The sequence below is a fragment of the Mus caroli genome, unplaced genomic scaffold (assembly GCF_978045245.1).
Source record: "Mus caroli unplaced genomic scaffold, Mus_caroli_1 scaffold_14, whole genome shotgun sequence".
In the NCBI taxonomy this organism is placed as follows: domain Eukaryota; kingdom Metazoa; phylum Chordata; class Mammalia; order Rodentia; family Muridae; genus Mus; species Mus caroli.
The window spans coordinates 21618224-21690312 of record NW_028227269.1 but is presented as its reverse complement, the minus strand read 5'-3'; the positions used below and the strand labels follow the sequence as shown (position 1 = coordinate 21690312).

The window sequence follows — 72089 nt, the reverse complement described above, 5'->3', positions numbered from 1 at the left end:
TTCTGGAGTTTAATGAAAATGAAGCCACAACATACCCAAACTTATGGGACACATTGAAAGCATTTCTAAGACGAAAACTCATAGCTCTGAGTGCCTCCAAAAAGAAACTAGAGAGAGCACACATTAGCAGCTTGACAACACACCTAAAAGTTCTAGAACAAAAGGAAGCAAATTCACCCAAGAGGAGTAGACGGCAAGAAATAATCAAACTCAGGGGTGAAATCAACCAAGTGGAAACAAGAAGAACAATTCAAAGAATCAACCAATCGAGGAGCTGGTTCTTTGAGAAAATCAACAAGATAGATAAACCATTAGCCAGACTCACTAGAGGGCATAGGGAAAGTATTCTAATTAACAAAATCAGAAATGAAAAGGGAGACATAACAACAGACCCTGAAGAAATCCAAAACACCATCAGATCCTTCTACAAAAGGCTATACTCAACAAAACTGGAGAACTTGGATGAAATGGACAAGTTTCTAGACAGATACTAGGTACCAAAGTTGAATCAAGATGAGGTTAATGATCTAAACAGTCCCATATCCCCTAAAGAAATAGAAGCAGTCATTAATAGTCTCCCAACCAAAAAAAGCCCAGGACCAGATGGGTTTAGTGCAGAGTTCTATCAAACCTTCAAAGAAGATCTAATCCCAGTTCTTCACAAACTATTCCACAAAATAGAATCAGAAGGTACTCTACCCAACTCATTCTATGAAGCCACAATTACTCTGATACCTAAACCACATAAAGACCCAACAAAAATAGAGAACTTCAGACCAATTTCCCTTATAAATATTGATGCAAAAAAACCTCAATAAATTTCTTGCTAACCGAATTCAAGAAGACCCAACAAAAATAGAGAACTTCAGACCAATTTCCCTTATAAATATTGATGCAAAAAACCTCAATAAATTTCTTGCTAACCGAATTCAAGAACCCATCAAAACAATCATCCATCCTGACCAAGTAGGTTTCATCCCAGGGATGCAAAGATGGTTCAATATACGAAAATCCATCAATGTAATCCATTATATAAACAAACTCAAAGACAAAAACCACATGATCATCTCGTTAGATGCTGATAAAGCATTTGATAAAATCCAACACCCATTCATGATAAAAGTCTTGGAAAGATCAGGAATTCAAGGCCCATACCTAACCATGATAAAAGCAATATACAACAAACCAGTAGCCAACATCAAAGTAAATGGTGAGAAGCTGGAAGCAATCCCACTAAAATCAGGGACTAGACAAGGCTGCCCACTCTCTCCCTACCTATTCAACATTGTACTTGAAGTCCTAGCCAGAGCAATTAGACAACAAAAGGAGATCAAGGGGATACAAATCAGAAAGAAGAAGTCAAAATATTGCTTTTTGCAGATGATATGATAGTATACATAAGTGATCCTAAAAATTCCACCAGAGAACTCCTAAGCCTGATAAATAGCTTCGGTGAAGTAGCTGGATATAAAATTAACTCAAGCAAGTCAATGGCCTTTCTGTACACAAAGGATAAACAGGCAGAGAAGGAAAGTAGGGAAACAACACCCTTCTCAATAGTCACAAACAATATAAAATACCTTGGCATGACTTAACTAAGGAAATGAATGATCTGTATGATAAGAACTTCAAGTCCCTGAAGAAAGAAATTAAAGAAGATCTCAGAAGATGGAAAGACCTCCCATGCTCATGGATTGGCAGGATCAACATTGTAAAAATGGCTATCTTACCAAAAGCAATCTACAGATTCAATGTAAGCCCCATCAAAATTCCAACTCAATTCTTCAACGAATTAGAAAGGGCAATCTGCAAATTCATCTGGAACAACAAAAAAACTAGGATAGCAAAAACTCTTCTCAAGGATAAAAGAACCTCTGGTGGAATCACCATGCCTGACCTAAAGCTGTACTACAGAGCAATTGTGATAAAAAAAAAAAAAACCCTGCATGGTACTGGTATAATGACAGACAAGTAGAACAATGGAACAGAATTGAACCCTGAGATCAACCCACATACCTATGGTCACTTGATCTTTGACAAGGGAGCAAAAACCATCCAGTGGAAAAAATACAGCATTTTCAACAAATGGTGCTGGCACAAATGGCGGTTATCATGTAGAAGATTGCGAATTGATCCATTCCTATCTCCTTTACCAAGGTCAAATCTAAGTGGATTAAGGAACTCCACATAAAACCAGAGACACTGAAACTTATAGAGGAGAAAGTAGGGAAAAGCCTCGAAGATATGGGTACAGGGGAAAAATTCCTGAATAGAACAGCAAAGGCTTGTGCCGTAAGATCGAGAATCAATAAATGGGACCTCATAAAGTTGCAAAGCTTCTGCAAGGCAAAAGACACCGTCAATAAGACAAAAAGACCACCAACAGATTGGGAAAGTATCTTTACTTATCCTAAATCAGATAGGGGACTAATATCCAATATATATAAAGAACTCAAGAAGGTGGACTCCAGAAAATCAAATAACCCCGTTAAAAAATGGGGCTCAGAACTGAAAAAAGAATTCTCACCTGAGGAATACCGAATGGCAGAGAAGCACCTGAAAAAATGTTCAACATCCTTAATCATCAGGGAAATGCAACTCAAAACAACCCTGAGATTCCACCTTACACCAGTCAGAATGGCTAAGATCAAAAATTCAGGTGACAGCAGATGCTGGCGAGGATGTGGAGAAAGAGGAACACTCCTTCATTGTTGGTGGGATTGCAAGCTGGTACAACCACTCTGGAAATCAGTTTGGCGGTTCCTCAGAAAAGTGGACATAATACTACCAGAGGATCCAGCAATACCTCTCCTGGGCATATATCCAGAAGATATTCCAACTAGGAAGAAGGACACATGCTCCACTATGTTCATAGCAGCCTTATTTATAATAGCCAGAAGCTGGAAAGAACCCAGATGCCCCTCAACAGAGGAATGGATACAGAAAATGTGGTACATTTACACAATGGAGTACTACTCAGCTATTAAAAGGAATGAATTTATGAAATTCCTAGGAAAATGGATGGATCTGGAGGGCATCATCATGAGTGAGGTAACATATTCACAAAGGAACTCACACAATATGTACTCACTGATAAGTGGATATTAGCCCAAAAACTTAGGATACCCAAGATATAAGATACAATTTGTTAAACGCATGAAACTCAAGAAGAACGAAGACCAAAGTGTGGACACTGTGCTCCTTCTTGGAATTGGGAACAAAACACCCGTGGAAAGAGTTACAGAGATAAAGTTTGGAGCTGTGAAGAAAGGATGGACCATCTAAAGACTGCCATATCCAGGGATCCATCCCATAATCAGCTTCCAAACGCTGACACCATTGCATACACTAGCAAGATTTTGCTGAAAGGACCCAGATATAGCTGTCTCTTGTGAGACAATGCCGGGGCCTAGCAAACACAGAAGTGGATGCTCACAGTCAGCTATTGGATGGATCACAGGGCTCCCAATGGAGGAGCTAGAGAAAGTACCCAAGGAGCTAAAGGGAACTGCAACCCCATAGGTGGAACATTATTATGAACTAACCAGTACCCCAGAGCTCTTGACTCTAGCTGCATTTGTATCAAAAGATGGCCTAGTGGGCCATCACTGGAAAGAGAGGCCCATTGGACTTGCCAACTTTATATGCCCCAGTACAGGGGAATGCCAGGGCCAAGGGGTGGGGGGGGAACTGGGGGGGGAACTGGGGGGGAATGTATTGGGGACTTTTTGGATAGCATTGGAAATGTAATTGAGGAAAATACCTAGTTAAAAAAAAAAAAGAATCAGACTATCATGCTCGGCTACTTTATTTATCTATTGTCTTTGTTATCTACCTAGCTCTGTCTTCTCTTTTCTTACCTCTTCATCCGCTGGTCATGTACCTTATTATTCCCAATCATCTACAGATAGTATCATATCTGTCATCCATCTCTCTTCTATTGTCTTTTACCTATCACCTATATCATTATTTTCTATCTTCTTCTCTATCTATCTATCTATCTATCTGTCTGTCTGTCTATCTGTCTATCTATCTATCTATCTATCTATCTATCTATCTATCTATCTATCTATCTATCTATAATTTATAGACATGAGCTCTGGACTGCTGGTCATGGTTTGGGTTTTTTCTCACCAATAGGAAGTAACTAATATGACTGCTGTCCTTATGAAAGGAGAAATGTGGAAAGCTTGCCCAGTTCCAACTAGGCTGTCCTCTCATTCTGTGGTCTAACAATTCCCATGCTCCCTTACCAGACCTTCCCTTATATTTGTTTTATCTTCATCTACTTCTCCAGCTAATCTTATCTTCTAGTATCTGTCTCTATTAACTACAGATCTCCTGTATGACAATCAATCTCTGTGATATCTTCTTCTATGATCTAGACCTGTCATCTATTTCATTTGCATTTTGGTTTTCTTTTATTTTTAGTTTTTCAAGACAAGCTTTCTCTGAATAGCCCTACCTATCCTAGCACTCAGTATTTAGATCAGGCTGCTTTGAACTCACAAACATCGTATTGACTCTGCCCCCTGAGTACTGTGGTTAAAGAATCAGGCTATCATGCTGGGCTACTTTATTTATCTATTGTCTTTGTTATCTACCTAGCTCTGTCTTCTCTTTTCTTACCTCTTCATCTGCTGATCATGTACCTTATTATTCCCAATCATCTATAGATAGTATCATATCTGTCATCCATCTCTCTTCTATTGTCTTTTACCTATCACCTGAATCATTGTTTTCTATCATCTTCTCTATCTATCTATCTATCTATCTATCTATCTATCTGTCTGTCTGTCTGTCTGTCTGTCTGTCTGTCTGTCTATCTATCTATCTATCTATCTATCTATCTATCTATCTATCTATAATTTATCTATCAATCTATCTGCTCATCTGTCTTCTATTAACCACCACTATCATCTATAATCTATATTTGTCAACCATTGTCTACTTTCCTATTTTGTGGTATTGGGGATGAAACCAGGGTTTCCTGGGTAAATTTATTTATTTATTCATCTATATCTTTTCATATATGAACTTGACGCAAGCTGGAAGAGTGAACCATAATTTTTAAGAAATGCCTCCACAAAACTGACCTGTAGGCAAGACTGTAGGGCATTTTCTTAATTAGTCACTATTAGGGTTAGGTTCTACCCATTTGGGCACCTCTGGGCAGGTGGTCCTGGAATGTATAAGCAGGCCGAGCAAGTCATGAAGAACAAGCCAGTAAGTAGCCCTTCTCACTGGCCTCTGCTTCAGTACCTGCCCTGAGTTCCTGCCCCTACTTCCTTTAACAAGGAACAGTGATGTGGAAGCAAAAGATGGAATTAACCCTTTCCTTTCCTTCCCTATTTGCTTTTGTTCTTTGGTTTGTTCAGGGTTGTTTTGTTTGGTTTTGGAGACAGAGACCAGTTTCTCCATGTAGGCCCAGCAGCCCCAGAACTCCCTCTTTAAACAAAGCTGACCTCAATCTCAGAAATCTGCCTGCCTCTGCCTCCCATGTGCTGGATGAAAGGTGTGTACCATCACCAGCTTTGGTCATGGTGTTTTGTCTCAGCAACAGGAACCCTAACTAAGACACAGGGTTTGTTGCATGCTAAATAGTCTACTGTTTCCACTGAGCTTTAATTTGAATTTTCAGTCATTCCTAAATTTTTTTAGGCTATACCCCAACCCATTTGATTTACGATTTTGATTGCGATAATATTTGTAGATGGATATACACACATATTCATATCTGTGTTTATGTATATCTCCAGATATGTATTCTCTACCTATACAAATCATATACTTTATATAACCTGTAGGCAAGTTTGTAGGGAATTTTCTTCACTTTATCTTAGCCAGAAGGCCGAGAAGCGATGTAGGGAATTTTCTTAATTAGTGAGTAATTAATTAGTGATTAATTAATTAGTCAGTGAGTAACATGCAGTTGACTGTGCCAGCTATTTTTCAGCAAAGCTTTTAGGAAGTCCCAGATTGGTCTTGGAGGAGACACATGATGAGAATTAAGAATCCAATGAAAAGTTAGTGCTTGGTCAGGAGGGATTCTTCCAGAGCTCTGATAGGCTCTTAAAACCCAGCATTCAACAAAAGCTTCTAATTCTTGCATTCTGAGGCCTGTAGCTCATCACAATGCCCACCTCCATCGCTTGCTTGCTTAGCAGCAGGCAGCAAGGCCAGCACTGTGAGGAACCCCCTTTATCTGGAGCCCACTGTGGCTCCTACCTTTACTTCCTTGATGTGTGCTGCCAAAGCACACCCATGTATAATTTCATAATGAACCCTGTCATTTTGTACAAATAACATAAGGTAATTAATTTAACAGGTAGATGTAATCTGACTTTCTATCACTAATAAGTGTTTTACCATCTGTTTTGGCTCCACCCTTAACCCATGATATCATTTCTCTACAAGCAGCCAAAGGAATATTAGTGTGTGTGTGTGTGTGTGTGTGTGAGTGTAGTGTGTTGTGTATGCATGTGTGTGAGTTTCTGGAGTACTGTTAACATTGGATTGTTGGATATCCCCTTTCATTGCTCCCCTGCCCTCTTGTCTTGTTAAGCTTAGACAGGGTCTCTTGCTCAACCTGACGCTCACCAATTGGCTACAGTGCTGAGCAGTGTGTCCCTGGGATTCTCCTGCCTCTGTCTATCAACAAGGGGATGAAAAGCTGCCACACCTAGTTTGTACCCGAGTGTTAGGGATCCCCATGCTGGAGCAGTGACCACTTTACCTGCTGAGCCATCATCCCAGAGTCAAGTCTTCTTTGTTTTTAAAGTGAAAGGACAGTTGTGTTAGTTGCAGACATGAAAAACCACACTCTAGAAGGTTCTAGATCCCTGTGCAGTCAGTGCCTGCCAATGTCTGCAGCATCAGCTTTTGTCAGAGATCATCCCGTGAGAAAGTGAGCCCTTCACAATCTCCCTAGGCGAAATGGCCTTTGATAGGAGCTGGTTATCATCCCCTCCTCCCTATTTCTTTCCTGGCACCTGAGGCTGTAAAAGCTGAATTATAGTCCCCTCTTCCCTATCTCTTCCTGAACTCCCATGCCATCCAAGGCCAGGAGTTATGCCTGAGCCCAGTCTGACACCCAAGGCTGTCAAAGAGGATCTATGTCCCGAAGATAAGGTGCAGAGTGCCCGCTTTCTGGTTCCTGACTTCGCCCCCATGTCAGCAGATGCCCGCTGCCTGGTTCCTGACTTCGCCCCCCATGTCAGCAGATGCCCACTTCTTTGTTCTTTGTAAAATTCCCCCTCGACCCCTCCCCTACTCCCCGAGATGTATGCTTTAAAAAGAAGGCACCTCAGCATAATAAACGAGACCTGGACAAATTTGCTTGGTCTCCTGCTTTCTTTCCCTTCCTCTCATCTCCTTCCAGGAGGTTTGTGGTCCTCCTCGCAACCACAAATAACTGAATATGGCAGGATGGGATAGGCTTTCTTTTCCTTTTCGGGAAGGACTCTAACCCATGTAAGGGCTTCTTTCTCACAGCTAACAAGTTCCCACCTCAGGGCCTTGGCTCTCTACATTCCTTTGGAGGACTCTCCCCAGCCCCTTAGGCTCAGCTGTTTCTTCTCTTCATCTCAGACTTAGCTCAAAAGTTGCTTCCTCTAGGAAACCTTTTCTGACTGCCAATGGTTATGTCCTGCCCCTGCCCCAGTTATTATTTTGTCACCTCATTTTGTTTCTCTCAAAAGGACTCATAGGAGGACTGTAGATGTAGCTCAGTGATAGAGTCCTTCTCCAGCATGCACAAAACTATGAGTTGTAACTCCACCCACCCCTGCCCCCGCCCTGACCCCAGAACAAAATAAACTGTGCATAGACTGTATTCCCACATTTGAGAAGTAGAGGCAGGAGGCTCAGGAGTTCAAGGTTATCCTTAGCTATGTATCAATTTAGAGGAAAACCTGGGAGACACATGAGCCTAAACACACACATACACACAACTTCAAAATGACACATTCATATGATAGAGACCCAAACCTCTGATTTTTCTTAGATTAAATCCCAATAGTACAATAGAATTCGCATGCTTTGAAATTGAACCCTTCTGACAAGATGAGAAAACAAAGTCCTTGTTTTTGGTGTATGCCTGTGTAAGCTAGAAAAACATCTCTCAAAGGTTAAGTGCAAACGAGTTAGCTCGAGGTCTCCCTAAATCTTGGTAGGAGTGAGTTCTGCATTTCTACCAGGCTCCCAGGCAGCTGCTGCTCTCCAGACCACAGTTGGCACACCACAGATTGAGGCAGGGGTTCCTTTATTCATATGGAACTGTGTTCATGGCTGTCATCTTGAGCCTTAGGCTTCCAACATGGAGGAGGAGGAGACTTGAAAGTTACTGTGTCTGACTGGGGGCAGTGTGGGGAAGTGCAAGGTGGTTCAATCACCACCCTCGCAACCAGCATGTTCATTCCTCTGTAAATAAGTTTCCCAGACTACTTGAGCAGCTTGCCTAACCTATCATGGGTGAAGACCCCATTCTGTCTTGGCAGATGGCAGACCAATGGCTTTCTCAGTAAGGATTTCATGTCGCCTCACATTCTGCCTTCCAAAAGCTAAGTGGTGCCATGCAATTAGTTTTCTAGTAATGGTTATGGAGTCCATAGAAAGACCCAGTCTCAAAAAGACATATGAAATTTATGGAGGTCCTACTCTGTGTCTGCCCCATTTTAGAGCTTCCCAGAAGCTGAGTAAAAGAGGTGAGCATCAAGCAGCAGATTCTGGAGCTGGTGAGTTGGCTCAGTGGTTAAGAGTGCCGACTGCTCTTCCAAAGGTCCTGAGTTCAAATCCCAGCAACCACATGGTGGCTCACAACCATTGGTAACAAAACCTGATGCTCTCTTCTGGAGTGTCTGAAGACAACTACATATAAGTGTACTTACATATAATAAATAAATAAATAAATAAATAAATAAATAAATAAATAAATAAATAAATAAATATTAAGAAGCAGATGCTTCAGCGATAAGTGCAAATCATTCTATAATGGAAGCTTCTAGAACAGATTGGGGTTGAGATGTATTGTAAGTTCAGTGAAATGAGTGCTCTCACCTTGTCTGACTCAATATTTGGCCAAAAACCAATCACTTCACATGTCAGTGAAGGTGGAGACAGGTAGAGAAAAGGGTGGTAGGCGTCTCACTGTGCACCAAGATCTATTATTCTTATTAATAATAATTCTTTTTTCTACAGTCCAGTAATTATCCCCCTCCTGGTCTAACCTCTGACAGTTTCTCATCCCTTTCCTCTTTCCAGTCTCCAAGAGGATGTCCCTCCCCACTGCCCCCATGTGCCAAGATCTTAGTGCTGTGCTCTGCTCTGTTTCTTTTCTGCTGCCTTACAGATTCTCTGCTTAATGCTTCAAGGAAGGAGAGTAGCCAAGACCACCAATTTTTCCCAGACAGGCTGAGAAAGAATTGAAAAGAGCTGGACCCTCAGGCTCAGGTTTGGGGTTGATTCTGAAAGTTGACCAAGACACTTCCCAAGCAGTCAAGAAAAAGAAAGTGTTCCAGGCCAAGGATTTGGTGTGAGGTTATGAAGGTGTGTGAAGATGAGGAAGCTCACAACAATGTTCCAGGGTCAGAAGCTAGCTAGCTTGTCCTACAGGAAGCCAATGAGGAGCAGAGCTGCTCTCAGTGGTTGAAACACAGAGGGGCGCTGTGAGCTGCAGGGAAGGGCAGCTTGAAGTCTCAAGGATGTGGCTGACACTCTCTGCTGAGCAGGTCTAGTGTACTGCAGATGCTTTAGTGTGGGGCTCTCGGGTGAGTGTTGCAACTTCTCAACTCTCTACAGGTGAATGAATGGTGTGGTCAAGAAAGTTTCTCAGGGGAAGAGAGGTAAAGCCGGGTCACCTCTGAGGAGCCAGTGATGGGTTGGAGTGTGAGTAATGGTGTGGAGTTGTGGTTCTAGATTCTCCCTGGCCTCGCCATTATGGGGGTGTGCTTGATCATCCCTGGGGTGTCCATTGCATACATCCACAATTTCACCAACAGGGGCAAGGAAACAGAGCTGCTCAAGTTCAGCCCCAAGGGCCTGGAGAACATTGACTAAGGAAGTGTTTTCCTGGCTGATGAGAAAAATCACTCAGCTGTGGTCATCTGTTCCTGTTAGAAGGCTATGCAGCATATTATATACTATGCACATGTTATGAAATGCTCAATAAAAAAGTTTCCCAGTCATTCATGTCTGAGTCCCACAGAACCTGTCAAAGATATTCTTAGTGGAAGGCCCCTACACATGCAGGCAGTGTTTGGAGGTGCTTAGAGGTCAGAGGGTAGCTGGGAGAACGATTGGGGGAAGGGCTAGTGTAGAATCAAGAGGTTCACTTTTATTTCATAGACAATAGGAAAACACTGGAGAAATGACTGCCCCATCTAAAGGAGAGGGAGAGAAACCTACGAATGCATCCACACGCTGAAGGAAGAGGAATTTTTTTGTTTGTTTGTTTTGTTTTCTAGAAACAGGATCTCACTATGTCTGGCTTCCAATCGGCTCTGCTGCCCAGAATTTATAGCTTCAAATTCCTTAGCTTCCCACTCAGTCTCACCAGTGCTGGGATCACAGGCATGCACCACCACACCCAGCTATGAAGAGAGTGCTGTGATCTAAGAAAAAAAAAAATAAAGTATTGCAAGCACTCTTTAAAAGCTTTAGCAAAAGCTATCTGCATGTGGAGTGCTAATTAAACTTTTTTTTTTTGTTTGTTTGTTTTGCTTTCCCATGAGAACAAACCCCACCCTCCGCTGGCACTTATTTGTATTATTCTAAGTGCTTGAAAACAACAAATGGCATTCCCTTAATTGATGAAAGACAAATAATATTCATTAACAGTAGTTGCCTTGCTTGCATTTCAGTGTATCAGGGCTTTAATCCTATATGTATTTAATTCCAGGAGCATGAATCAGAGTTGGGAGGGCCATTGCTCTGCCTGTTGGCAGGAAAGATAGAATTGTATTCAAAGTGAGCTGGTAAATACTGAAAGCCTAGTCTCTGACAATAGATGTGAGTGTATATCCATAAATAAACTTACTTTATGTTTGCTAACTTACAGACTGGACAGCATACAGCCTGCAAAGCATTCAAAGATATCTGCTACTCTATAGCGAAGCCTGTGTAGCTAATTGATTCTCATAGATGTTGCCATTGATTTTTGCCAAGTGCTTGCATCAATACCTAGTCTGCAGTTTAATCATGCCTGGACAAAATAAGACGTAGAAGAAATGCTTATTATCCAACTCAGTCAGCAAAAAAGTAGCTGCTGTCATTGACAGATGAGTCTATTTCGGACACCAATGTCAGTTGGCATTTGTTTATGTTAATGAGCAAGCAAGGCTGGTAAAGATGTCTGGTGTAACTTCATCTGCCCATGACACCTGTGGCCTCCTTGCTATAATATAGAGGATTGGCAGTGTTTTCCTCAAACCTCTTTGCTACTCACAATGCGGTGGCTCAGATGTGCCTGCCTGTGAATATAATCCTCAACAAAGTCATGACACTCCCCTGCCTTGTTTGGCTTAGACAATCAGTTAAGCAAGAACTCCAGTCATGGTCAGCCGCTGCCCATTTCTCTGGTGTAAGTACTCCTACGAAGCAATTTCAAGCTGCCAGACTATGGAACTGGGAAGAGATGCACAGTGACATACCATGATGTAGTATTTCTACCATGTACACAAGTTTCCTAACCCAGCTTTCCTGACTGTGTGGCACAGCTCACCTGATGAGCCACCACAGACTCCAGTTTAAGGCTCCTTTATCTAGGACTGTCTACTTTATTTCAGCACGGAGAGTCTATAGATTTTATTAAGATGACAAAATGAACAGTCTTTGTGTGTTGTTCTGTAAAATAAGCTGAGGATAGATTTGCTTGTCATTCATTTTCTAAAGTCAGTCATAAAGTTGATCCAGAATACACACATTTTCAAATGTTGAGGCCTAAACTGGGCATGGTCACACTTACTTTTAATCCCAGAACTCAGGAATGCAGAGGCAGGCAAATATCTGTGAGTTTGAGGCTGGCCTGATCTACAAGAAAATTCCAGGCTACCCAAGCTACAAAGTAGACCCTGTCTCAAAAAATAAGAACAAACTCATATGTCTGGGCCCAAGGATGAGCTTCCTACAGTATTTTCTTTCTTTGCAGAAACAAACACAAAACATGGATAATGGGATTGTGAACACAGAGAGATTAATTCGTCAGGTAAACACAGATCCTGGCTCTTTTCGTAAGTATCATTCTAAAGACAAAATTCCTCTTGTGCTTAGAATTCAGCTGGGAATGGAAGCTCCCAGAAACGCTGTTTTCCTCTGAGCCAAATCCCCTACAGGAGGCCGGAGACTAGCTTTAGCTTTACAATTTGCATCTGAATAAGTACCTGGATTTCTCCAAAAAGAAAATTTGCATTGCTACTCTCTCATTGTCTAGATCTCTTTCTTTTTTTCAAGTAGGTCAATCTACATTCTCAGGCAGGACCTGCAGGCGTGCCTTCCCCTCCCCCAAGAGCACACAGGTGGCTACTGCTCTCTCCCTTCCAAGGACATTCCAGCACGTGGCTTTCAGTCTGAGATAGAATTTAGATTTACCAAGAGATCTAGGGAAGTAGAAATTTCATATATTTACAGAGATTAGTTCTTATTTTGATAGACGGGCTTAGTCCCTTAGCTGGCCTCTGGCTTTTCTCCCTTGCTGTTACTGAAAGGTGTCCTTAGTTCCTCAGGCTAGTGAATAACAGGGTTGAGGAGGAAAGTCTTCCAGCTCCTATTTTAGCCACAATTCGTGGTGTTACTAATGACATAATTCTTGTCTAGGCCTTGCTAAATCTGAGGTTGACAAGTCTCCACTAGAGACTGCACAGGACTCAGACCTGTGCATACTGGTTCGTGATCATATGAATACAGTATGGCTACCGCTTGGCGCAGGAGATTACTGCGGGGGAAGGTCCAGTTTGACCGTTTCTGAGTTCCCTGTGCGACACACCTGATTTGAAGGAGGTTGGTATCTGATTCCAGCTAAAAACCAAAAATACCTAAGGCTCTGCCTCCCCTCCCCAAAAGATACCAAGAGCCACAGATGCGATTCCTGACAACACCCATGGGAGGAATCTGGTCAATGTCCACCCAAGCCAAGGTTAAAGGCCCACTCATCTACGGATGAGAAAATCATTTGATCACCTCAGTTAAGCGTTGCCTATTTAAACTTAATTAATAGGGGGGAGAGAGGTTGGAGACCGTACTGTCGAAAGGGCAAGCACTTCACTGCCTCCCACCCAAATAAAAAAGCCAATTGGCCTTGTACTAAGGAGCCAGCCGGTCTTGCCCCTTCTCCCTGTTTCCCTGCCTGTCATCCAAAATTGCGGAGGAATATCAACTCAGTGTTATTCTAAATTTGTTCAGTCAAACTTAGCCAGGGTTCCAACGCCCTACTTAAAATGCAACCAGGTAGTTACCTATTCAGCACTAATTAGCATTATAAAGTCAGAGCCTACAGCTCAGCACTATTCTGTTAGTGGTTTACTAGGATAATAAGGACAGTCTTAGCCAGATACAGTTTACCATTAGAAAAGATAGGGAATCCCACGGAAACAGGTTTTTTCTTTAGTCCTAAGAACTCAGGCAGAACTAGTTAGCATAGATAATATTTCTGCCTCAGGCCAGCCTTTTCTTTTTTTAATTTTTTTGTTAACTAATGGGAGGAGATGTGGTCTCCCTTCCCCCACCTGCTTGAACCTGCTTGCTCAAGGGTGGAGTTTCCTGCTCATTCGTTCTGCCGCGCCCACTGCTGGACCCTGTCGGCTTTGCTGCTTGGAGACACACACGTGTTTGTCCTGCTACTGGACCCCGAGTTACTTGGCGGAAAATTGGGTTCCCTCCCCCTTCCTTTATAACTGAATGTTGAAATTAGTAAAGGTGGGCCTTGAACATGGAATCGTCTTGGCCCCATTCTTTCTCCCGCCCCGTCTAGCTTCCTCTCTTTTCAGCTCGAACTGCCATTCTCAGTTGAACCATTTGCGTTGCGGACTGCGGGCGGGCCACAACAGGGAAAAAATAATAGGACTATAGTCTTTTATATTAAAAATATAGGCTCAAATATATATGTATTCATAATTTCTCAGGCTTTAAAACTAACATAGGTTTACATGGTATGTATTTTGAACCAAGCCCCTAGTGAGGTCTACAAGAATAGTGTATGATCAAAGGTATTTATATTTTACAGCAAAACATAAATGTTTGTATGGTATGGGATAAGTGAAATTGTATATTGCCTCAAATCAGTTTTAGGACAATTTTATCCTTGAGAATTATTATATATATTTTGAGTCAGGGTTTCTCTGTATAGAGCCCTGGCTATCCTGGAACTCACTTTGTAGACTTGGCTGTCCTTAAACTCATAGAGATCCACCTGTCTCTGATTCCTGAGTTCTGGGGTTAAAGGGATGTGACACCTTGCCCAACAAGAATTATTTTTTTCCATTTTTTTATTAGGTATTTAGCTCATTTACATTTCTAATGCTATTCCAAAAGTCCCCCATACCCCCCCACTCCCCTACCCACCCACTCCCCCTTTTTGGCCCTGGCGTTCCCCTCTACTGGGGCATATAAAGTTTGCAAGTCCAATGGGCCTCTCTTTCAAGTGATGGCCTATTAGGCCATCTTTTGATACATATGCAGCTAGAGACAAGAGCTCCGGGGTACTGGTTAGTTCATATTGTTGTTCCACCTATAGGGTTGCAGTTCCCTTTAGTTCCTTGGGTGCTTTCTCTAGCTCCGCCATTGGGGGCCATGTGATCCATTCAATAGCTGACTGTGAGCATCCACTTCAGAATTATTTTTAAAAATAGATATTTCAGGTATTTTTAAAAATAAACTTAGTGGTGTCCGTGTCTCTAATGGTAATATCAGCATCCTCTTTTCTCGATGCATTAAAATATGTAAATGAGGGCTGGGGTAGTAACTCTGTATTCGAGCATTTGCCTATAGGTTCAAGTCCTTGGATTCAATCCTCAGAACCACATACAAAAGAGTGGGTAGTGTTCTCTTGATTCCTGTTCAACATTTAAATGTTAAATTATGTTCTTGTCTGTGTGTGTGTTTCTCTGTGTGTATGTGTTTGTGTGTGTATCCCTTTTTGTGTGTCTCTGTGTGTGTGTGTCTCTGTGTATGTGTGTATGTGTCTGTGTGTTTGTCTTTCTGTGTCTGTGTGTGTATGTGTGTGTTCATATGTTTGTGTTCTCTTGATTCCTGTTCAACATTTAAACCTTAAATTATGTTCATGTCTGTGTGTGTCTCTGTTTGTGTGTGTATCCCTTTGTGTGTGTCTCTGTGTGTGTGTGTCTCGTGTGTGTCTCTCTGTGTCTGTGTGTGTATGTGTGTGTGTTCCTGTGTTTGTACGTGTGTGTATATGTCTATGTGTATGTCTGTGTGTGTGTGTCTGTGTGTGTGTGTGTCTGTGTGTGTGTGTCTCTGTGTGTGTCTCTGTGTGTGTCTCTGTATGTGTGTGTCTGTGTTTCTGTGTGTGTGTGTGTCTGTGTGTGTGTGTCTATGTGTGTGTGTGTGTGTGTGTGTCTGTGTGTCTATGTGTCTGTGTGTGTTTGTGTGTTAGACACATTGATTAGTTTGACCGGTACTATATTATGTCAAGGAAAAACACTACTTTCTTTTAACTTCCTAAGGCATCACAGAGACGATGTCTCCAAAAATAAAACCTTGAAAAGTCACAGGGAATATTCTTCAATTTCGGAGAAGAACAAAAGCACTTATAGGTGGGAAGAGAGGCAGAGGGAACAGAAATTGCCTTGTGGAGGAGAGCCTGTACTATAACACAATACCCTCAAGTTATACATGCTGAGATAGGTGTGTCCCTGAGACACTAAATGGAAGGATGTTCACAACGGTGGAAAGTGGCAGAGTTTTGGGATTGCAGTTTATTGCCTTGCGCAGGAATAAAAGCTACCCACTGGCACAGCTATTTTTGAAGGCTGAACTTATTCACAGGCAGTGCTGGTAAAATACCAGAAGCCATACATAATGTCTGACCTCAGCTGCTACCTCATACAGCATATTTGTACATGGGAGCCTTAAAAAGATGGACTGGTCTACTGTCCTATGGCAGCAGGAGACCATTTTATTTCCCATGTTGGGCTTATAATGTCCCTCACATTCTCTTCTTTTCAGACCCACAAAAGGTTTTTGTAAAGTTTCTCTAGGCTGTGTTGTTGGCAGCAGCAGTAACCATGCCTCTTGCCTAGGGAGTTAGAGGGTGTGATTTTTGACTAGTGTCTTCAGAAACTCTGGGTTTTTAAAATACAGCTGAGGCTCTGATCTGATAAATGGTTGCTCTATGATGTGTTCTGACATGGGGTCTGGTTTTGGGGATCTGTTACTTTGGCCCTATTCTTTTTTGTCTCTTAGTGTACTATACCTCAGCCTTATTTGAAATATAGAAGTCTAATTGAAGAATAGTCCTAGGAAGATACATAAAATGATTTGTTTTATAATTCATCCCCCATGTCCAGTTTGGTTAGCTTGTTATGCAATATAAGTGAAATATCAGGTTTTTTTTCTCCTGTGCCCTTTTTTTAATCATTAAAATGAACACAAAATGTGAAAAAAAATAAAATAAAATACAGCTGAGAATTCCTGAATAAGATATAGATGAAAATGTCCTAATTCAGATGATTTATTGGCCCAATTGTGTCTGTGATCAGTCAGCTGTGGGTTGGAGTACTCTCTGAGAATCATCTCTACCTCTGGTTCTCTTGGGTATCCCCCACTTCCCTCAGCACATCAGTGCAATCTATGATTTTCTCAGGGTGAAGCCTGGCCTAGCACCCTAAAACTGTCTTCAGGTAACTGGGAGTGTCCCTAAATGTACAAGCTTAGGGAACAAGATGCTTACTCGGGGTTGGAGTATTCTTCCAAGTTGAAGGTCATGGGTTTGAATTCCATTTGGCTTGTACCATGGTCAACTCCCTATGCAAAACACCTCCCTTTACCCTTTATCCCTGGCTTCTTAAGGCTGTGAGAAGGAGCACAGACAGAACATGGTCCCTATCATTTCATCCCCAACTAACTGTCCCTACATCTTGTCCCGCTAAAGTGCCCTGGAGGATTTCACTGTCCTGTAGGGGGCGAGCTACCCACAATGTCTTCCCTGGCCCTTCACTGAGGTTCTGGTGGGGAATTCAGGGGGTCCTGAGCCCAAGGGTGGGATTGGGGAGCAAAAGGGTGGGCTCCCTTCCAGCCGGGAAGCCAGTATCCCCGGTTCCACTCCACGCCCTCTGGGCAATGTTGCTAGAGGTCATGGCGGGTGCGGGATGGGAGCCAGGCACCGCAGCTTATGAGAGGGCGCGCCCTCGAACCCCAGCACGTCCGGAAGTCAGAAGCAAAGCAGCAACCCACAGGCACTGACAGGCCCTGAGCGCACATAGCCCTCCTTACTGAGGCCTCCGCTTCCTGGCGGCGCGGTAGCGACGGGCGACCCGATTGGCGGCCAGGTCTGGGCCCCGCCCCGCCGGGCGGGCCTCCGCGCCCTCCCCAGCCGAGCCCTCCCCTTTCCGAGGGAGGTGTCAGGGACAGCGGCTTGGTGGCGCGTCGTTCCCGCTGACTCCTTTGCAGGAGTCACTGCAGGAGTCTGGGCTCCTTTGCAGAGGACTCAGAAGCTGCGGTTCTCGGAGCACAGCTGGTAGAGCCGCGGGCTGCGCGCGCCCCTGCTGCCACCGGGCGTCCCGCGGCGACTTCCGCGCCCGCGCTTCCCTTTGTTCAAGTCCCCGAGCGGCGACGGGGTCGGAGCCTGCGCCCTGGGCGACTGAGGCGGCGTCAGTCCGCGCCCCTGCGCCCTGGCGATGCCGGACCAAATCTCCGTGTCGGAATTCGTGGCCGAGACCCATGAGGACTACAAGGCGCCCACGGCCTCTAGCTTCACCACGCGCACGGCCCAGTGCCGGAACACCGTGGCGGCCATCGAGGAGGTGAGTGGTAGCTTAGCCCGCCGCGGGCGGGAGGCTAGGGTCGCGGGGATCGCGCTGCGCCCTGGGCACCCGGTAGGCTTCCGCGCCTGGTGCCCGATACCCAGTGCCCTCCGCCTTCGCCCACACCCGGGAAAAGTTTCTGGTCCCCTAAAGCCGGACGCAGCGGGACCAGATGTGCCCGACACAGAAGCCCTTTGTTCCCTGCACTAGGGAGAGGCTGCTTGGCCACCTTGGGCCTTTTTTTGGGAACGCTCCTGTCTGTTCCCATTTCCCTCGCAGGGTTTCAGGTTCTTTGCTCCCATCCTCAGAGAGGTCAACTTTGGCTGCAGAGTCTGTGGCGGCTTCGAGCCCGGGATCCCTGCGAGCTATGCGTCCCCGGAGTGATGGGTCTCCCTGCGCGGACCTCTCCAACTTGTTCCGGAAGTAGCTCGGCGGGGGCAGCTGTGGCTTCTGAGCCAATATGTAGAGCAGATTCAGGGACCCCTTATCTCAATTCCCACTACGTGCCACAGAGCAGCGCTGTGGGATGTGGAGAATGGTCTCTTTGAGGTCCAAAAGGTCTTTGGTGGCCGCTTCTGGGCTACCTGTGTAGTGCCTGTTGACAGTATGATCAGCTCCTGTGCCCTTAACCTGGAAAGGGCCTGCATAGTCATTGTATTGAGTGGCTAAGCCGCGAGCTCTCCAGATCCTGGGGAAGAGGGACTGCGAGAAGGAAGCAGTTTGGGTTGAAAATTGAAGCAGGCTTGGAAGAGGCTGTGTGAGTCCAGAGACCACGGCTGTCCATAGCTTGGGAAAGCCTCACTTACATCATTTTCTTTACCTCCCCAACAGAATTTAGAGTTTCGTGTTTTCAGCTCTGTAGGCTTTGTTCGTCCAGCTGGACTCACAAAAGGTAGCTGGAGAACGAGACACACATGTATAGCAGAAGTGAACCGATGACTACATTTCTTTTGCTTAGAATTTTAAGATCAAGGTAGACATTTTAAAATACTCTTGCCAGAGGTTGGTTTTTGGAGAGCTTTTAAATTAAGCTATGTCATTACATCCTTTCCCGTTGGTTGAAGAAAGCATTCGCTATTAGGCTTTGTCTGGGCTGAGAGTGGGGTGGGGAACCAGACTATTATTCTTTCATGTAAAATATTTGTCTTTGTAGATCTACACAGTCAGGACTAGACTCAATGAAAAATACTAGGTTCAGCATCCTGCTCTTGGAAGTGAGCTAGGGTATCCGTTCTTCTCCTTCACCCTAGTCCCCTTTCTTTTCTCTCTTCCATCTTCCCAAAGATCTGCTTGTAAATCTTTTGTAGCAAATTCAGTGAGAGCAGATTGCTTTAGTCCACTTTTGTCAGCCTGGCCTTTAGGTGCCACTGATGCCTTTAATCAGGCAGGTGGGGGATGAGGGGGATGAGAGCCCCTCCCCCATGAGAGCCCTTGAAAAGCACTAGGAAGATAGTCACAGTGTTTTGAAAATACATCATTAATGCTTATGATAATAATTACATCCAAAAAGGTAGGATTCCCTCTGTGGAAAGGACACTTGTGTGTGATGTTCTTAAAAGACAGCCCATGTTTATAAAGTTAGGACGCTTCTCTCATTGTATTGAATCAGTTAGGTATCAGTAATACTGGCAGATGTTGGAAAGCCTGGCAAATAGGAGTTGCAATTAAAGTAGGCATGGCCTCTCACTGATTAATTTTAGTTTATTTTGGATGAACCCAAAGCTGCTTTTCCATGCAGTGCAGGAGATTACCCAAGAGCTCAGTTACTGAGTAGATTAAAGAGAGACTGGGTTTGGTCATTCTATTAAATTGCAGGCTGGCTTCACTCAGCCTCCAAAGCAGAAAATGGATTTGAGTTGGAAACAGGGAAAACCTGAACTCTTTGCAGGCTTATCTCATTTTAAGTGAGGCCAGCATCCACTCTAAGATAATAGTGTGTATGAACTGATTTGAAGGGTGAAAGGACTCAGTGTGGATTACTTAAAATAATGCTTTCTTTCTCCTCCTACATTATTTAATGTTTACTTCCAAAACAAAAAGTTGTTCTTTGTCTAGTGTAATAACACACCATGTTTACAATACTTAGACTTTAAGCAAATGTTTTTTTATGGTCAGATGAGACATTAGGGTAGGTTTTGTGACATACAAAAAGCTACGCTTTTCATAGAAATACAACTAAAAAAATAAGTCCAGGGTCTTCTACTTAAATGAGTTATGGAATAGGTAAACTTATCTGATTAACTTTGGCAAACCTGATTGCTCCCAATGGAGAATATGTTTAGCTGTTGTCATTTTCTGACTGAAATCGGCTTTCTTGACTGCACACCTGAAGCTAGAATGTCAGTAGTTAGCCAGTGCCTGACCTGTATTACAGGTATCAAACTGTTGTGTTTAATCTCTATCCCTGCTGTGCAGATAAGGAATTTGAGGCTAGGAGATTAGTTCAAGTTATAGACACAGCAAGTGGAGTTTAAACTTGGCTGGATGCTGCTTTCTCAAACTGCATGGCTTTGTGTAATGCTTAGTGATGGTGCATTCTCATAACTGCCCATAGCTAGATCAGCCACCTCCAAGTCAGGCTCCATCACTTTCCAGTTGTATGAATTGGGATGAGACCCTAACCGCCCATATATACTTTTACCGTTTTCCGTCCAGTTCACAGTCTAGATAATCATGTCTATTTCTGAAGGTTCTGGTACAGTACCCAGTAGACTTAGTAAATGGTAGCTGCTTTACCAGATTTCACTGTAGTTACTGTATAGACCCTGGAATGAGAATGGAGGAGGGGAGAAGAAAATGGATGAATGGATGAAGGTGTGCATATAAATGGAAATTGTTGTCCCTCCCCCTAGGTGTGCCTGTGTGTGGATGGGTTTGTGTGTGTGTGTGTGTGTGTGTGTGTGTGTGTGATGTTCTCCTGTGCTGACCGAGGCCAGAGGCTGAACTTGCAAAGCTTTCCTGAATCAGTTCCCCACAGCCTGTCTCTGCTTCCCCTGAATCCTGGGGATCCCCATGGAGGTTCACAGGCTTGTGCAGCAAGCACCTGACCCCCTAAGCTGCCTTCCCAGCCCCCATGCATTCTCTCTAAGGAACTTATTGTCTTGGTAACAGGTGAGAGTGTAGCTGGTTTGAAACTTTTCACTTCCTGATGACTTTCTCTGGGTGATTTACTTTGCACAGTTTGCAAAGTGCAGAAGCGCAACTGGTGTCAGCTTTGTGCTTTGGAAATAAGGGAGAAAATAAGTAGTTGTGGCATAAATCTGAAAACTGAGCTGCGCCACCCCCCACCCTCTTCCCAGCTTTGATTTTTATATCTTAGTTTATTTAAGCCTCTGGTTATTTCAAAATACTCTGGAAATAGAGAAACATTGTGTGCATTCTTGGGACACTCCTGTTGTTTGTTAGGGCTTCTTCATAGCTCCATTCATCCCTACCCTGCTCATTTGGCATTGATGTAGTTTTAAAAATAAATTTGATATTGACTCTTAAGTATCAAAATTTAACTTTTTCCTTCCATGGCCATGAGTCTCTTATTCTGTTGTTCTTGGTTACCTTGGAAATCGCTTTGCTGTTCTAACTGCAAAAGGAGAATGAACATCTAGACTGTACAGACTCCCAGGGGGATGCTGTTCATGGGGCCAGGTTCTGCCCAGCATTTCCAGTGGGAACCGGCCTTGCATTTGATTCTGAGTTGTAGTCCTTTGTGACTTCTTTGTAAACCAGCTCCTTCAGAATCCCAGGCTAACAGATTTTGAATCTATGGTCAGAAGGATGCCCCCTTTTTCTCAGTGTATCCTTGGAAGGGAGTAGGTTAACAGGCAATCATTTTATGCTGCTCTGAAATCTGAATTGGTGTCTCTGGAACGTCTTGAATCAGTTAGGGTGGAATTGGTTTCCCTCCAGCAGAATTCAATTTCTCTTTTATGATTAGTAGTGCAGTTACTATGATACCACTCCTTGTGCATCCCAGCTCTTGCTGTGGTTCATTTGGGACCTGCTGCTGTGTGTTAGGTGAAGGGATTAGACATCTCTTCTCTTTGAAAGAATCTGTGGTTTCGTAGGGAGAAACCGATTCTCCAGGCAGATCAGTGACGTGAGGCCATGTCTGTGAGAGCATCTATGGTGATGATATAGAGAACAGGAAGACTGGGACTGCTTACATGTGGTCAGGGATGTGGATGAAAGGGCCTTGAATGGAAGCCTGGTGTAAGAGGCCTCAAGTTGGTTTAATCCAGTCTTCCATATCTGTGTCCCTACCTTAGAGAAATATTTATCCACTCTTGGGCTGGTGATCAACTAGGCCTTTAGTGGAATTTTCCTATCCATCCAGACTGCAGAAGGCTCCTTAGGCTGAGAATTTACAGAGGCCTTTCATGGTGGGGAATTGCACTTTTGGCTTTTGGTCAGCATTGTAGCCCAAGAATGAAGTCAGCTCTTTGCTAACATTACTCTGTCTCAGATGCTTGGTGGCGACATGGGTTAGTGGCCACTTTGTTGTGTGATGTAGATTCAGGACTTTGTTCTCCATACTTGCAGGAAGTCCTGTTGATGAGCACAGTTTTAGGTCCTTGCAACTCCAAAATGCTTCACCTGACAACACCAGTCAGTGTGGTGTGGAACTTACAGAGCCTCAGGTTCCATGGCAGAGCTGTGGAAATAGAGTCTGCATTTTAACAGCACTCTCAGGAGCAGTGTGTGCACCAGGGTTTGAAAGTACTGTTGTAGGCTGCCCTGAGTCCTGGCTGTGTTCAGAGTTGCCGGGTGGGGGAGGGGGTGTCTGTGGACTGGAAGAACCTGGTTCTGTCTCCTAAATTCTTTTTTTTTTTTTTTTTGGTTTTTTTCGAGACAGGGTTTCTCTGTGTAGCCATGGCTGTCCTGGCACTCACTTTGTAGACCAGGCTGGCCTCGAACTCAGAAATCCGCCTGCCTCTGCCTCCTGAGTGCTGGGATTAAAGGCATGCGCCACCACCCCCGGCTTGTCTCCTAAATTCTGATTTCATATGATTTGGGTGAGGCCTGGAGCTTTTATATTTGTAAAAGGCTCCTCCCTAGTTGATAATCACTGATAGAGAGGTGATTATTGTATGTTGTGTGCAAGGTAGTGATGAATCAAGGTTATGCATAACTTGGGGAAAGGATGTGGTTTTGGAGGGGAGGAAACTGAAGTCAAGACAGGAATGTCTGCAGAGGTGACCTTTGAGCAGTCTGGAATGTAGAGGCTGCCTGCTTGCAAAGACCTAGGCATAGATGAGCCCGGGAAAAGGGCTGAGATGTGAGTATCAGGGCAGACAGAAGGCCTGTGATCAGAGGTGAGGGAGAGCAATGGGTCCTGTGTGGAGGGGTGGCTTAGGTCCAGATAGCACTGGGCTTTACCTTGGGGAGAGAATTTGCACTTTGGCTGTGGAATGGTGCAAAGCTGTTAGAGGGTTTGGGGCTCAGACTCCTATGGTCTGATTTCCTCTTTAGGATTTACTTTTTATTGATTTGTATCTGTGTGTGACACTCAGAATGCAGATGTCCTTAGAGCTTATGCAGCCGGAGTTGTAGGCAGCTGTGAATTGCTTGGTTGTGGGTGCTGGGAATGAAACTTGGAACCTCCAGAAGAGCAGGAAGTTCTCTTACAATAAACCATTTCTCTAGTCACTGCTTCACAGTTTAAAGACATTTCAGTGCTTGTTCCTAGTCCCAGGAGAAAGGTGGGGAGACCAGCAAGGGAGTAGGGGTTCATTTGGATACTGCGGTGGTGGCAGTGCAGAAGTGTCCTTTGAACTGGGTGTCATTCCCTGGTACTTGAAGCATGGGTCTCCTATCATCCCCAAGGTAAAAGTGGCACTGTCCAGCATGCCTTAGTGGTAGAGACCAGGGCTACTGTGAAGATTGGCTGGCTGGAGGACTTGTATTGAAAGCAGTCTTTTTTGTTTTTGTTTTTTGTTTTTTGTTTGTTTGTTTTTGGTTTTGGGTTTTTTTTTGGGGGGGGGGTTCAAGACAGGTTTTCTCTGTATAGCCCTGGGGGTCCTGGAACTCACTTAGTAGACCAGTCTGGCCTCGAACCCAGGAATCCACCTGGCTCTACCTCCTGAGTGCTGGGATTAAAGGTGTGCACCACCACACCTGGCTATAACTAGCATTTTTATGAACTTTAATTCTATGTTAAGAAAATGTGCTTTTGCCAGTTGGTTGCCTAATACCAAATGGTCAGCACCGAAGCCAGACATATAAATAATTTTATACAGATTGTGCAGGCTGTGTTTACATGTTTAGGGAATATACATGTATGTATAAAATAACAAAGGAAAAGAGAGGTTATGAATTTGAAAGAGAGGAAGCAGGGATATGTGGGTTGGTTTGGAGAATAGAAACGATGAGATTATATTACAATTTCAAAAAATAAAGAAAAGTAATTGTAAAGTAAGAAAGCATTAAATGGGCTTATTTAAGTTTATTTCTTTTTGGGAGAGGTCATATAGGCACCATGGAGTCATGTGACTCTGGGTTTCAGCAGGTGACAAAACAGGAGTTCTGACCACTCTGGTTGGTTCTTCAATGTCCTTTCACTGTACAGAGGTGGGTTTCCTTAGTGCAAGCTGGTGTTCATTGAGTCTGTGCAGGCAAGATTCCATTGTTGTTAACTTAGAGGAGCCAAGACTGACAACTCCAGAGATATCAAGTGCTAACCCCTGGGGAGGCATTAGAGGCCCTTTTTTAGAGGCTTTTCTTTTCTTGTTTTACTTTTTAGTCAGGGCTTCAGGGTTGCCTTGAACTCTATGTACCAAATATACCTTTGGATTTCAGATCCTCCTGCCTCTGCCTCCACCTTTGAAGGCTGCAATTACAGCATGTGTTATCATGTTTGTTTTATGTGGTGCCAGGGATCAAACTCTGAGCCTCTTGAATGCCAGGCAAACATTCTACCAACTGAGCTGCCTCTATAACCTCTAGAGGCGTTTACTGAGAGGCCTTCACTGCCACAGAGTGAGTTGTCTAATAATATACCTGGTCCCTTAGGGCTGTGGGTTCCAGAAAACCATCTGGGTTGTGTACATAAAGGCCTCATAGTGAATGACTCAGGCTGGGTCTTCGAGGCCAGGAGATCTGTGTGTGGTGGCTGCTCTTCTTAGAGGGGCACAAGCTAAACCATGCCAATTAAGGTAACTGTTAGGGACAGACCTTCCACCTAGGGCTGTCCTAATCATCAGGATCCATTCTTCTCAGATCAAAGAAAAAGTCTCCAAAACTAATGCCCACAGGAACATGGCAGAAGAGGGGGTACAAAGAGCATCAGAGGACACATTTGGTAAAACACTTGCTTTCTGGATATAATGTGACCATTGCACCCTGGGCAGTGCCATTCCATTTATATGCACAAGATCCAGCCTAACAGATATTGAGTAATATTCCATCAGGCAGCACTAAGTGACCGTACTAATGATGGTGATGGTGATGAAGAAGGAGAAGGAGGAGGAGGAGGAGGAAGAAGAGAAGAAGAAGAAGAAGAGGAGGAGGGGATGGAGAGGGAGGAGAAATGGGGGAACTAGGAGGAAAAAGCAGACACAATGGAGACATGAAGGTGCAAGTGTCAGAGAGGATGTAGGTAGAGGTAGGAATGAGAGATAGAAACAATCAAGATATACTGTGTGCACATATGAAATTGTCAAAGAATAAATTAATAACAAATAAATAATAAACCTTCCAGTTCAGCTCACCCCAGCTTCCTGACCATTGCCTTGCCTCTAACAACCCTAACACTAAGAACCCTAATCCTAACCGTAACCCTCTAATAGGCTAACCCTAAGTCTAACCCTGCTTACTGTGAGGGAAATGTGTTCATTATACCTTTTGAAGTGAGAAACCATTTCTTATTCTTGATCTTTTGAGATCATCAGATCCACTTTCAGTCTAGGCAATAGATTCTTTTGGCATCCTACATACATAAAAGACAATGAACAGGGTTGTTCTTTCATTTTTTATACTTGCCCTATTTTTGTATTTTAGAAAAGGTGATTTGCTAGTTTGATTTTTAAAATTGGCATTGGAAAGTACTTATTTCTTCAGAATTCTGGTACATAGTGAATATCAGCTGTAATATCCTGCAACACGAGATAACCCGTCCTTGATTTTTCTAAGTTCCCTTGGCCAAGAACCTTTCTATTATAGACATTAGAGAGACATTGTATTAAATTTCCTTTCTGTATCCACAGAGAAATTCATTCTGATTTGAGATATGTTTATCTAGAGAACCTGTCCTAATACAACTGTGGCTTTTCTCTACTTTGCCACTGATGCTGATGTGCTGGCTAACAAGAGGGCTCAACAGTGTTTCCCTTACGTTTGTGGCTTTCCTCCCAGGGTTGGTTGGTTCCTATCATCTGGGAAAGGGAGCTGCACTCTCCCTGAGCCCAGCACTGAGCCACAAACAAAACTCTTGTTTCCTAAAATCCCTCTTTAATGTTCATTGCCTGGGCACCCTCTCACTCAGATTGATAACCCCACTGCACCTTGGGTAATGGGCTATGCATGCTCTTCCCCTGGATTTCAGGAAGAAGAAGGCAAGTGATGTGAGGCAAGCTCAGGCAAGGTCTGAAGTCAGGTCCTGGTAATGGAGGATCATTACTCACAGTGGGCAGGAGCAGGCAGCTGGCTAGCCTGAGCTGGAATGTGTTGGCAACTAAAAGGGGGAAGAAAGGAAAGGGGAGGGGGGTGAAGGCCCACGCTCTGTCAGAGTTCCACCTATGCTCTGGACAGAGATGTGGGAGAGCTGCCATTCACTTTCAACTCAGCCCTGAGTGGGCATCTAAGCCTTTGACCCACTCTTTGGGTCTGAACAAGGGGCAGCCCAACCTGGGAGCCCCAGGGCTACTTTTCTAAAGCCCTGGAGTTATGGGAGAAAGGGATGAGGGATGAGAGGTTCCCACACCTGTGAGAGTGAGCACAGTGGATCTGCAGTGGAGCACATGAAGGCCTTCCATCTGGAGAGTAGAAAGGGCTCATTACAAGAAAGCCTATCCCATCCTCCAAGGGCAGTGGGCCTTGATTAACAGAGACATTCTATAGTTTTAGAGCTTTATTATAGAAAGGCAGGGAGAAAGAGAGAAGGTAGAAGAGAGAGAGAGAGAGGCCCCTCTAGAAGGCTAGAAGGGGGAAGGCTAGATAGAAAGAGAGTAAGAGGGAGAGAGGAGAGGTCAAAGAGAAAGGAAAGAGGAGAGAGGAGTGCAAGAAGTGAGAGGTAAGAGATCAAAGGAGTGAGAGCAAGAGAGATAGGCGGGGCTGAACAGTCCTTGTTATGGGCTTTACTGTTGCTAGGTAACTGGGGAGAGTTTAGCCTGAAGGTCAGAAGCTTGGGACATTGCCTACATGACTTTTAGCCAGGCTTCTCTTGTGGTTGCTGGGGTGTGGGTGGGGGACTGTAACTTAGGCAGGAGCCTGAGTTCCAGAAGCATGAGGGAATTGATGCCTTCCTTGTCAAGTAAGTGAATTATCACCCTCCCGGGGTTCAGACCTCTGGTCAACTGGAGAACAACCTGTCTGTGCATAGCCCAATGCCCCACATGAATGTTGAGTTCTCCCCCAGGGCTGGGAGGGGTGAGAGTCCTCTTGGGGACTGGCTCAAATGCTAATGTAGTGCAAACCACACCTGAGATCTGGAAAAGGTGTGGCCATGGACATGAAGCACACTTTAACCATAAGGAAGGGTGAGGCCCACTGGCCAATCAAGATCTCCACAGGCAGACCTGCCAGTCAGTCAGGAGGCGGGATCTTCCGGGTGCCTTTCCCCAAGTTCACTGTGGCTGTGCAGGCTTGAATGGTTCTCTGTGTCCTGCTCTGAGCTCTGCTGTTGGGTGCTGTGAGAGGACCTCAGGGAAGCTCTGATTTCGAGGCATGGTGAGCACAGGGTTACTGCCCACAGAGGATAGGGGCAGGGTGGTGCTGAGCAGTGGAAGCTGGGGTGGTGAGTCCTCTCTGGGGCTGGATGGGAAGTATAAGTCATATGTGAGCACCTGTGAGGTCTCTCGTGTTGCTTCTCACTTGCTCCATCGGGGTGACCTCTGAATAACTTCCCCATCATTGCCCAAATCCTTTGGACCTTAGTTAGGCTGGCTTGTGAAAACAAGGGTGGTTTCTTTGAGTCTGTAGCACACATGTCCAAACCCCTTTGTCTTTTAGTATACATTAAGAAGACAGGTAAAAATCTAATAGGTCTGATTTCATACATTATACTTGTTTTTGTTTTGTTTAGGTTTTGTTAATTTTTTTTCTGTTGCAGTTTTTTCATATTTTTTACATCATATGTTTAGTGAGTTGAGTATTATTTGGGAAAGGGACTTTAATAATTTCAGAATTTTTTGTGGTTTTATTGAAAAATGATAAACCTCTGAGTTGATATTCTTCTATTCCAATCGTTTGTAATTTTCGCCATCACATATTTTGTAGAAGTCCTAGTTGTTTATTGCCATGAAACTTTTAGAATCCACATTTTTTGACTGAGATATCAATTTTTTCTCTTCCTCTTGAATCCCTGAGATTCTGTCTTCCTTTCCTGTTCTGTGGGTGAAACTTGCCTCTGTAGTTGTCAGGTAATCTCATGTCCTGCTCTTAGGGACTTAGCAACTGCTTATGTCATTTCCTGCCTCCATCCCCTGTGTCTGTTGTCAGGCGTGCTTTATATACATGGACCACCAGCTATAGCAGATCTCTATTTTTGTTCCCTGTCCCTGTTCTCTGCACATGCACACTCTCTGTCATCTCTCCCCTCATGGCTCTCTTTCTCCTCCCTGTCTGTGTGTCTGTCTGCAGGTCCTCTTGTGTACTTCTATCCCTTCCCCAGGTTCTCACTCCTCTCCCTTCCCCCAAACAACCTCTTTTGCACTTTATCTGTTGTATGCTTTCATTTCTCAGACCTGTTGTGATGGGATAGCTTGGATTTCTTGGTTGCAATTGTTCCTGGCTGTTACTCTCTATGTTGCTATGCTGGTGTGTAGCCATCTCTGTTTGGGTGATTATTGACCTAGGTACTGGCCTCTGGGTTTGTCTTTTTGGGTGGGAGTTTTGTTCCTGGGTTACTGTTTGATACATGGATTTGAAGAGAGTGTTCACTGACAGTTTCCTATTTTACTGACCTATTTGGTGAGTATGGTCAACAGGGGATGCTTTGTGATATTAAAAGCTGGGAGAAGCAATAGGCAGGAACAGAAGATCTTAGTAATCCACAAGGAGACATAGTCAGGAGAGAGATCAAGCAGCCCATGGTGTTTAATACAATGTTGGAACAACTGGGAAAATTGAATCTGGGATAAAAAATCAATCATGAAGTTGATCTATGGAAGCTTACCTTGTGTCCTTTCAGGCATGGAATGTGGTTGAACAGGGAGTATCTGCCCAAGTGGGGGCTGAGACACAGGGATGAGGCAGGAATGGATGGACAGGTGGGGATTGTCTATGGTGTCTATAGGAGTCTTGCACAGGAGGAGAGGAAAATTACACTGCTACTCTTTTCCAGTGTTAAGGGTAGCTGATATTAGGGTCTGCAGTAACAGATAGTGTGGTAGGTCTTTGGACAAAGTCTAGTCTACAGACAGGCATGGTTGTGGTTAACCAGGAGTTTCTGTCGATAATCAGGGGCTCAGCAACAGAGATGAGTTTGTAAATCCCAAACAGTTTGCTTTTTGAGAATGTACATTTGTACATTCCAGCAAAAATCCCATGACAAAATCCCCTTATCAACAGCCAGTTAAGGTACATCAGCAGGGTCAAGCTACCTAGAGATAACTAAGACCTCCTATAGAAAACAAAAACAAAAACAGCTTACCCATCATGGCTGTCAGATTTTTTTGCCCCCCTTGCTTGGTTCCTGCACATTATGTCAAACATACAGTTTTCAAAATATTACAATGCTGATTTGTATGCAAACTCCCCACTCTTGTTGTAACTACAATATATACTCAAAACCTCTAGACTTGATCTCTCAGTTTGTACCTAATGGGAGTTTGACTGCTGAGAGTCCTTGTTACTGAGCTCATAAAAAAGACCTCTGTTTATTTGCATTGCAATAGGCTCTGTGCTGGTCATTGCAGTTTCTGTGAGTTAGGCATAAAACCTTGATGCTTTGACTGGAACCCCAAGACCCTCAGGACTCCCATCGGAAGGGTTGAGAGACCGCTGTTAGGATGTGTCATTGCTGTTCTTTGTATCAGTGACCTGTCTGTCAGAAATGTGTCTGTGTACCTTGGTTTTTTGATTTTTCTTGAGTACTTGTGGAGTGAGATGAACATAGTGAATGTGGAACTCCAGTGAAGTGGAAATGCTGGAGAGTCCTAGCTACAAAGGGCTAGGAAGATGTTCCAGGCCCTGGAACAGGGGTTGTATGCCCCTGGTCTTAATTTCTGGGAAGTTACAGTAGTCTTGGAACCCTGCTCCATGGCTCACAGCTGCCATTCTGTCTTCATTTTCTCCTCTGTACAAGTGGTGGAATCTGCTGCTTAGCCTTCACTGCCCCCTCGTGGCCCTCTATTATGTGTGTGCCACTTTAGTATTCTCTTACTGAGAGAGGAAGTGAGACTGATTCCATCCCAATTGATATAGTTACTCACCTTCCACCTTGGGTTAAATCCCTCTTATCAAGAGGACCTGTACCCATTAAATTGCCCCTGACAGAGAGCTCTTTATGACCGCATTCAGGGCAAAATCAGACTCTGCAAAACAGGGTGGAAAGGACAAAGACCTCATTTTGCCCCCTTCTAAACAACCCTGTTCTCAGTCTATATGTGACTCTGTAGTTTTGAACTTGGAGCTGTCAGTGTATGGGAGGTTGTTTTTCATCCCTTCCAGCAAAGTTAGCATATCTTCTTTAGACCAGCAATCTTATTTCCAGGTCTGTGGGCAATCTGCTCCTCTATTCACCTTCCAGCTGTTTGGCCACCTCTTTGGTCTCCCTGGCCTGGGAATCCAGGGTTAAGGACACCACACCACAGGGCAGTGCAGCCTCCCTTCTCCCCATTCCATCGTATCCTTCCATGCTCTGAGCCAGGAACCCTTCCCATTTTATCCTGGCTCAGACACTACTCCAACTCCCTGATGTGGTGGCAGGGGTCCTGTAATTGATATGGTTAGATCTTTGGTTTTGGAGTTTTACAACTTTCTCATTTATTATTGTCTCTCTGTCATAGTTGTTTTAACTCAACATTTCAGACTACAGTCATCTGAAGGAGCCTCAGTTGCAGGTGTGCCCTCATCAGAATGGCTGGTTTCTATGTCTCTGAGAGATAGTGTTGATAATTAATATAGGAAGACTCTTCCATGAAGGGTGGCAATATTGGGAAGCAAGTGGACATGGGTTGGATGAGAGAGCTAGGTGAGCATTGTAGCCTCCTGTGGCCATGTGAACTGGGTTCCCCTGAAAGGCAGCCTGGGGCTGAAAGAGATCAAAGGGCAACAAAATAATGAGGCCAAGACAAACCTTTCTGTTCAAAGCCTCTGAAGTTTACTGAGAGTCCCTGCTTATAAAGAGGGTAGGCCCATCATCTGCCAGCCCATTCTTTGTGCCTGGAGCCAGCCCATAGGCGATCTATAGGGCTTGTCTCCAGATAGTCTCCAGGACCTTTCAGCAGGAAGCAGAGTATTGGAGAAGAGCAAATAGAGCCATCAAGGTCAGAAGTCTCTACCCTAGGTGTACTGGCTAGTTTTATGTGTCAACTTGACCAGCTGGAGTTATCACAGAAAAAGGAGCTTCAGTTGAGGAAATGCCTCCATGAGATCCAATTGTAAGGCATTTTCCCCATTAGTGATCAAGGGGGAAAGGCCCCTTGTGGGTGGGACCATCTCTGGGCTGGTAGTCTTGGTTCTATAAGAGAGCAGGCTGAGCAAGCCAGCGGAGGCAAGCCAGTAATGAACATCCCTCCATGGCCTCTGCATCAGCTCCTGCTTTCTGACCTGCTTGAGTTCCAGTCCTGACTTCCTTGGTGATGAACCAGTATTGAAGTGTAAGGCGAATAAACCCTTTCCTCCCCAACTTGCTTCTTGGTCATGATGTTTGTTTAGGAATAGAAACCCTGAGTAAGACACTAGGTAATCTCCTTCTTAATGGCAGCAAGGTCAAAGTCTAGCTCAGCCTGTTTCAAGGCTGAGGGAGGCTACAGAGCATGAGAGAGTGACCAAGCAAGAAAGCAAGGCAGGAAGTAGTGTTTGTCAAATATTTTTGCCTTCATTTTCTAGCTTCAGTTTCTAGTCTGAGCTCGCAGTAGGATGGGCTGTGATCTGACAGAACCGTGTAAAACAAACATTTATTACCTGAGATGCTTCTGCTCAGAGGAAACCATCACAGCAGCAGAGCTGCAAGGTAGAACAACAACAATAACAGCAACAACAGCAATTGTTTCAAAAGCTGATTTTGCTGCTGGACAGAATCTCTGGTCTCTTTTGAAGGAATATGGAAAATATCAGAAATTGAGATGGCAAAAGTCATAGAAAGCTGTACATGGAGCTTAATCGGTTCTTCCTGTAGGGTCTGGAAGATTGGAGTGTTGACAGTAATGCAGCCACACGAAGTTGAGATCATACTATTTCAGTGGAAAATAGACTGAAAACTTTAGGAAGAAGTCATTTGTGTGATATTTTAGCCAAAAAAAAAAAAAAAAAATCTTTGTACTTGGCTTATTCCCTGAAATATTGAGTATTGAGTAAAATTATTGCTTGATTTGTATATTTTTATTCTATTGATATGTTTTTGTTCAATCTTCCTATTTCTTTACTCAATTTACATTCTAATCGGTACAACCACCCCATTCCACCTTCCGAGTCCCTCATCACTGACTCCCTTTTATCTCCCCATGGAGGGTGGGAACCTCTTGAGTATCCCCCAACTATGGCATGTCAAGTCTCTGCAGGGTTAGGCACATCCTTTCCCACTGAGGTCAGACAAAGCAGCCCAGTTAGGGAAACAGTTTGGACAGACAGGAACAGCTTAAGGGACATGCCCTGCTCTGGATGTTGGGGACCCCATGAAGACTGAGCAGCATATCCACTACATATATGGTGGGGGCCTCCGTCCCAGCCTGTGTGTGCTCTTTGGTTGGTGGCTCCATCTCTGAGAGTCTCCTAGGTTCTGGGTTAGTTGACTCTGAGGGTCTTCTCATGGACTTCCTATTCCTACAGAGGCCGTCAATTCTTTCCCCAACTCTTTTAAAATACTCCCTGAGCCCTGTCCAATGTTAGGCTGTGGGTCTCTGCATATGTTTCAGTCAGATGCTGGATGGAGACACTCAGAGGGCAATGATGCTAAGCTACTATCTGCAAGTATAACAAATTATCCTCAGTAATGCCAGCCTTGGTGCTTGCCCAAGAGATGGGTTACCAGTTGGGTCGGGTATAGTTTGGCCATTCCCTCAGTCTCTGTTTCAACTTTGTGCCTGCCTTACTTGCAGACAGAACAAATTTTGGGAGAAAAGGTTTTTGGTTTTTTTGGTGTACTGAACACTTCACTGGTGGTTCTGCCTGACTGCAAGATGTCACCTCTTCATGGTCCATAACTCAATGCTATCTATCTCAGCTAAGATCACTTCCCTAGCCACATTTGTGCCCTCCCATTCATAGTCTCAGGCACATTCTACAGATGTTCCCACCCTAGCCCTGCTCCCTCCCAGCAAGTGCTGATTTTATTTCATTTTCTTGGCTCTCTGTCCTTCCCTTGTCTATTACCACACCTGTTCCTAACACTCCCCTTCTACTTTCTTAACTACTGTCCCATCCAGTTTTCTCCCTTCCATCTGCCTCTTCTGTCTCTTTCATACCCCGTTCTGAGTGAGATTCAACCATGCTCATTTGTGCCTTGTCTCGTTTAGTGTCTTTCTGTCTATGAAGTGCAGTGTGGATATTCTGTAGTTATTGTTATTATTCACTTGTAAGTGAGTACGTACATGCATGTCCTTTTGTGCCTGAGTTACCGCATTCCAGATATTAGTTTCTAATTGTATCCATTTCTCTGTAAAATTCATGATGTCCTTGTTTTTTATACCTAAATAGCATCCCATTTTGTAAATGAAACATGGTTTTTGTGTCCACATTTCAGTTGAGGAACATCTGCATTCTGTCCTGTTTCTAACTGTTATACATAAAGTGGCTGTGAACTTAGTGGAGCAAATGCCCTTGTGGGTATATGCCTATGAAGGTACCCTGAGTGTAACACTTCCTCCTGCTTGCTGTGTTTTAAATTAATGGAAGGAGTATTCACAGTATTTCCTCATCCCAGGATGGAACCTTAAAGAAAACCTGCTGCAAATGTGATCCAAGGGAGGCAGTGTCCATTAATTTAGAAGCCAAACTTCACAGGATCATCCACATTGTGCCGCTTCTGGAAACTGAAAGATGAAAATACCATGGTCATTGATTCTTTCTCTATGGTTTCAGTTTAGCACCACTCCAGCTATCTTTTGACAAAGTCAGGATCCCAGGGAAGACTCTGTGAGAGTTCCTTGCATTTAAGTGGTGAGGTTGATGCTTGAGTTGCATTTTGTGACCACAGGTTGTGGAGAAAACTAACACATTGAGGAATCTGCCATGGAGAGATGCTTACAGGGAGATGAAGTACCCAAACTGAGAGATGTATAAGAAGTTACAGGAAGAGCACCATCTATGCCTTTAGGAATTGAAGTCCAATGTGTTTGAGACAAAGCTATAGGATTTGGTGTTTGCCCTGCTGTTTTTCTTGCCTTTGTCCAATCTTTTCTCTCTATGTGCACATTCCTATCGATTGGAATGGGAGTGGGTATTCAGTGCCATTTTATGTTGGAAAGATATAACTTGCTTTCTGATTTTACAAGATGTGGCTGTCAAGATATTGTCTTGAGTATCAGCAGAGACTTTAGACATTTCAACCATGCAGGAGCCTTTCTAGATTCATCTTGGGGAAGATGAAAGTGTATACACACTCAAAATTTTCCTTTTTCTTTCTTTCATTTTTTGTTTATCCTATAATTTAGATATTCATTATCACCCTGATCACTGTCACTCTAGGTCCCTGCCCACCCAGACTCCCTCCTTCCATTCTCCTCTGTTTCTCCTTTGAGTGGGGTTGGGTCCCCCTGTGTACCCCATGGGCACATAGATTATACTCTGTTTTTTAGAATGGCATATGCTCGTGACATCAATACTGCCTGAGGCTTCAGAGTCATTGGATTCTGAGTGTTGATATTTCCCCAAACTTTTGTGTTTGTTTTGAAATTTTTAAATAAATAGGAGTGTTTTGCCTGTGTGCGTGAATATGAATATCATGTGTGCCTCATCCTTGGTGTTGTTGGAAGGTGGGCTCAGAACTCCTGTTCATAAAGCCATGGGTCACATAAATGCTAGTAATTGACCACCGTTATCTGGAAGACCAGCAAGAGCTTTCCATGGCTGAATTAGCACTCTCTCCTGCCTCATGTTACTTTTTATGTTCAACACTTATATTACTAATATTTTCATCTGTCCATTGGTCCATTAAATGTGCCTTGATTGCTAATAAAGTTTTACTAATGTTGCAGTTTAAAGCGGTACACTTCCTGTTTCTGCTAGATGAGTACAGAAGTGCAGGGAATGTATACTTCTTTGTAGGAGCTGTAGTAAACAACTGAGTTCTTTCTATCATTTTGGTCTCTGTGGTTGATTTTTGCAGTGGAGTAAGGGTCTTAATATGTAAACTTTGCTGTCCTGGAATGTGTTACATAGAACAGACAGGGATCCACCTCAGTGACGTATACCTACCCGTGCCTCTGGGATTAAAGACATGAACAAATACACCCTGCTTGTCCATGATTTTTCTTGTTAGTGATTTTTCTTACAATTTCTGGGATGTGTCCTCAGTACTGTTGATCTGTTTCACCCTACATCTCCCTCTCAATTGGAATTCCTCTCAAAAGTCTTTACCCTATTCATTTAAAATGTTCATAAGCAACACAGGTGAACCTTCAACTCAATTTCCTTTAAAATGTTATGGTACTTAGATTATAACTTCTGTATCAGGAAGTCAGTGGAGGAAGCACCAGAATTACATGAATATATGGTCAAGGAAGCGTACATTTACTTTACAGTGATGTCAGTACCATGCTTTGTGATGTACACATGTATGGGACATTTTAGGATGCAGTGACTTATGATGATGTGCATGTGAACTTCACTGGGGAAGAGTGGAATTTGCTGGATCCTTCCCAGAAGAGTCTCTACAAAGATGTGATGCTGGAGACCTACTGGAACCTCACTGTTATAGGTATGACTGTGAATTTTCTTTTGCTTTTCAAAATAGTGGGAAGACATGTCTCTTGGTGAGTGATGATGCTCTGTTATTTCAATTGAGAACAAGGAAGACTGAGCTGAATAAATAGTGTCCAGTGATGTGAAAATTCACAGTACCTTGAATTTTGCCTTATTTCCAATACTATATCATTCATTTTTCTGGTACTGTCTTTTAGGCTACACTTGGGAAAACCATCATATTGAAAGACATTGTCAAAGTTCAAGAAGAAATGAAAGGTAATTTTCATGTGCAAGCTGATGCAATTATGCCTCTGAGGAAATTTTACTATTTTATGGAAGCTCTAAAGAAAATCAGCAGTGTAAAATGTCAATGCTTCACGTGTAACTATAATTATAATATTCTTTTTTTAAAAGATTTATTTATTTATTATATGTAAGTACACTGTAGCTGTCCTCAGATACTCCAGAAGAGGACATGTGGTTGCCAGGATTTGAACTCAGGACCTTCGGAAGAGCAGTTTGTGCTCTTAACCACTGAGCCATCTCGCCACCCTAATTATAATATTCTTAAAAAAATGTTCTGCCTCGATGTAGTTATCTGATTTATCTATCAAAGCATTCCTCAAGACAAGGAAACATTGCCTTAAGAGATACCGTTATTCAATTTTTACCTCTATTAGACCTATACTGATCTGACAATGTGTATAGACTTACAAGGCTTAGATATTGCACATCGAATAGTGATAAATATATATCCAAAACCTTCTGATAAGCAAATAATCCATGGGAAAGTTGTTGATACTCATATTCTTATAGTGAAATTGATCATTTGTTTAGGGTACAGTTTATGAGAGTCAAGAGTATTGTCATAGGAGAAACCTTAATTCATGTATTACATGTCTATGAGGAACAAAAAGTCAAACAGTGTGGATGCAATGTGGAAACCTTTCATCTGTTATTTTTCTTTTAATGTATATATCATGTGTCACGATGGATGAAAGCCATTTGAGCATAGGGATATTGAAAGAAGCAATGTACTGCTTTCTATCCCAGAGCAGTGAGAAAATATGTCAGATTCTGCCTTTGGTAGACATTGTGAATATGATAAACGTTTGCAATCAATTGGTTTTCTAATTTTACTGGGAACTTCTCCAAGCTCACACTGTACAAAATCTTTATGGGTACTAGGAATTTGGAAATTCTTTTGTTTGTCCTGGTTCACAGTCAAATGTTGTATAATTATGCTACAGGAAAAATTATGAAAGCAATTAGTGTTATAAAGCTTTGAGTTGTTCCATTTTCCTCATATAGATGAAATACATCATGTAAATATCCCATATAAAAAGGATGTTATAAATGTCAGCCATGTAATAACCATCACAGATATCTCGAAAGATGCAAAACAACCCATAATGAGGGAGAACACCATGAACATATATAAAGTGATAAAACCAGATGATCTGGTCCACCTTTATCCTTAGACCAATTTGTAAACTTTATTCATCTTGATGAAATGATTGAACAGGGAAATTAATGTAGTAAACATATCACATGTGCCAATTTTCATTGCAGGTATGTAAGTAATCATAGTGGAGAGAAACTCTATGAATGTAATGAACGTTCTAAAGCCTTTTCATGTCCCAGTCATCTCCAATGTCATAAAAGAAGACAAATTGGAGAGAAAACACATGAACATAACCAATGTGGTAAAGCCTTTCCAACACTCAGTCATCTTCAATATCATAAAAGAACCCATACTGGAGAGAAACCATATGAATGCCATCAATGTGGTCAAGCCTTTAAAAAATGCAGTCATCTCCAATGTCATAAAAGAACACATACTCGAGAGAAACCTCATGAATGTCATCAATGTGGTCAAGCCTTTAAAAAATGCAGTCATCTCCAACATTATAAAAAAACACGTACTGGAGAGAATTCTTATGAATGTCATCAATGTGGTAAAGCGTTTTCAAAACACAGTCTTCTCCAACGTCATAAAAGAACACATACTGGAGAGAAACCCTATGAATGTAATCAATGTGGTAAAGCCTTTTCAAAACACAGTCATCTCCAATATCATAAAAGAACACATACTGGGGAGAAACCCTATGAATGTAATCAATGTGGTAAAGCGTTTTCACAACTCAGTACTCTCCAACGTCATAAAAGAACACATACTGGAGAGAAACCCTATGAATGTAATCAATGTGGTAAAGCGTTTTCACAACACAGTATTCTCCAACGTCATCACAGAACACATACTGGAGAGAAACCCTATGAATGTAATCAATGTGGTAAAGCTTTTGCACTACTCAGTAGTCTCCAATATCATAAAAGAACACATACTGGAGAGAAACCCTATGAATGTAATCAATGTGGTAAAGCCTTTGCACGTCACAGTTATCTCCAATGTCATAAAAGAACACATACTGGAGAGAAACCCTATGAATGTAATCAATGTGGTAAAGCCTTTGCAGGTCACAGTCATCTCCAATGTCATAAAAGAACACATACTGGAGAGAAACCCTATGAATGTAATCAATGTGGTAAAGCCTTTGCAAATTACAATGGTCTCCAGTATCATAAAAGAACACATACTGGAGAGAAACCCTATGAATGTAATCAATGTGGTAAAGCCTTTGCGAGAACCAGTTATCTCCAGTGTCATGAGAGAACACATACTGGAGAGAAATCCTAAGAATGTAATTTGTAAAGCCTTTACATGTCATAGTCATCTTCAACGTCATAAAACTAAACGTACTGGAGAGAAACCATATGAATGTAATCAATGTGGTAAAGTCTTTGCAGGTCACAGTCATCTCCAATATCATAAAAGAACACATACTTTCCTGATATAGCTGTCTCTTGTGAGGCTATTCCAATACCTGGCAAACACAGAAGTGGATGCTCACAGTCATCCATTGGAAGGAACACAGGGCCCTCAATGGAGGAGCCTGAGAAAGTACCCAAGGAGCTGAAGGTGTCTACAACACTGTAGGCAGAACAATAATATAAACTAACCAGTATCCCCCAGAGCTCATGTCTCTAGCTGCATATGTAGCAGAAGATGGCCTAGTCTGCCATCATTGGGAAGAGAGGCTTTTGGTCTTGCAAACTCTATAAGCCCCTGTACAGGGGAATGTCAGGGCTCAGAAGTGGGAGTGGGTGGGTAGTGGATCAGTGCTGGGAGAGTATATAGGGGGACTTTAGGGATAGCTTTTTAAATGTAAATGAAGAAAATATCTAATAAATTTAAATGTAAAAAAAAAACATACTGGAGAGAAACTCTATGAATTTAATCAATGTGGTAAAGCCTTTTCACAATTCAGTCATCTCCTATATCATAAAAGTACACATACTGGAGAGAAACCCTATGAGTGTAATCAATGTGGTAAAACCTTTTCACAAAGTTATTGTCTCTATAATCATAAAGGTGGCACACGCCTTTAATCCCAGCACTTGGGAGGCAGAGGCAGGCGGATTTCTGAGTTCGAGGCCAACCTGGTCTATAGAGTGAGTTCCAGGACAGCCAGGGCTACACAGAAACCCTGTCTCGGAAAAAAAAAAAAAAAAAAAAAGTACCCATATTCGATAGAAACCTCATGAATGTAGTCAGTGTGCTAAAGCCTGTGCATATCCCACTCGTCTTCAAAACGTAAAAGATTCCACACTGGAAAGAAAACTCATAAAAGCAATCAATGTGGTAAAGACTCTTTACAACTCTATAGTCTCCATTATTTTTAAAGAACACATAGAAGACAGAAACCTTAGGAAGGTAATCAGTGTTGTAAAGCATTTGATGTCACGGTCATCTACGATGACATAAAAGATCACATACAAGTGAGAACCCACGTGAATGTTATGAATGTAGTAAAGCCTTTGTATGTCATAGTTCTTTAGGCATACACAAGACAAACCACATGGCAGAGAAACCCCAATTTAAATGTTTGCTTTTCTCAGAGTTTGTTCGGTCATGAGATCTGTTCCTAGCCATTGAAAGGCTGATGGAGAAACCCTCTGAGTACAGTTACTGTGGCAAAGCCTTTGCACAATTTTTTAGTCATCTTCATCATGGAAGAATTTGACCTGGGTAGAAACATTGTGAATCTATTTAGTATGGTGAAGCTTTTTAATTGAGCTTCTTTTTATGTATATTCTTCTTTTTATGAGACTATTCATACTGGAGACAGATGCTATGAATGTCAGCAGTGTGGTAAAGCCTTTACATTGTTGGGTCCACTGAGGTTCAACACAACTCACACTCCAGGACAATGCACAGGATAAGAATTTATTGGGCTGGGTGGTGGTGGTACACTCCTTTAATCCTAGCACTCGGGAGGCAGATGCAGGCAGACTTCTAAGTTCGAGGCCCAACTAGTCTACAGTGTGTTCGAGGACAGCCAGGGCTACACAGAGAAACCTTGTCTGGGGAAAAAAAAAGGAAAAAAAATAAGAATTTATTGGAATTAAGTCACTACTGATCAGTGAGAATCACAAAAGTATACTCAGAAGTGTATCTTCAAACCCTCACTGCCCACATGCAACCTGAGACAGAAAGTTGTATAGCTTTCAAACACAAAAACCTCAAAGTCCTGGGCCAACTTAACAACTACATTTTCTCCCAAATCAAAACTTATTTTTATTGAATGAGTCAATAAATGGTGATTGCTAACTCCTTGTATTTTGTTGTTGTTGTTGCAGCTGCGGGTGGTGTTGGTGTTGGGCTGTGTGTGTGCTTTCCATTCTTTTGTAGACAGTAGATTATTTACTACCCATGTTTTCATGTGTATCCTTAACTTCCTCGGGTTAGATTCTACCTCTATCTCTTTGTGTAGGTCTGTATGTTTGCTTAAATTTGAGTTTATTGTGGACTATCTTAATTTTTTCCATTTACGGTGTAGTCATTTTATTACATATTAAAATCCAGACATCTGTTGTTTCTGCGGCACATGTGTACAAACCCTTCTGGCGTCTACAGACTCCAAGGAGAAGACATCTGTGATCTTAATAGATCTTCCTTTATGTTTTTCCTGGCTTTTTACCTTTGCAGCTCTTAGTATTCTTTCCTTGAACTGTATGTTTTGATTATTACACAGGGAAGAGACTTTATTCTTTTGGTCCCTTCTGTTTGGTGTTTTGATGATTCTTGTGCTTTCTTTAGGTTAGGAAGTTTTTCTTCTAGGATTTGGTTGTCAATACTTTCTGAGACTTTGAGGAGGATTTTCCTTCCTCTCTCCCTAAGTATTCTTATGTTTAGTCCTTTTACAGTGTCCTGGATTTCCATGATATTTTATATCAGGAAGATTTAGACTTAACATTTTCACTGTCTGATTTACCCATTCCTTCTATTGCTTATTCAATGATTGAGATATTTCTTCCATGTCTGTGTTCTGTGGGTGAACCTTGCCTCTGTAGTTCCTTTTTGCAGTCCTAAATTTTATTTCCACTATTTCCTAAGTTTTAGTTTTCTTTTTTGCTTCTATTTCCACTTTTATGTATTGAATAGTTTTGTTTACTTCACCCGTTGGTGTGTTCTTTCTTGGCTTTATTTATAGGAATTTTGGCTTCCTCTACTTTTTGGTTTGTGTTATCCTGGCCTTCTTTTTGGCATTCATTGATTTTTCTACATTTTTTTTTTTGTGTGTTTTCCTGGATTTCTCTAAGTGATTTGGTCATTTCCTCTTTAAGGAACTCTGTCATCTCCATACATTTGGGGTTAGAGTGTTTTTCTTGTAATTTAGCTTTGTTGGAATATTTAAGACCTTCTTTGACAATATAAATGAGCTCAGAGTCATTAGCCAGAGAGTGATAAATGCTGGTCCTTATTACATTATCGAGTACCAACGTCATGGAATGGAATGGCGCTATATATATATAAGCTAAGTATTCAGCTTAGATTTAACCCGATGTGTGATTTATCCCAAGGTTGTTCTTTCTCCTTACACTGGACGGGTAGCCAAGTGAGGCACTTTTTGTGAGACACCTGGGTTTTTTTTTTGTTTGTTTGTTTTTTTGTTTTTTTTTTTTTTTTCGAGACAGGGTTTCTCTGTGTAGCTCTGGCTGTCCTGGAACTCACTTTGTAGACCAGGCTGGCCTCGAACTCAGAGATCCGCCTGCCTCTGCCTCCCAAGTGCTGGGATTAAAGGCATGCGCCACCATGCCCGGCTGAGACACCTGTTATCACTAACCTTGGAGTCACCATTAAAAAAAAAGACCTGATGGTGATAGGGTAAGCGACTTTGTAATTTTCCAGCATGTATTTATTCATGTCTTGTGAATGAAGACAGACCAGATTGATAGATATGTAAATTGGGGACTTTAGCTTGGCCCAAGCAATATTGAATTTCTTACTTTGGAGATATGTCCAATGCTCTTTCAGGGTTTAGTCAGCTCAGATGATTGTGACACAGGCCATTGGCTGTAGTTGTGTGTCATGTTACAGATCACAGCAACTGATATTGCACACAGGAGCAAGGTCAAAGAGTATTGAATTAATGCCATTTTTTTTCTGCCAGATAACATATATATATATGTATGTATATTCAATTACGTTTCATTTTTCCTTCTTTAATTAATTTTTTTATTTATTTAAGTACATTCTGCTTCTGTCCCATTGTGGACAGAGAGATAAGGCAGTCCTCTGCTACATATGTGCCTGTGGCAATGAGCCAGACTCTGGATGCTCCTTGGTTTTTGGCTGGGAGGTCTGAAGTGTCCAGGTTAGCTCACAGTTTTGTTCTTATTGGGTTGCCATCTTCCTCACTCCCTTAAGTCAGTACAGTGACCTGTCCTTATGTAACATTTCAACCTACAACAATATATTGATATATCGATCTACATATTTTTATATCTATTCATCTATATATGTATATACCATCTATATATCTTAATCAGTACAGTCAATACAGTGACCTGTCCTTATGTAACATTTCAACCTACAACAATATATCGATATAGCGATCTACATATTTCTATATCTATCTATTCATCTATATATCCATATAACATCTATATATCTTCAATCTATACATCTATATATCTCTATATCACCTATTAATCTACATAAGTACATATCTATATGTATATATCTATACACCTATACATCTATCTATATATCAATAAATATATATATCAATATATTATCTATAAATCTATATATCTATAAATCTTTATATAAAATGTATATTTCTAAAATTTATATATATATATATACATAGTATTATTTCATTTTATTTCTTATTATTAGATTATTATCATTTATTTTTCTCTTATTCATATTATTATTATTATTTCATACATCTATAATTTATGTGGTGGTAAGAAATCCACAAGTAATATTTACCACAACAAGTTGGCTGTAAAAACAGCTTGTGCCCAATGACTGAAATGCAATTGAAAGTAAGATGTGGTTTTACACACTTGTAACCTCAGAACCCAACAGACAAAACAGAAACATGGCCAACAGTCATTTTCTTGGGATACAGAAAGAACGTCCTCTTGGGTCTCTGCTAATAAGGTCACACATACTACATACGTACATTAACACATACACACACACCACACGTATAAACATACATGTACCACACATACACCAAGCACACACACATAAACACAATATACACACCATACACATGCCCCCACAAAAACACGCACATAATACCATATACTTATATTCACACACATACACCACACATACACATGCACACACACCATGTACAGTAACACACATACACACACCACACATACCCCCACACAGTCACATACATACCACATAGATACATTCACATATATACACATACACCACACATACACATGCACACATACCACATACTTACAATCACACACATACACACACACATACACCACACAGCACATGCACACAAACACCATATACATACATTCACAGGCATACATACAAACACACCACACATACCTCCCTTTTTGATTCTGCTTCATTTTGCTTAACAATGATTTCTAGTTCCTTCTGTTTCTGTGCAAGTATCATGATTTCACTTTTCTTCCTGACTGCATGAAATCATGTCATGTGTACTCTGTAATCAATTTGGTTAACAAGGGTTAACACATAAAGCAGGGCCTGGGCTGAGGAATTTGCATTGTGGGTGTTCCACTTAGCCAAGAGTGACATGGCATGTCCCAGAGTCTCTTCTCCCTCAGTGAGCCCCTTGGAGCATGGCTCTTGACCAAGGTTGTGGGGAAGGCAGGATGAGGAAATCAGTAGCTGACATTGTTTGTATACCTACTTGTCTGGTGATTTCTGCTGCAACCACCAGGTTGTGTGTCTGATGACCTTCCACAGGTTCCACCATCTGCCTGCACTTTGACCCCATGAATGTCAAATCAAAACTCCTGGAACCTATTGAATCTGGGGGCTTTGAAACACTTTGAGAAAATATGGACAAGGTAGAGCACGGGGTATCTGAGGTCAGTGAAGCTGGTCTGTATACATTGTAGAAGACATGCATCTGTGAACCCAGAACATGCAGCTCAAAGCATGAATGCTGTGTAGGCTGTAGACCGAGTGAGGACAATGATTGTCCATGCTACAGATGCCCCATTCTGGTGGAGGGTGTTGACCAGATTGGCCCTGGGAATGTCTCTGTGCCTGTCTCTCAATGTTTCTATGAACCTAAAACTGCTCTAAAATAAAGTCAGTTAAAAATACATATGGGACCCAAGGAGCTGAAGGGGTTTGAAGCCCCATAGGAGAAACACCAATATGAACCAACCAGTACCCCCCAGAGCTCCCTGGGACTAAACCACCAACCAAAAAGAATCCCAAGGCTCCAGTTGCATATGTAGCAGAGGATGGCCTAGTCAGTCATCAATGGGAGGAGAGGCCCTTGGTCCTGTGATGGTGCTATGCTCTAGTATAGGGGAATGCCTGGACCAGGAAGCTGGAGTGTGTAGGTTGGGGAGCATAGGTAGTAGGGGAAGTGATAGGTGATTTTCAAAGGGGAAACGTGAAAGGTGATAATATTTGAAATGTAAATAGTGAAAATATCTAATAAAAATACATATGGGGACTGGTGGGGTGGGTCCCTGCTTAAGAGTTCTTACTGTTCTTTGAGCAGACCCTAGTTCAGTTCCTCCCATCTTGAGAGGCTCACAATCACTGATAACTCCAGCTCTGAGGGATCGGGTGCCCTCTTCAGGCCTCCACGGGTACCTGTACTAACGTGCATATTCCCACCCTAATGTGCACATATCTGTTAGGGAAGTGCATGGCTTTTCTAGTCTAGATCTTGGATTTTTGGTCTGAGTCTGAATTCAGGGGTAGTCCTTTGTAAAGCACTGAGTATTGAGTGCCTGCTTTGTTTATAGCTCCTGGCTACGCATTGATGCAAGGTAATGAATGAAGTGATGCCCTCTTGACTTCATGGTGTCCAGTCAACCTGGCTGGGTGGGAGGAGGGCAGACACAGTCCCCACCCCTACCCCCAGTCTGCAGAGCAAGGGAAGTCCTAGGTCCTCCTGCTCTTTAGAACAGGCTCTGGGGCAAACCAGTGCTTGGTTCAGTAAGAACATTGCAAGTATGATCATTGCTGTGAATGGAGAGACTCTGCACCATAAGGGGAAACTGAGACAGTGCTGTAGCCTAGGAAGAGAAGTTGTGCTCGGGTGACAGGACTTTCAGGTCCCATACTGACTTCCACTTAGCTCTTGAGTCAATTACTAGCCTCCCTGTGAGCCCCATTTTCCCTCTCAAGGAAATGGAGGTAACAGAGGGCCTCCTTCCTTGGTCTGTCCTCAGGATCTCAGGGGACAATAACAGTTCTGAGTAAGGTACAAGACTATTTAGGAACAGTCCCATAATACTGTTCACTGGGAAGAGGCCTCCAGTCCCCATGTGGGCAGCAGACAGGGATGTAAGAGATGGCCTTCAGAGCTGGCTCTACAGGGGGCTAAGTTATATTCATGATGCTGATTGTGTGTATCTTTGCCCAGATTGGTGACGGTAGTGTGCTGTCTGTGTTGGGATATATTTTTACTCCATGTGTACATTTTCTATGTGCCATTTTCTGAGCCAGGGAAGCATGTCTGGACAATATGGGCTTTGAGGAAAAGGTCTGGCTGGGATCAGCCCCAGTAAGGTCCAGAGCAGGACCTTGGATGCTCCTTGGAGTCTTCCCAAGCCCAGCCAGGATGCTCCATCAACCATCCTAATGACCAGAAGGGAAAAGGTCCAGGAGCAACACACAGCTGCATCTGGATAGCCCAGTCACCAGTTGAGTTATAATTAATATTCTGAGTCCAGAGAGCCATGGCTATGACCGTCACCCACACTGGCTTTGTGACAATGTTATTGCAGCTGAGGGTGACCAGTATCTCACCAGGCTTCTGTTAATGGGGGATCATAGGAATTATATGCACACACACACAAACACACACATAGAACATGCATACACAAATGCACACATGGTACATACGTGCATACACATGTAAACACACACACAATCAGCTTTGTTTGGGTACTTGGGACAAGTGAAGGGATGTTGTGAGCTCACCCAGGTGCCAGTGCCCTATGTGACCTGTGGTCTTCTTTTCCACGGGCGTGGTCTAACAGCTTGTCGAGCCTGTGCATCATCCCCCAGTGGTTCTGATCCCTGTTCTGCCTTGGCCTCCACTTGACCCTAGATAAGTCACCTCAAAGCCAATAGGCCTGCAGAGCATTAGAGCTATGGATTAAAGGGATTCCATTTGTAGATACTGTGGGGACAGCCTCTTCAGTGATCTCAGAGGAGGTCTGGAAACTGAGGCTGAGAGGTAAGAAGAACCCTGTAAGTACCAGGATGAACCATGAGGCCAGCATCACCACCATTGTTTCAGAGATTGTGCATGTGTCATGGTTCTTTCTAATCCCAATGGCTACTACCTCAAGAGGTCTGCAAGATGCAGAGGCAAATGCCAAGCAGTACTTCTCTCCCTGGCTTCTGGTAAATGCAGCTAATTCCCTAGAGACTTAGACCAGCAGTTCCCAGCAGACTGGGAGTGGCTGGGTCTCCCTCACCCCTACCCCCAGCCCAAGACACCCTTGCTCCTACAGCATTCATAGAGGGAATTTCATGGCACAGGGTGTCCTCAGGACTTCCTGTGGGTGGAGTTCCTTTCTGGCCTTCATCTCCTGGAGGGAGAGGATATCTCCTGCTGCCTTTTTCTTCACTCCCCCACATTCCATAGACACTCTGTCCAGGTTGTCAGGGAGTCTGAAGGAGATACCCAGAAAGAGGCCCTTGTCCTTGGAAAGAGGGTCTTTGGGTCTCCTCAATCAAAAATAGACACAATGGAATATCGTGTGCAGTGCTGGGGATAAAGAGAGCAGTTCCTGAGTCTATATGACTGAATGTCACCTGCATACATGCCTCCAGGCCCCAGGGTCCTCGACTCCAGATGCCATCCATGCACAAGTGTATGGTAGGGTCCATTCAAGCCTGGAAACTGATGTCTGGAAGCTGGAGCAGACAAAGAGGTCAGAGGAGTACAAGGTCTAGCCTATAGTGCCTCTTCTCATCCTGAGGCCCTTGGATGCTTTGGTGTACACAAAGTGACTCCTCTGTAGCCACACACACCTCGGCACTGAATGAGGAGAGTCTGGGTCAGACAGTTCTTAATCTTATGTCAGAACTTTGCTATGGGGTCAGAAGTCAGAGGATGATCAGTAGAAAGATCTCTCTGATGATGGGCACCTCCTCCATTCCCACCCACCTGCCTGTGCATGAAAGCATGTATAAGTCTGGGGCACAGCCTGTTGCCAGCTGTCCACTTTGGCACGCCATATGGCTGTGCTCAGCATGTATTGAGAATATGCTCTGTCCCCAGTGAGCTTGAGGTCTCTGGCTTCTAATGGCAAAGAAAAGCAAAGTAAAGCCTGGGCCTTGAACTCATTATAATATTGGGAAAAGTAAAGCTGGAGAGAGGTTAGGCTTAGAAGGTTGTGTGTAGAGGCTTCCCTTTTTGACAAAGTATTCCAGGAGGTAAGAGATGTGAGCTCGGAGAGAGCCTGAAGAAGGTGTGGGAGCAAAGGCCCAGTGGCAGCCATCAGGATGGAAACAGAAGCAGTGGAGATATTCGTAGCCAGAGAAGATGGGAAGATGGGTCAGACTGATGGGGTTGCAATGAGTCACAGCCTATAGCTCACAGCTCAGCATATACTGAGTGACAACTCAGTGGTTGTAGGTAATGACCTGTTCCCTCCCTCCCTAATTTCCCCACATGTTCCTGCTCTCTCTGTGTCATAGTGACTCACCTCTGAGCACACTGAGGCTTCCTCTGAGCATCCATCTTTCCTGTCCACCAGTCAGCATCTTCTCCATCTGCCCAAGGTTAGGGTCATTCGCTCAGCACACCTTCAGGCCAAGTCCATGCATAGTTGGTAAAGGTGGCTGGATGGATGAATGAGCAAAGGACTCATATTCCTGTGTGTAAGAATAGCGAGCTCCCAGGGGGGATATCTACCGGAGTCCTATGTGGTACTCTAAGGAGTCCTCCTTCTAACAGCTTTTCCTCCTGGGCTCTCACTGGAGCCAGGAGGGATGGGAGCCTCTGAGTAGTCAGTGAGGTAACACATCTCTGTGTAGGTGAAGGGGTGTTTGGGTGTGTGTGTGTATCTGTAAACTTTGCAATATGTATGGTATGAAGTGTGAGCCACTGCCTGAGGGTCCCTAACCCTCACACTCCTATTCCCAAACAGTAGGCATGGACTTCCCAGGATACCTGCTGCCATGAGAGAAGGGGCCTTCCTCCTCCTGAAACCCAACCCCTGTGTCTGGCAAGCCCTTGGTTCTTGGACCCCTGTACTAGACCTGCCCCTCAGAAACAGGAGCCTCTGTGCTCCCTGCCCTGATGTTTCCCTGGCTACATCCTTCCTTCCCTCCCCTCATTTCCTCTTTGAAGTATAGGAGTAAGACATCACTGGTCCTACCCAGGGATGCTTCCAGATCACAGTGACCCTAGGCTCTTTACCAGCGCAGAACACGGTTTTTAATGCCACTGCGCTAGGTGTGACCTGCAAGAGAAGCCTTTCAGGTCATTGGCTTCCCTCCTCACAGGGTGCTGTACTCAGATGGAGCTCATTGAGGAAGCCTGTGGTCTTTCACAGTAAAAGTCCTCCAATGTCCCCACTGAGCATTTGCCTGGTGGTTCAGTTTGTCTCTGTCTCCTCATAGCTTCTGTTTCCCTTCCTTTCATAGAAATAGGCTGTAAACGCCACACACAGGGACCTTCACTCTTGGTTTACAGCTAAGGAGACAGGACTCAAAGAAATCAAGGTAGCAAGAACATATGGCTAGAAGGGAAGGCTGTAGGCAGGGATTGACCCAGGGACCACCAAATCTGCATGTCCCATTGAAGCCTGACACAGTAAACTACAGCTCCTTTTAGAGAGGGACACACATAGGCTCAGTCAGGAGCATTGAGAGATATTCTACCCTGTTCTATGCTAGGCCTGGCTCAGCTCCCTTGGGTTACTGCTGGACCCTCCAAGGAGTGTTGGGTGCTGGCCACTGGCCAGGGCAGCCTGAGTCATTGACCACGCAGAACCAGTCCTAGAGGCCCCATGCCATTCCCCTGGCTACTGGGGGAAAGGCCATTCCTGGCTTCTTGGCCTGCAGCATCAGAACACAGTTGATATGACCTGTCATCCCAGCCAATCAGGAGTCCATGTGTGAGTCATTTCATAGCTGTCTCAGGGATCCCAAAAAACCTGCTGCATCAAGCCTGGGGCCAATGTGCTAACCTGAGCCTGGGTGCTGAGCAGCAAGGCAGAGAAGCCTATTCTGACTCCATCCCACCAGGACTGACTGCACAAGACGTCCATCTGTAGAGGGACTTGGGGAACGAATTGGAGGCCTCTGCCCTCTCCTGCTTGTAGCAATGTCTTACATATCCTTCAAAAGAGCACTTAAGGCATGCTGTGCTCCAGTAATTTCAGCAGACTGAGGAGTGTCTTGAGTTCAAGGCTGGCTTGGGCTGAATAGAAAGACTCTATCATAGCCAGATGGTGGTGAGGCTCTCCTTTAATCCCAGTACTCATGAGGCAGAGGTAGATGGATCTGTGTGAGTTCCAAGCCAGCCTGGTCTACAGAGCAAGTTTCAGGACAGCCAGGGCTACACAGAGAAACCTTGTTTCAAAAAAAAAAGACTCTGTCACAGGAAAACGGGAGGGGGAGGGAGAGGAGGGAAGATAGGCTGGAGTTGGCTACAACTGTTGGTAGAATGCTTGCCAAAGATTCACTGAAGTCTAAAGTCTATCCCTAAGTGCACCACAAAATGCATGCAGTGGTGCATGGCTCTAACCCCAGCCCTTGGGAAACCGAGGCAGGAGGATCAGGAGTTCAAGTCATCGTCCTTTACATAATGAGTTCAGTGTCCAGCCTGGGATACATGAGACCCTGTCTCAAAACCACAGGGTGTGGACTCAGCCCACAGGAAGAAGACTATTTGTATAACACAGGTGTCTGTTCCTCTGGCTCAGCCTTGAGCTTCTACTGTGAAGTCGAGCATCGATTGTGTCCTGAGATTTTTGACTTGCTAATTCCCCAAGATTTCCGTAAAGCTGGACATTAGGTGAGGAACGTGAGGGCCTGGATCTGCCCTGCCTTTCATGTCTTTCCAGCTATCCCCATTGCCACTTCCTAGTCTGCTTGGGTTGGTCATCTTGGTTGTGCTCCATGTTAGCTGGCCAACCTCTGTCCCTGTGGGGATACTATCACTTCCTCATTGGGCAGCTGTTGTGTGCTGCAGGGCAGTGAGTTCTCCTTAGCTCTGGCCCTGGCACACATCCACACATTGCTTTTTGCTTTCCCCTCCTCCACCGCAGGGAACTAGCTGCACAGATGTCCTGCTGGTCCCATACAGATGCAGAGGCCTGTAAAAGGTCTGGTCTGGTGATGAGCATCTTTGATGATAATGACCTCTTGGGAAGGAACAAGAAGCCTTACTTGGGACCCCATAGCTGGTTTGTTGTCCAAAAGGAGGGACATCAGCATCTGGGAAGTGAACAGCCCCTAGTGTGACACATTCCTGCGTGTCCATTCTACTGTCACTATTGTGCCAGAATGGAGCTTTCTAGAAGACTAATTCACCCATATCCATCACATTCCTTCCTGAGTCCCTAACCCTGGAGGTCACAAAGTGTTTCAATCTTCAGGATAGGAAGAGTCTCTTGGGCCTCATGCTGAGCCTCTGAAATGTCATGCAGCCCTGACTCACAGTTATAAACAGTGTGTGTACCCTGCCTTGTTTGGGGGCACTGTGGGGGTTCACGGTGGCAAAGTATTAAATATAGAAATGCAGTGCCCAACAGTCTGAGAGGTGGAGTGTTCCCTGTGTGTAAGTATGAGGACCTGGGTTCAGATCCCCAGCATCCAAGTAAAGAGACACATATGTCCTTGTTTGCTGTGACCCTGGCACTGTGGGATAGAGACAACAGGAACCAATTCTAGGGTAGTTCTGGCTGGCTAGTCTACACAAAATGGTGAATAGTACTCTCTGGGTTCATTGAGAGGCCCTGACTCAAAAACAGGGGCAGGACTCTGAGGCCTGTAGACCTGGCTCTGCGCTTACAAACAAGTAGTACTGTGAATTCACTTCACAGCGCCCACATCTGGTTCTGTGAGTCACCAGTAACTTCAGTTGCAGAGCCCTGACTTCTTCCCACCTCTCTAAGCATACATACACACAGACATACAAGTGAATAGAAATTTAAAAATCTTTTTTAAAACGAAAATATAGCTGGGCAGTGGCAGCACACAATTTCAATCACAGCATTCATGAAGCAGAGGCAATTGGGTCTCTGTGAGTTTGAGGCCAGCCTTGTCTACAGAGTGAGTTCCAGGATAGCCAGGGCTACACAGAGAAACCCTGTCTTGGGAGAAGTGCAGAGTAAAGAAAAGCAAAAAGAAGGAAAAAACATTCTCTTGTCAACCTCTGTATCCTGCATGGGAAAGCATGCATGTGTGTATGTGTATAAGGGTGCATGTGTATGTGTATAAAGGTGCATATGTGTGTGTGCATGAGGGTGCATGTGTGTGTGCATGAGGGTGTGTGTGATGGTTTGTATATGCTCAGCCCAGGGATTGGCACTATTAGAAGGCGTGGTACTTTTGGAGTAAGTGTGGCCTTGTGGGAGTAGGCATGTCACTGTGGGTGTGGGCTTTAAGACCCTCGTCCTAGCTGCCTGGAAGTCAGTATTCTGCTAGCAGCTTTCAGATGAAGATGTAGAACTCTCAGTTCCTTCTGCGCCATGCCTGCCTGGATGATGCCATGTTCCCTCCTTGATGATAATGGACTGAACCTCTGAACCTGTAAGCTAGCCCCAATGAAATGCTGTCCTTTGTAAGAGTTGCCGTGCTCATGGTGTCTGTTCATAGCAGGAAAAATCTAACTAATATAGTTTGTAACATACACACACACATGCCTGCACACACACACACACACACACAAGAGAAGAGAAGAGAAGAGAAGAGAAGAGAAGAGAAGAGAAGAGAAGAAAAGAAAAGAGAAGAAAAGAGAAGAAAAGAGAAGAAAAGAGAAAAAAAGAGAAGAAAAGAGAAGAGGAGAAGGGAATTCAGTACCTGGTCTGAGAAAGTGCTCTAAACAAAACAGGACCAGAGTCTGAAGGTAGATGAGAATTGATGCTAATCCTAGAGGCCTCTTCCAAGAGAAGCACATACACCCAAGGACTGACCCTCTCTGAAACAGACAGCAAGAAGGGCTGAGAGGTGGAGGATCTGCAGATGCAGAGACCCTGGGGCTGAAACATATTTACCAGGGCCCAAAGAGGGGAAAAACACAGTAATGATGTCCCAAAAGTGTAAGTCTTAAGAGAAGGTCAGAAATTCCATTCGGGATGTTGGGGAGAGTGACCATGGAGTCTGGGAAATCCACCCCCAAGGAGTGGTGGGATGTTTGTGTCTGAGCAGCCTGCAGGGTGTGAGTAGGAGCTTCCTGGGTGACTGGAGTTGGTGTGACCCAGATGAGCCTAGCTTGGTGAGGAGAGTCACCCACATGGCTCCCATCCTGTTACAGTAGCTTTTTCTGTTAATAAAAAGTTCTTGGGGATTTCCTGTTCTTTTCTCCACCTTCTCTGGTTCCCCAACTCTTGTGGGGCCTCTCGTGCTTGGGAAAGAGCAGAGGGAGAGAGGTCTGTCAGTGTAGGGTGAGGCTTTCCATGCAGCCTTGCCAGCTGCCCCTCTTTCTCCTTTTACATTGCACTTTTACCTTGTTGCTTAAGTTTTATGCATATGGATTAGTTTGTGTGTGGTGGGCAAGTGATCCAGTGAATGTAGGTCAGAGGACACAACCTCTGGGATTCAGTTCTCTCCTCCTACCACGTGAGTTCTCAGGTGTAAACTCAAGTCATCAGGCTTGGTGCCTGGTGCCTTTTCCCAGGGAGTTATTTCAATGGCTCTGCTGCCTTTTTTTAAAACAGTCATTTAGGCTCTGGGGAATTGGGAGTGTGCGCTCCTGGAATGTGGCTTGGGAGTCAGGATGGTTTTGCAGTGACTAGTACTGTGACATGGGATCTATGGTTCAGATGGCAGGCTGAGGTTGCAGTAACATTCTAGTCTCCCTCCCATAGATCTCACTGCGTGACTGGCTGTTGTCCCACTCAGAAGAGGAGGGTACCTCTCTCACTGTAGCCTCTGCCTCCCTGGCTGGACTCAGGCTTCTGGTCCCTTATAGCTGGCTTCTCCAGAGAGGTCCAAGGTAGCCCTTGCAGGATAGGTCTGTGGACCTGAGGAGGACTGTGGGATGGCAACACATTATCTCTCACTCCTGGTATCAGTGAGTAAAGTGATGTCATAGGATGCTAATTGCTGTGAATAGGATCCCTGTGTGGTGGCATCAGCTCCAGAGTCCTTGGTATTGCCCAGCGCTGTCCAAGAAATATGATGACATTCATATATAATATGAGATTTTCCTACAACCACATGGAAAGAGATAAGAGAAACGGGGTGAACAATGTCCACAGCCTTTGAATTTAACCCATTGTATTCCAAGCAGGCCCAATAACTGTGTATTTTACCCTAAGGACTTACTTAGTTTGGACTAGTGGTTCTCAAACTTCTAATGCTGTGACCCTTTAATGCAGTTCCTCATGTCATGGTCACCCCACCCAAAAAATTATTTTTATTGCTACTTCATAACTGTAAATTTTGTTATTGTTACAAATTGTAATATAGATATGTGCTTTCTGATAGTTTTAGGCAACCCCTATGAAGAGTCCTGCAATCCCCAAGGAGTTGGGACCCACCCATTGAGAAGCTCTGGTTTAGACCTACTATGGTTTCTTGCCTAGTTTAGAAATTGAAAGGGGTGTGTGCAGAGGGCTAGGGAATCTGCCAGCCTTTGCCCTCTAGTGTCTGTCCAGCCTCAGTGCAGCTTGTGTGGCTCCAGGTGCATCTCCTTCAGGTGATGGCCTTCTGCAGAGGGCTGCACTGAAGTGGAGGCTAAGGCTGTTTGAGTTTCACCTACAGCAGGGTGGAGGAGGACGAGGACAAGGAAGACGAAAATGAGGATGAGGAGGACGAGGAAGAGGAACAATATTCTGCCAGTCACTGTAAGGAAGAGCACAGTTGAGGCTGATTTTCCCCTGCCACCTTCCGTTCCACCTGACATGGAACAGGCTCTCCATCAGCCAAGTCCAGATGGTCTGTTGAAGTTCAAATTCACAGAGGATGCACCCAGTCTCTCCTGAGTCCAGGACTTCATAGGGTTTTGGTACCCACGTCTCCCACCACCTTCCCTCCAGGGTCTATGTCTAGCAGTCCTTGCAGTTTGGCAGTCTGACTGATGAGATTGCTGTGTGGTGGGATGAACTGTACCATGCGTGTTTCTAGCCAGCACTGAGCTGTCGTTAATGGGACATTGGAGCTCCCAAGGGCCTTTCCCAGCGACAGAACAACTGTGCTGTTAGCAAAGCTTTTTACTAGCAGTACAATGCTCAGGTTAAATATTTTCACAGAGTTTCCCAGGTACTTGTTTGCTCTTTCCTTAATTTACAATTCAGTGTGTTAAGGACAATAAGAGCATAACAGACCCTGGGAGAAGGGGTAGGAGCTGTTAGCTCCCTTCCCCAATTCCCATTACTGTGAAATAACATGTCCTTGATGCTCCAAGGCTGTTGTATGTCAGATGTAATCCCTGCTAGAATGTGAAGTGCTTTAAACAAGTGGGAGGTGGCTGTGTGATCCATGGACCCTCATTCCTCCCCCATAAAAAGATGAAAGTAGGGCTGTCTGATCAATGAAGCCTGGGTTAGTTTCATGGCCAGGGCTAGGTAGGTATTTCTTCAGGGGAGCTGGCCCAGTGATTTTTCTGTAACTGCATTCCTTTTTTTGGTCAGGTTTTTTTTCCCCCAGACAAATAAACATCACTAAGGCTGGCTCAGTTGCTTAATGAATGACAGAGGGATAATGGGGTGTGTACCACTGAGCCCATCACACATCTTTGCTGCTGTCTCAGTGCCTCCAGGAGAGCTAAAATGAGGTCCCTCATATTAAATATTTTATCCAGGTCTCTGTTAGGCATCTATGGCCAAGTGCCAGGAAGCATCTATGAGGCCGCCAGCATTTGTGGGCTCCACTTAGCAGGTTCATGAAAGTGAGCATTAAGAGATCATGGCTTTGACAGCCACAGTATTGGCCAGGAGCTTCTTTGGGTACCAGATAAACGTACCTTGAAAACTCATTGCCTCTCAGGATGTTAGCAGGGAAGGGGCCCAGGATAGATCAAAACCCAAAGGACAGAGCCCAGCTCTAACCTAGGTCTTTTCTTTCTCGATGAGACTCATTCTGCTAACTCCTAGCTGAACCACGTGAGACCGCTTACTACTCCCTGGAGGCTCTGTCTTCTTCCAACATCCCCTCCAGGCCTACAGTTTTGACTCTAAATTCCATCTATTGGCCAGAGCACCTAGTTCTCCTGCCTAGAAATGTGCCATTGTAGTGCAGGGCACTTGAGAGTAGGGACCACAATCCAGCATGACTCAAGCATCTATACTTCAAGAACCCAAGAGACTGGAAAACACTGGAGCAGGTCCTGACTGCCTGCTCAAGTATGGGCTTCTCTGGTGATCCATTCTCCCAGGTGACGGAGTGTATCTGTCAAGGAGGCTAAGGTGGGGGTGGGGGGCTTTCTGCTGCTGGGAGCCTGCTTTCTTGTCCTCCCTGGGGGTTCTTTGGCTAGATTGCTCTATGACTGTTGGTTCTCTGTCCCAAGCATCTGTACTGAATCCTTGTCCCCTTTGGAGAGGAAGGGGGTTCACTGTCACTGACTGCACTGTCTGAGAGTTCCTATGGCTCAGGGATAGCTGCTGGATATTCAAGAGTCTCAGCAGCACTTAGCATTGTAAAGGTGTGTTTTCCCATCTGGGTGTAGTGGAACGTGGCAGGGCAGGAGGACTATGCTCCATGGAGTCCCTCCAGGACTGAGGCTTCTTTACATAGAGCCCTTCTTTTTTTTTTTTTTTTTTTTTTTTTTTTTTGAGACAGGGTTTCTCTGTATAGTCCTGGCTGTCCTGGAACTCACTTTGTAGACCAGGCTGGCCTCGAACTCAGAAGTCCGCCTGCCTCTGCCTCCCGAGTGCTGGGATTAAAGGTGTGCGCCACCACGCCCGGCCATAGAGCCCTTCTTTACTGGAGTTTCAGAAAAGGGTCAATCCTACTCTCTCTTCCTCCTTATCTCATACTGCTTATGCCATTGGTCCCAGGTGCTTAAGATGGCCAGACACATTCCTATTGTCACCACCCTTCCTTTAAATGACATTGCATGCAGGAACAGATCTTCAAGCCATTGCTCCTCAGAACCAGGTCCTGAGGCTCAGACCCTTCCTTTTCCCTTTCTACATCCCATGAACCCTCAACACCTCAGGGATAGCCCTGAAACATGGATTGAAGATTCCCGGGTGGTCTCCATCCTCCTGATGCTTACGCCTTGTTCTTTGCATCCACAGAGGGTCACTCGGGATCTGCTTGGATGCTAGCTATGTCAAAGTTCTTCCTGCCTCCAAATTAGTATTAGTACATCCTGGGAACAAGGGCGTCTGTGTGTGTGTGTGTGTGTGTACTATAACCACAACAGCAAGAATGCCATAAACAAATGCAAAGCATGCATTCTAATTAGCAGCCTGATACCAGGGAGGAGGCAAAGGCTGGGCAGAGGCACAGCCCTGTGTTCTGTAGCTCCCTCCTTTGAAATATTTGGTAAGGAGCAGATCTTCAAGCCATTGGGGAGGGAATGAGAAATAAGGGAAATGAAGCCTCTCCTCCAACACCTCCAAGGCTGTCTGCACTGCAGCCTCCTCCTGGCAGATATCTGCAGAGCAGGTACAAGGAGTTTGGCATTCTAGTAGCATCCGTTAGATGATAAATCACAGACACAGCAGTGATGTGTGTTCAATGAGGTGAGTGGATGCTGCATGTGTGAGCTGGAAACCAAGGGTCTGTGGCAAGGCTGTGGGGTGCAGAGCTGTTGATCATGAAGAGGAGCTACAAGCACAGGGCTAGCTATGGTGGTAATGCAGCTGTTTCCACATTGCCCTCTCTGGGACTGTCATACCAGCACAATCCCATAGCCGGGTAACCTGGAGTAAGGTCCTGGCTCACTTAGGAGAGGTTCTGCAGCACTCTGATGGTCAGTTCTCTGGTTAGCAAGATATATCTGATGGGTGACATTTCTAAGTGAACTACAGGCCAGAGACATGTTGTAAGTTTGCCTGTGTGAATGGTTCAGTGGTGAGGGCCTTGGAGCTACATGGCTTCACCGGGTCTAGGTCTTTTCTCTCCAATACTACCACCCCAAATTCTGCCCTCTTTTCTGGGGTTTCTTGCTCACCTTGTTTCACAGTTTTTTCTCCTGCCTGAGGGCCTCCTGAGGGCCTGCCTCTGACAGTAACATCCTAGTCGCCACATCCTGGGCGCAGCTCATTGTCCCTTCCTCTAGGTTCTCCAGTTCCCTTCTCCTTCCCCTGGCCTCCTTTTCCCTCTCCCTCATTTCTTCCTTCCTTCCTTCCTTCCTTCCTTCCTTCCTTCCTTCCTTCCTTCCTTCCCTCCCTCCCTCCCTCCCTCCTTCCCTCCCTTCCTCCTTCCTTCTTCATTCCTTCCTTCCTTCTCCCCTCCTTTCTCCCTTCCTTCTCCATCAATATTACTGGATTGTCCCCAGACATCTCTTTTTGCATCTCCTGTCCTTCTCTACTAAGGGATTCTTTGGACCAAACATGACCAGGTGTACCACCTTCCCACTGTTGGCTACCCTATTCTTACCTCCACTTCCGTGTTCCCAGTGGGGCTTCAATTTTAAATGTGTCTTGTTAATTGAGTTTCCAAAATGAATTACCTACAATAAAACTAGGGTATTTATATCCCTTCCCAAAGAGTCATGATATGCTCCTACGCTGTGTTGGGGTGTGAATTAGAGCCCTGGGTAGTGGGCTCCATGGAGAGCAGCTAGCTCTTCATCTGTGTGCTTATCCTAGGCCTGTGGTGACCCCTCAGCCACCAGCAGTCACATTTGTCCTCTTAGGGCAGACTCTGTGGCTGGAGAAGTTTTCAAGACACTAAACCTTGGTAGAAGCAAGGCTGTGAGGTAGGAAGTGCGTGTAGCAAGAAAAGAGAGGATCTGGCAGTCCGTCATCACTGGGGGGGGGGGGGGGGCGGTCTTGAGAGGGCCTGCATCCCTCTATGCAGGCCCTCCAGGACCGTAGTTCTGCCTTTTCAGTTTTGTTTCTTGTTTTTGAGGCAGGGTACTCTTTCTGTAGACAGGGCTGGCCTGGAGCTCAAAGTTATTTGGTTGCCAATGCCTTCTGACTGCTGGGATGAGAGCTATGTGCCAGGGCCAAGGCTTGTTTCCATTTCTTGTTCCTTAAGCCCCTCCCAGACAGGGCTTAGCCTATAGTGTTCTATCAACTCAGAGGTTCTTAGACATGCCACCAGTCAAGAGATTGAGGCTGGACCACTGTGAATTGGGGATGCTTCTTCTTTGAGTAGAAAATAAAATCTAAGGGGACTGGGATCCTGGAGAGAGGGCTCTTGCTGTTCTTGCAGAGGACCCCAGTTCAGTCCTGTTCCCTACACCCACATGGTGGCTCACAACTTCTGTAACTCCAGTTCCAGGGATCTGACATACTATTCAGGCCTCTGCAGGTACCAGGCAATCTCACAATGTATTATATAAGAAGAAAAACATTTGTTACATACTATATAAATAAATATTCTTAAAGCTTTGAAAGAGAAAAAAGGAAAAGAACACATGGACAATTTTTGACATTTTTAAACTGCAAATGACCTTTAATCCCAGCACTGGGGAGGAAGACTCAGGAGAATTTCTGAGTTCGAGGCCAGCCTGGTCTACAAAGTGAGTTCCAGGACAGCCAGGGGTACACAGAGAAACCCTGTCTCTAAAACAACAACAACAACAACAAAAAGCCTGCAGATGAGCCAGGCTTTGTGGCTCACACCTGTGACTGCTAGACAGGGGAGGCAGGAAGGTAAGGGTGCAGGTCGTCCTCAGCTACATAGTAAGTTTGAAGCCAGCCTGAGCTACATGAGACCCTATCTCAGAAAACAAATAAACAAATAAAATTACAAAGGAAAACAAGACAAAAGGTCCTACAAGGTACCTGTCCATCCAGCCAATTCCCCACTTCAGTCAACTTTACCTTTCCAGTAAGTTCTTCCACAGGAGGCCTCCACTCACAAACCCATCTGACCTGCTCTAACAGATGGCAGCAATCACCACATGCCCTTGTGCATAATCTTCTATCATTTGTAGGTCTCTCTGTTTCTCTCTCTGTCTCTATCTCTCTCAGTCTCTCTCTCTGTGTGTGTGTGTGTGTGTGTCTGTGTGTATGTCTATTAGAGAGAGACAGGGTTTCTATGTGTAGTCCTGGCTATCCTACAACTTGCTCTGTAGCCCAGGGTAGCCTTCCTTGAACTCCTATCTGTCTTCACTGTCACTGAGTGCTGGGGTTAAAGGCATGCACCACTACTGGCCTTCCTGCTCTCTCTTTTGATATAACTTTTTTAGACAGGGTCTCATGTAGCTCAGGCTGGCCATGAACTTGCTATATAGTCATAGATGACCTTGAACTCCTGATAATCCTGCCTCCACCCTCCGGTTCTAGAATTACAGATGTGTGGCACCCAGCTACCTGAGTTGATGATTATTTCTGATCAAGATACTGTGGACATTTGAGTTGGTTGTTTATACAGGGGAGGACGTGTTTAGATAAGTAAATGTGTGCATTGAAAGGCAATATCAAGCTGCCATATGTCTGTGTTGGACAAGGAACTTTAAATATCTCCTAGTCGTGTAGATAAGTAAATAAAATCTGTACATAGAAAGCTAACATCCTGGGAAAGAGGTGAAGAAGACAGGGGCGGTAGCAGGTAATACTGAGTGCATGTCTCATCTTCCTTAACAGGACCTAGCACCTAGTGCATAGAATTCATAAGCCTCTGAGAAGTTCAGAGTGATTTCCTTTGGGACTTGGGTAGAGGAGACTCACCCACACTAGTTCTTCTACACATTTCAAAAATAACTGAGCTATGCAGGTGTGTTACTGTGAAAGAAAGAAACCAAATTGAGGTAGCGAAGTGAACGAGTACTAATGTCCAGTGGCCAATCACTGCAGGATCCCACACTTGGGCCTTGTAGGAGACTGCAGTGGGGTGTGCTGGCCAATGAAGCACAGTCCTGAATTTCCATGGGGGCTGTTTCGGCTGTTAACATTCACATGGACATTCACCAACTAATTGATGCCAATTCTAGATCTCCCTGGCAGAACAATATCTCATAGGCATAATAAAGAGTGGGGACTCTCATAATGTTCTCAGGTGTCTCTTCTAGGGTTAAAACAGCATGGCACGTGCTGGTAACTTGTCCCAGTATTATATGGAGGGGGACAGGGAGGTCTTGGGGGGGTCTAAAAGCCTACTGTCAACATGCTTCAAAGCTTTAATACCTGGATCCCCATGAAACCCTACTTACCCAGATTAACCCAGAAATCTTGGTAAGAATGGGGTTTTTAAATGTCATTTATAAAATTAGGGTTGCATGAAGTTGAACTTTGAAGGGCCAAAGCCATGTTTCTGTTTTCTGGTATCATCCCTGAGTCCACTCAGGATGGGTGTCAACCTAGTTCTAAATTTACCCTAGCTGTGTTAGGTAGGAATGTGAACCACTAACATCTGCCTATGCAGGCAGGATTTATTTACTATGCAGCATCAGCAAATGTATCTGTGTAAAGGAAACAAACGCACCGGGTCCCCCACGAGAAAAAGAACGAGCTGTTCAAAGTGAAGAGTCAGGATTGGGTCCATGAGACCCCTTTGCTCCAAGCTTATGAGCTCAGGGTTTGTCTCAATCCTGCCTCTTGTTTAACCCTTACAGGACATTTGACAAAGCTTCTTTCCACTGATTTTAGCTTGCCTCTCCCTGTCCCCTTATACTATGATTCTGCATGCATGCTCCAAGTAGACTGTATTTAGCCATAAAAAAGATATCCTTTCTGTCTTTCCTAGAGTGTTCTGGGCTTTGCCCTGTTATATAGAACCATTTTGTACCTCCTGAGGAGAGCCATCCTGGAAATGCTAAAAGTCAGAACTTGCACTATCATGGTCTTGAGTTCTTCTGGTCCAGAAGATCTCAACCTATGTTATCATAACACCTTTGAGGATCAAATGGCACTTTCACAGGGAGTCACCTAAGACCCTCTGGCATATCAGATATTTACATTATAATTCATAACTATAGCAAAATTACATTTTTGAATTAGCAACGAAAATGACTTTATAACTTGGGTTTCACCACAACATGAGGAACTATATTAAGGGGTTGCAGCTTTAGGAAGGCTGAGAACCACTGCTGTAATGGAAGTCACTGGACATACAGAGGATATTGCTTAGCCAGCATGGTCGTAGGGTGTGATAGGAAGCCAGACTTGGGTTTCAGGTATCCACAGCTCACCTTGTGTCTTGACCTTGCAGGTTTTGTCTCCACTGCCAGCTGCCATGGGCAAGCAGAACAGCAAGCTGGGTCCTGAGGTGCTGCAGGACCTGCGGAAACACAGGGAGTTCACCGACCATGAGCCTCAAGAGTGGTACAAGGACTTCCTCAATGACTGTCCCACTGGCCACCTGACCGTGGACAATTTCAAGATCTAGGCCAACTTCTTCCCCTACAGAGAAGCCTCCAAGTTCGCTGAACATGTCTTCCACACCTGTGACACCAACAGTGACAGCTCCATCGACTTCCGAGTATTCATCATTGCTCTGAGCATGACCTCTCGGGGCAAGCTGGAACAGAAGCTCAAGTGGGCCTTCAGCATGTATGACCTAGACAGCAATGACTACATCAGCTGCATTGAAATGCTGGAGATAGTGCAGGTACCTGCACTTGACAGGGCCTGACGCATGGGGAGTGCAGGGATCCAGGACCCCTATCCATGGCCCCATACACCAGGTCATTCCTCTGCCCACTTGCTACCTGGTGTACTAAAAAACTGCATCTTTGCAGAGAGTAACAATAAAAACCAAGCATCTATTGATTGCTCGCTGGACATCAGGCCCCAGCTGAGCTCATCCATCAGGTTTATTCACACAATTCTATAAAACGGGTCTTTTTTTATTTTCAACCTCTAATGAGATCTGAGGCTCAGATAGGTGATTAAGAATTGTCAAAGCAAGAACTGGGAAAATGGCTCAGTGGGGAAGAACACTTGATACCCAGCATGAGGACATGAGTTCTGATCCCAATACCCATGGAAAAGTCAGGAGTGGCTGAGCATGCCTGAATCCCTAGAACTAGGGGACAAGTAAGTCCCAGAAGCTTGCTGAGCAGGCAGCCTAGCTACAATGGTAAGCCCTGTCCGGGTTCAGTGAGAGAGAAAAGGGAATCTTGTGAACACCGGTATTCCTGTTTGGCCTTTGCACGGGTGGGTGTTCATCTGCACACACATGTATAACATACACACACATTAGCTGTCTATAGGGCTTCCTATAGAAATCAGAATGACACACTAAAGGATGAGTCAGCAGTCAATTCTTTACAGGAGTGATGCTTATGTGCACCCTGCATCAGTCCTGCTCCATGCTCTAAACCATCTCTGTATTTGGTCCAGTGAGCTGACTCTGTGGGTAAAGGTGCTTGCTACCAAGCCTGGCAGCCTGGGTTTGATCCCTAAGACCCACATGGTAGGAAAAGAGAACCAGCTTCCACAAGTTGTCCACTGGATTCCACATGAGATCACCTCCCCCAAATAAATAATTACATACATCCATAAAATAAGTAAAGTAGTTATATACAGTGCCTAATACAATGGCTATAGATGTTAATAATAATTTGTATTATTTGGGAAATAACAAGAAACTGTCTGTGTACCTCCAGTTTCATTTTCTAGACTATTTCCCACCTGTAGTTCTTTGAATCTGCAAATTCAGGACCCATGGGTGGGCAGGGCTCAATGTATTTCCCCTTTGACCTTCCCTCCAGGATTTCCCAGATCCCCACCAAAGATCCTCCTTTCAGACAGATGCTTTGCCACACAACCTCCCCTCTACTCTGAACCAAGGAGCCCTCCATTCTTCCACGCCCCAGCTGTATCCTGTGCTCTTGAAAGTCACTTAAACTTTCCTGGCTCCCTTTGCCTAGCACCTTGTCTGTGAGACTTGTTCTGATGAGAGAAGGGTCCTGACTCTGCCCTGTCCATGCTCCTTGGTTAGCTGAGCGAGGACCATAACCCACCTTCCATCCTCCAGAGCACAGTCACAGATGCCCCTTTGCAGGCCATCTACAAGATGGTGTCCTCCGTGATGAAGATGCCTGAGGACGAGTTCACGACAGAGAAGCAAACAGACAAGATACTGAGGCAGATGGACACAAACTATGAAGGTAGGAAACATGGCAGAAGTTAGAGTGTGGGGTGGGAGGAGGGGATTAGGAGAGGGGGTCGTGGTGGGGAGAGGGGAGTAGATGAGCCTGTGAAACTGTTGATGGCACAGAGGTGTTTGGGATATACCCTCAACCCTATTCAGTCCTGCCCTTTTCTAGCCCACTTCATTCAGCTTTGATTGAGGGAGGGAGAATAGAATTCAGGGTCAGGTAAACCTAGCCTGCATCCTGCACCCTTCCTAGGGTTCTATAACCATGGGCATGTCAGTAGACCCTCTGAGCTGTAGGCTTCATCCCTGTTGTCTGAGTTAGGGTTTCCATTGCTCTGATGACACACCATGGCCAAAAGCAACTTGGGGAGGAAAGGGTTTATTCACTCATAGTTTCCACATAACAGTTCATCATCAAAAGCAGTGAGGGCAGGACTCAAACAGGGCAGGAACCTGAAGGCAGGAGCTGATACAGAGACGATGAAAGGGTTGCTACCTCCTGGCTTGCTCCCCATGGCTTGCTTGGCCTACTTTCTTATAGAACTCAGGATCACTAGCCCAGAGTTGTACCACCTACAATGGGCTGGACTCTGCTCCATCAATCACTAGTTAAGAAAATACCCTCTGGTCAGGCATGGTGGCACATGTCTTTAATCGGAGCTCATAGGAGACAGGAGGCTCTCTGTGAGTTCAAGGCTAACTTGGTCTAAAAAATGAGTTCTAGGACAGCCAGGGCTGTTACACAGAGAAACCTTGTTTCAATAAACAAAACAAAACAAAACAAAAGGGAGGAAAGGAGGGAGAGAGGGAGAGATGTAGTAAGACAGAGAGAGAGAGAGAGAGAGAGAGAGAGAGAGAGAGAGAGAGAGAGAGAGAGAGAGAGAGAGAGAGAGAGAAACGCCCTACAGGTTTTCCAGCAGACACGTTCGCAACTGTGGCTCCCTCTTTCCTGATAACTATAACTTGTATCAAGCTGACATAAAATTAGCTAGCACACATGTTGACAGAAACAGTGGTCTTACTATTTCCACAAGTATATATGCGGAGGGGAGGAAGGTCATACTGGTGGCTGAGAGGTGAGACACTGAATCAAGTGGCATTGAGTCTTGGGATTCTGAGAGGCTGTCCAGGCCATCATCCTGAGATGTGAGGCTCCCCGGATACTCATGGGGCTCATCAAACATAGAAGCCACTGAGCCTCATCTTACCTAGGACTCTGAGGTCTCAGGAGGAGGTGAGGTGGTGAGAGGTCCTGCTGTGCCTTGGCTGAGTTTCTCACAGGACCTCAGCAAGGGTGAGGTAGCTGCATGGTGAGTTGATTCTGCCCCTCTGTGGCTTTGTAGAGCCAAGACTGGTTGGGTTTTGTTCCAACAGGAAATGCAGCATTAAGGCATGAAAGGCTCCCCAGGTCGCACTGAGATTGAATGTAAGCTAATGCACAGGAAAGAGCATTGAACAGCCTCCAATGCTCTGTGCAGATGAGCTGTGGACCAGGCTCAGCGGGACTCAAGGCTCCCGAGGAACTGTAGACAGCAAAAAGCTTCCCAGACATCAAGGAAATGCTTTTCAATGCACACAAAGCAATGCAGCCTCTTGACTGGTGCTGCCTTTCAGCCATTTTCTAAAGTGTTCTTTCCTCTCTTGTGTACTCTGACACGGAGGCTTGTGTTCCAACAGACCAAACTGGGGCTTGCCCACTTCCCAGGTTTGGCTTTCTTCTCCATGAAATGGGGATAAGCCCACTGGTGTGGGTGTGAGGCTGAAGTAGCACTATGTTGGTGGCACACGTAACATGGAGGGCCATTGTTTCTGATTGTCAAAGTCAGGAACTTCACCAGTTTCAGAGTGGAGACCGTGTCCCCACTGTGCACTTGTCCAATTGTTTGTGTCTCTCGATGGAGGCCACTGAGTGCATACTCTGCCCTGTAAGCCAGGGGCCACTTGCTAGCACTGAAGAGATGAGAAGTCTGGGCTGTCAGAGAAACTGGTACAGAATAGGACAAGAATAGGACAGCAAAGGGGGATAGCTCTCAACACCCGAAGCTGACAAGAGTCTACACTAGGGGACGCTGTGATAGTTTTAACTGTCAACCTGACTCAGCTTAGAATCACCTCAGAATTCTTTTTTTTAATTTTTATTTTTTTATTTTAGATTTAGTATTTATTTTCTACATGATCATTTAGCTGAATGTATGTTTGTGTAATATGTTAGAGGCCAGAAAAGGGCACTGGGTCGCCCTGGAACTGGAGTTACAAATGATTGGGAACCGCCCTATGGATGCTGTGGACTTTATCCAGGACCCTCTGAAAAAGCAGAAACTGCTCATAACTACTGAGCCATCTCCCAGCGCTAGAGGAGTCTTTTTTTGCTTGTCGATTTGTTTTTTAGAGTCAGGGTTTCTCTGTGTAGCCCTGGCTGTGATGGAACTTGCTGTTTAGACCATGTTGGATTTGAACTCAGAGATCCACTGGCCTCTTCCACCTGAGTACTGGGATTAAAGATGTGTGCCACCACTGCTAAGCTCAGAAGATTCTTTTTTTTTTTTTTTTTTGATATCTCTTTTTTTCTTATTACGTATTTTCCTCAATTACATTTCCAATGCTATCCCAAAAGTCCCCCATACCCCCCCCCACTTCCCTACCCACCCATTCCCATTCTTTTGGCCCTGGCATTCCCCTGTATTGGGGCATATAAAGTTTGCAAGTCCAATGGGCCTTTCATTCCAGTGATGGCCGACTAGGCCATCTTTAGATACATATGCATCTAGAGACAAGAGCTCCGGGGTACTGGTTAGTTCATCATGTTGTTCCCCCTATAGGGTTGCATATCCCTTTAACTCCTTGGGTAATTTCTCTAGCTTCTCCATTGGGAGCCCTGTGATCCATCCAATAGCTGACAGTGAGCATCCACTTCTGTGTTTGTTTGGCCCCCAGCATAGTTTCCAGAAGATTCTTAATGAATTATCTAAATCAGTGATTCTCAACCTACGGGTTCCAACCCCTTTGGGGGATCAAATGAACTTTCCCCAGAGGTGGCCTAAGACCAACAGAAAACACAAATTTTCCTATTCAGATTCATAACAATAGTGTAATCACAGTTATGAAGTAGCAGTGAAAATAATCTTATGGTTGACGGTCACTACAACACAAGGAACTGCATTAAAGGGTCACAGCATTAGGAAGGCTGAGAACCACTCATCTAGATCATGGCAGTCTATGAGCATGCCTGTTGGGGGTTGTGCTGGTGGTTAATTGATGCAGGAAACCCTATTACTATTCTCTAGACAGGGGCCCTGAACAGTGTAATAAAGGGAAAAGAAGAGTATCAGAAAAGAAGTGCAGAGTCTCATTATGAGCCAGGTGCTCATACCTCTATTCTCTCTGCCCTGTGAGGTTTTAAAGCCTTGACTGCCTGAAGTGATGAATTGTAACCTAGAAGTAAACCATGGAAAACTTCCTCCCTTAAGTTGCTTTTAGTCAGGGGATTTTTCTCACAGTAACAGAAATGTAATTTGACCTGCAGCCATAATTTGTCCTGTCTCCCAGTTGCCCCAGATCGTGGTGGCTCTCCAGGCCTCTAGGTGGGGCTATCAGCTTACATCAGGCCCCAGAGTTCATTACCAAACCTAACCTGAGGTTTCATGACTAGTGCTCACTCCCCACTACCTACACCTTGAAAGGAGACCCAGCTCTTACAAGTTGTCCTCTGACCACATGTGTGCCTGAAAATGACATATGTCCCCATATGTGTGTGTGTGTGTGTGGCGGTGGTTGTGGAGACTAGACATTGTCCATTTTCCAGAGGGTTCCAGACTTTAACTAGAGCACTGGCTAATCCTAAGTCTCCCTCTTCCATTCCTCAGGCAAAATGTCCCTGGAAGAATTCGACAAAGGTGCCAAGAGCGACCATCCATTGTCCAGTTGCTGCAGTGTGATCCCAGCAGTGCTAGCCAGATCTGAGGGGAATGGGCTTTACACAGTTGTGAGAAACACAGGCTTGACCTGCCATCTTCAGCTTTGCTTGCAAAAGTGGATTTCTCCGTGATTTCTCCTGCTCTCTAGGGACCTGGGTCCAGGCAGCACATCACACTCACCTGGTCTGGCTGGATGCAGCTCCCTCCTCTATCAGATTTGATAGATGTCTCTCCCCATCCAGTCCAGGCTGGTTCCTTCCAAGGTTTCAAGTGTTCTCGGCTGTAGGGCTCCTTTCCTGCCCACAGAGGGCCTGGAGGCCCTTAAGGACACCAGACAGGACAATTCAGTATCTTACCGAGACCAGCTGATTTATTCTATGATCCCAGCTGATTTTGTGAGGATGAAGAACATGGAGAGCAGACAGGCAAGCCCTTCCTGTGCGTGGCTCCACCTCCCTTGTTTATTTTCTCTGACCAAAGCTGCTTGCATGTATCCTTGCATGGTATCCTTACTTTTAATATATATGTTTTGTATAAAGTGAGAAGGTTCAGCCCCTGTATTTAAAGCCTCTGACTACCTTTATAGCATGGTCCCCTGTGACCTGTGATTCTCCCCACCCCCAAGTCTGGCTGTGCTGTGGTATTTATGTATTCATTTGCCTAATTACACAGGAGATACATGCATGCCCAGGGCTGTGGACATCTGCCCTCCGTCCTGCAAACACAGGTGTTCCTGTGTGTTATGTCCTTGCTTTCCATTGGCCTGGCATATTAAAATGATCAAATAAACCAAGGTCTGTGAGTTTCCTGTGATTCCCCAAGCACCCTGTTTATGGTTCACTCTCCAGTGAGTGTGGGGATGAAGCAGATAAGTGGTAGACGTGGAGAAAGTCCTTAAACGTCTGGAACAGCGAGAATTTAAGTCAGAGAGGAGTACATGCCAGCCTTTTTCCACACAGTGTGCTCCACACACAGCAAGGCCATTGGCCCTCCTGCTTAAAGCCACAGAACCTGTAGACTTAGCCCCAGACCGTCTGATGATGTTCAGGAAGCACCCACTGAGCACCTGTCCTGGGTGAGCACTGGAGACTCTGAGATTGGCCAGACATTGTCTTTGCTCCCACCTCACTTCAAGGAGAAAGGTGCTGTTGGCTATAAGGTTTTTTAGATATTAGACAGAAACAGTCCCTCAGGACAAAAAAGGGCATGTGCCTTGGCTAATGTCACCCAGCAATCTTGCAAGCCATCCAGCGGCTCACATGGACGGGGTACACCTGAGTGGCAGGCCGGCAATTAAGGAAAGGGAAACTAGGCGGATGAGAGAGAAATGGAGCCAAGACAGTGTTCTGATCAAGGCTCAAATATTTAATTGCGAATGCACTTATAAAGGTGGAGTCGGGGAGGCCCATTCCTGCCATTTCATCCTTGGAGGCTGGAACCAGCTGCAGGTGATTATGTGCAGGATAGGGCATAGTCTCCAGAATAGCTCTCGGGCCTCCCAGCAAGTAGCAGTATCTTTTTAAAACGTTTTTATTAGGTATTTTCCCTAATTACATTTCCAATGCTATCCCAAAAGTACCCCATACCCTCCCCTCCACTCCCCTAACCACCTACTCCCACGTTTTGGCCCTGGTGTTCCCCTGTACTGGGGCATATAAAGTTTGCATGTCCAATGGGCCTCTCTGTCCAGTTATGGCCGATTAGGCCATTTTTTGATACATATGCTGCTAGAGTCAAGAGCTCCGGGGTACTGGTTAGTTCATAATGTTGTTGCACCTATAGGGTTGCAGATCCCTTTAGCTCCTTGGATATTTTCTCTAGCTCCTCCATTGGGAGCCCTGTGATACATCCAATGGCTGACTGTGAGCATCCATTTAAGTGTTTGCTAGGCCCCGGCATAGTCTCACAAGAGACAGCTATATCAGGGTCCTTTCAGCAAAATCTTGCTAGTGTATGCAGTGGTGTCATCGTTTGGAGGCTGATTATGGGATGGATCCCTGGATATGGCAGTCTCTAGATGGTCCATCCTTTTGTCTCAGCTCCAAACTTTGTCTCCGTAATGCCTTCCATGGGTGTTTTGTCCCCAATTCTAAGAAGGGGCAAAGTGTCCACACTTTGGTCTTCGTTCTTCTTCAGTTTCATGTGTTTTGCAAATTGTATCTTATATCTCAGGCATACTAACTTTCTGGGCTAATATCCACTTATCAGTGAATACATATCATTTGAGTTCATACATACCACATTTTCTGTATCCATTTCTCTGTTGAGGGGCATCTGGGCTCTTTCCAGCTTCTGGCTATTATAAACAAGACTGCTATGAACATAGTGGATCATGTGTCCTTCTTACCTGTTGGAACATCTGGATATATGCCCAGGAGAGGTATTGCGGGATGCTCTGGTAGTACTATGTCCAATTTTCTGAGGAACCGCCAGATTGATTTCCACAGTGGTTGTACAAGCTTGCAATTCCACCAACAATGGAGGAGTGTTCCTCTTTCTCCACATCCTCTCCAGCATCTGCTGTCACCTGAATTTTTGATCTTAGCCATTCTGACTGGTGTGAGATGGAATCTCAGGGTTGTTTTTATTTGCATTTCCCTGATGATTAAGGATGCTAAACATTTTTTCAGGTGCTTCTCAGCCATTCAGTATTCCTCAGGTGAGAATTCTTTGTTCAGCTCTGAGCCCCATTTTTTAATGGGGTTATTTGATTTTCTGGAGTCCATATTCTTGCGTTCTTTATATATATTGGATATTAGTCCCCTACCTGATTTAGGATAGGTAAAGATCCTTTCCCAATCTGTTGGTGGCCTTTTTGTCTTATTGACGGTATCTTTTGCCTTACAGAAGCTTTACAGTTTCATGAGATCCCATTTGTCAATTCTCGATCTTACAGCACAAGCCATTGCTGTTCTATTCAGGAATTTTCCCCCCTGTGCCCATATCTTTGAGGCTTTTCCCCACTTTCTCCTCTATAAGTTTCAGTGTCTCTTGTTTAATGTGGAGTTCATTGATCCATTTAGATTTGACTTAGTACAAGGAGATAGGAATGGATCAATTCGATTTCTTCTACATGATAACCACCAGTTGTGCCAGCACCATTTGTTGAAAATGCTGTCTTTTTTCCACTGGATGGTTTTAGCTCCCTTGTCGAAGATCAAGTGACCATAGGTGTGTGGGTTCATTTCTGGGTCTTCAATTCTATTCCATTGGTCTACTTGTCTGTCACTATACCAGTACCATGCAGTTTTTATCACAATTGCTCTGTAGTAAAGCTTTAAGTCAGGCATGGTGATTCCACCAGAGGTTCTTTTATCCTTGAGAAGAGTTTTTGCTATCCTAGGGTTTTTGTTATTCCAGATGAATTTGCAAAAGGTCACAGCAAGAGTGAGGATCATCTCTACATGACAGGAGAGCCAGAAGGAGAGCAAACACTGAGCCTCCCCTCAGTTCCCTGGAGAGGGCACAAGCCAGGCTGTTGAAGGAGCCAAATACACTTGTGTGAGCACGGCATAGGTATGCAAGTTTGTGGGCCTCAGAGCCATGGAGATTCAGCATGGAAGAGCCTAGAACTGCAGAATCATTCAGAGACATATTCCCAGTCAGTGCTCCTTAAATCATGGCCAGTGTCACAGTAAGAGCATCACTGTGTGTGCCACACCAGAGCAGGTTGAAACATGAAACACACACCAGGCAGGGGTCCCCACTAGTTGGGAGCCAAGCTGTCCACATAGATTCATTCTGACTGTCTTCAACACATCATGGATGTTTCTATGGTTTGCAGCCTCTAGCCAGGCCCTTACTGCTACAGTTCTGTTATACCCAATCTTCATCTCTGGACCATAGTCATGGCCACATCTACCAGGATGCAAGGTTCGAGCCCAGGTGGGAACTGTAAGTCTCACTGCCAGGGTGAAAATGGGGGTAGGATGTGTGTAACTCCTGTTTCTGTAAGGGGGACTAGGCAGGCATTGCAGACAAAGGGGCCAATAATAAGAAATAGGACTTTTGCTAGTACTGGAATCTGGCTTTATTTATTCTGATGAGATCACACCTTAGTGCTGTCTCTCAAAGGAGGAAAGGGTTTCC

The 72089-nt window shown here is 44.5% G+C and overlaps 1 protein-coding gene across 2 annotated transcripts; it reads left to right on the top strand.

Moving 5' to 3' along the window:
• The first annotated feature begins 17571 nt into the window (after positions 1-17571).
• LOC147001198 (uncharacterized) lies at positions 17572-68134 on the top strand. Of its 2 annotated transcripts, XM_085830247.1 has the most exons (5): positions 17572-17969; positions 36075-36201; positions 36404-36464; positions 62194-64096; positions 67950-68134. In XM_085830247.1, the coding sequence occupies exons 1-4, from the start codon at positions 17844-17846 to the stop codon at positions 62345-62347; spliced, it is 468 nt and encodes a 155-aa protein (XP_085686373.1). In that variant the 5' UTR covers positions 17572-17843; the 3' UTR covers positions 62348-64096; positions 67950-68134. The 2 variants fall into 2 exon arrangements, with proteins under 2 accessions (XP_085686373.1, XP_085686372.1); XM_085830246.1 differs by lacking the exons at positions 62194-64096; positions 67950-68134 and adding an exon at positions 37761-40770.
• The last annotated feature ends 3955 nt before the right edge of the window (positions 68135-72089 follow it).

What these genes read in the sequence shown, in the direction of transcription:
- LOC147001198 (XM_085830246.1), top strand. Translation starts at nt 17,844, where the DNA reads ATGCCGGACCAAATCTCCGTGTCGGAATTCGTGGCCGAGACCCATGAG. An exon ending in CCGTGGCGGCCATCGAGGAG is followed by an intron (nt 17,970 to 36,074) that starts GTGAGTGGTAGC and finishes GGGACATTTTAG; the next exon opens with GATGCAGTGACTTATGATGA. An exon ending in CTGGAACCTCACTGTTATAG is followed by an intron (nt 36,202 to 36,403) that starts GTATGACTGTGA and finishes ACTGTCTTTTAG; the next exon opens with GCTACACTTGGGAAAACCAT.